Source organism: Triticum aestivum, chromosome 5B (assembly GCF_018294505.1).
Source record: "Triticum aestivum cultivar Chinese Spring chromosome 5B, IWGSC CS RefSeq v2.1, whole genome shotgun sequence".
NCBI lineage: Eukaryota > Viridiplantae > Streptophyta > Magnoliopsida > Poales > Poaceae > Triticum > Triticum aestivum.
In genome coordinates this window covers 533,708,965-533,781,053 of record NC_057807.1, presented here as the reverse complement: position 1 = coordinate 533,781,053, position 72,089 = coordinate 533,708,965, and the positions used below count along the sequence as shown (strand labels likewise).

Here is a 72,089-nt window from a genome sequence, read left to right as displayed (position 1 = left end):
CGTGCCTCTCACGGAAGAAAAAAAAATAGAAAACGCGTCTTTTTCGTTTCCGAGAGGAAAGATAGTGCCTCTCGTGAAAGAAAAAACGGGCTGTTTGTGCAAAAAAAAAAGTTCCCGAATTTTTTGGTCCAAAAGCTAAGGAAGACCCGCGAAAAACAAAAAAGACGGAAAAAAACAAAAAAACGGTTTGAAAACGCGTGCAGAAAAATAAAAAAATCCGGAGGGGCGCCCATAGCGTGACACGTGGTGGAAGCTAAGAGCACGCCAAGTGACGCGCTCTCAGCCTACCATAGCGTTGCGAAGCTCCAGAAGGAGCGCTCGTCAACTAGTTGCTCTCGAGGTTCGCTCCTGTCTCGCTGAACGCGAGGAATAGGGGTGCCCGTCGGAGACGGTGGGAACTTCAAAAAGTGAATGCATTTTCCAAAACTTTATTAAACGTTCTTTTTTCAAAATTTGTTCACAAATTCAAAAAATGTTCATGAGTTTTCAAAAACAGTTCAAGTATATTCAACATTTTTGTAATTCACAAACATTTTTGAATGTATGAATAAATTTCAAATTCGTGGAAAAAATAAATACTACAGACATTTTTTTCCAATTCGTGATTATTTAAAATTCCATAATTTTTTGAATTCCTAGAATTTTTCAAATTCAAAAACAATTTTCAAGTTTGTGAAAAAACAGAAGTAAAAGACCGATGTTTTTTAGGAAACATTAAATAAAACACGAATGAGTAGGTGATCCATGACAACTAGCGAGCAAGCGAGGAGCCCTAATGGGCTAGCCCACCATACTAGCAATCGAGACGAAAATTTACAGATCCCTTCCGAATATATATAAGTTCTGACAGGATTTTTTTTAAATCTTTTATAATTGGAGGTATCACTTTATTTTAGAATAACGGGCTCCATGTAGCGCCTTACACAACTCCGCACTATGTGTTCTACGGTGTCTTGTCTCAAAAAAAATGTGTTCTATGGTGTCTCTTACAAAAATAAAATTTTGTGCCGCCACCGTCATCATCTGAAAAATTTGGGTCCCCTCGCCACCGGCTGCCATCTTGGTGCTGAGAAGTGGGGGCACCTCAAATCTTTAAGACCTCTATGCTCTTCGTCGACGTATCGTGATCATCATAGTTTTGTGAGAATAAATTTTCTCTTGTCCTTTTGGTGATGTCATATGGCTAAAGAGTAATCTGTCCTCGCAGATCCAATTATTCGGATATGATGAGTTTATGTTGTTGTGTCATGCTTTTTTTTTGTTAGACTGATTCTTTGTGGAGGTGAAATCTTTCATCGACACCATGGTGAAGATATAGTGATTCGATGGTGTGCACTTCTAGAGGATCATCCCCGACCCAAGTAGGTTCATCGATCAAGGCTTCCCATCTTTTTGGATGGGCAACTCAAGGCGCTTTCGTAAACCATTATTGGTAGTGTTCGTACGGGTGAAAGAGTGACAACATTGTTGCTCCAGTTCAATTGCAGCCTCTTTACTGAAGTCTTTTGGAGTATTTCTTCAAGCAGAGACTGATACCGCGAAGAAGGTGTTTTCAAGAGATTTCATTGTAATTCTTAGTCATAGGAGTTACTTTGTATTTTCTTGGATCTTAGATCCAAATCAGTGCATTTGTAATTGTTATGAGTATGAATAAAATTACAGGTGTTTCTCAAGAAAAACATCTTAATCCCTTATCCCTTATCAGAAACACCCACGTGATTGGAAAACACATCCGCCGCAGCTATGGTCGTACCACGCCGCCATCTCAATCACCCTTCTCTTTTTCGTCTGGGGGCGGTAGGGACCCTTCGTCTTTGTTGTTTTTTCTTACTAGGTCATGTTTTTCTTTTATTTTGTTTCCATGGCGGCATTGGTGTGTTAGAATAAGGTATTTTCGGCATCTTCCTACCTTTTGGCTTTAAATTCGATGTCAATGAAGGGTTCGTGAGGGTAGAGGTCGTCGGGTCTATTGGTTCCCTTTGAATCTTGGCAGTTGGTGCGTTTATCAAGAGAAGGAGTTAGCCCATTCCTGGTGCGACAACATTGACCTCTTCATTTGTTTTGTTCTGCGCTAACATCCGGTTTCTACAACCCGAAGCGGTTGCCGCACATTCATGCCGGTTGAGGGCGCCAGAGCCAGATTCTGAAGGAAATATGCCCTAGAGGCAATAATAAAGTTGTTACTTTATATTTTCTTATATCATGATAAATGTTTATTATTCATGCTAGAATTGTATTAACCGAAAAATTGATACATGTGTGGATACATAAAGTCCCTAGTAAGCCTCTACTAGACTAGCTCGTTAATCAAAGATGGTTAAGTTTCCTAACCATAGACATGTGCAGGGCCGGTACTGGGATTTTGGAGGCCCGGGGCGAAGATAACATTCGGGCCCCTTAATATAATCATCATAACAATAATAACTAATTTAATTATACATGAAATGTTACCAATAAATACTTAACTGCATTGGAAATCCATATTTATATAATAACTTATACACATTATTATCTTAAAATTTTCTTGTAACATTCTTTGATGCAAAGATGCTTATGATTGTGTCGATGTCAATCTCATCCTTCTTCCCCATGCATAATGTTGCCTAACCATTTAAGCTCTGTTGGGTAATTGTTTATGCCAATTGTTCTTTCAATAATTTCAAGTTTGAAAAGCTTCTTTTAGCTGTTGCAAAAATCACATGCACAGTAAATCCGAATAAATCTTTACACACCATGAGTTTTTTAAACCCTTTCTTCAATGAAGTGATTCATATCAACCAAAACAAACAAATATTTAACATGAAATTTTTTTTCTCACCTTCTAGAATTTCTTCTTGGTCAACTATTTTTATCAAACTGTTTGTTCCCACATGGCACGAAACTTTGCTGAAATTGTCGGGAATAGTAATATGATATACCTCAGATTGATTGGATCGGGGCAATGATGTGATGTGCATGTCTGGTGGCAGGTGCTCGGCGATGTACGCGTGCGCTAACTCCATCAATGTCAATTTTTAGGAGCCAGGCGATGTTTCGTGCCGTGTCTTGTCTGCGTACAGCGCCTTGAGACCAACCAGCCCTCTGCGACTTGGGATCTGAAGTTTGGAACAAGGGAACAGAGAATAGTAAATTTGGGATGAACACATGGCGCACGGTCGTCTTTTTTTAAGAGAATGTTTCACGATCGTAAGGAATAAGGGAAGAGATCGGTACTGTGCCAAAAAAGAAGGAAAGAGGACGGGGACGACGTGATTTACGTGCGTACGCTGATCTTTTTTCCCTCGCGATCTGATTGACGTGATTTATGTGCGTACACTATTATTACCTGCCATCCCTTACTAGGCTACTTTCTTTTCAACAAGAGCAATGGGCTGATGGGCTACTATACCTTTATACGTACATGACACCTGAAAGGGGGCCCCTGGATCTTGGGGGCCCGGGGCGGCCGCCCCCCCCCCCCCCCCCCCCCCCCCCCCCCCCAGGGCCGGCCCTGGACATGTGCTGTCATTTGATGAACGGAGACCCATCCGTTAGCTTAGCATAATGATCGTTAAGTTTTATTGCTATTGCTTTCTTCATGTCATATACATATTCCTTTGACTATGAGATTATGCAACTCCCGTGTATCGGAGGAATACCTTGTGTGCTATCAAATGTCACAACATAACTGCGTGATTGTAAAGATGCTCTATAGGTATCTCCAAAGGTGTTTGTTGGGTTGGCATAGATCGAGATTAGGATTTGTCACTCCGAGTATCGGAGAGGTATCTCTGGGCCCTCTCGGTAATGCACATCACAATAAGCCTTGCAAGCAATGTGACTAATGAGTTAGTTGCGGGATGATGCATTACGAAACGAGTAAAGAGACTTGCCGGTAATGAGATTGAACCAGGTATGAAGATACCAACGATTGAATCTCAGGCAAGTAACATACCGATGACAAAGGAATAACGTATGTTGTCATTACGGTACGACCGATAAAGATCTTTGTAGAATATGTGGGAACCAATATGAGCATCCATGTTCCGCTGTTGGTTATTGACCGGAGAGGTGTCTCGGTCATGTCTACATAGTTCTCGAACCCGTAGGGTCCGCATGCTTTAGCATTCGAGGATGAAGTTATTTTGTTAACCATGAGCAACATAACCAGTATCAAATACCCATGCGTTACTACGAGCATTAGTATGGTACACATCAATAACATGTATATCGAATATACCTTTGTTCACTTTGCCATCATTCTTATCCGCCAAATACTTGGGGCAGTTTCGCTTCCAGTGTACAGTCCCTTTGCAGTAGAAGCACTCAGTTTCAGGCTTAGGTCCAGACTTGGGCTTCTTCCCGGGAGTGGCAACTTGCTTGCCATTCTTCTTGAAGTTCCCCTTCTTTCCTTTGCCGTTTTCTTGAAACTAGTGGTCCCTCCGCAACTTCGAGCATTGCGAAGAGCTCGGCGATAGTCTTGTCCATCCCTTGCATATTATAGTTCATCACGAAGCTCTTGTAGCTTGGTGGTAATGATTGGAGAACTCTGTCAATGAGACAATCAACTGGAAGATTAACTCCCAGCTGAGTCAAGTGATTGTAATACCCAGACATTTTGAGTATGTGTTCACTGACATAACTGTTTCCCTCCATGTTGCAGCTATACAACTTGTTGGAGATTTCATATCTCTCAACTTGGGCATTTGCTTGAAATATTAACTTCAATTCCTGGAACATCTCAGATGGTCCATGACGTTCAAAGCGTCTTTGAAGTCCTGATTCTAAGCCGTAAAGCATGGCACACATAACTATCGAGTAGTCATCATATCGAGCTTGCCAGACGTTTATAACATCAGCATCTGCTCCTACAGCAGGCCTTTCACCTAGCGGTGCATCAAGGACATAATTCTTCTGCGCAGCAGTGAGGATAATCCTCAAGTTATGGGCCCTGTCCGTGTAGTTGCTACCATCATCTTTCAACTTATCTTTCTCTGGGAACGCACTAGGCCTATTACTTCTCCCGGGGGGTTCCGGTAACCCTCCGGCACTCCGGTTTTCTCCGAAAACACCCGGAACACTTCCGGTGTCCGAATATAGCCGTCCAATGTATCAATCTTTATGTCTCGACCATTCTGAGACTCCTCGTCATGTCCGTGATCACATCCGGGACTCCGAACAAACTTCGGTACATCAAAACTTATAAACTCATAATAAAACTGTCATCGTAACGTTAAGCGTGCGGACCCTACGGGTTCGAGAACTATGTAGACATGACCTAGAACTATTCTCGGTCAATAACCAATAGCGGAACCTGGATGCCCATATTGGTTCCTACATATTCTACAAAGATCTTTATCGGTCAAACCGCATAACAACATACGTTGTTCCCTTTGTCATCGGTATGTTACTTGCCCGAGATTCGATCGTCGGTATCCAATACCTAGTTCAATCTCGTTACTGGTAAGTCTCTTTACTCGTTATGTAACGCATCATTCTGTAACTAACTCATTAGTTACATTGCTTGCAAGGCTTATAGTGATGTGCATTACCGAGAGGACCCAGAGATACCTCTCCGACAATCGGAGTGACAAAACCTAATCTCGAAATACGCCAACCCAACATCTACCTTTGGAGACACCTGTAGTACTCCTTTATAATCACCCAATTACGTTGTGACGTTTTGTAGCACCCAAAGTGTTCCTCCGGTGAACGGGAGTTGCATATTCTCATAGTTTCAGGAACATGTATAAGTCATGAAGAAAGCAATAGCAATATACTAAATGATCAAGTGCTACGCTAACGGAATGGGTCATGTCAATCACATCATTCTCCTAATGATGTGATCCCATTAATCAAATGACAACACATGTCTATGGTTAGGAAACACAACCATCTTTGATTAATGAACTAGTTAAGTAGAGGCATACTAGTGACTATATGTTTGTCTATGTATTCACACATGTATCATGTTTCCGATTAATACAATTCTAGCATGAATAATATAAATTTATCATGATATGAGGAAATAAATAATAACTTTATTATTGACTCTAGGGCATATTTCCTTCGGTTCCTACATATTCTACGAAGATCTTTATCGGTCAAACCGCATAACAACATACGTTGTTCCCTTTGTCATCGGTATGTTACTTGCCCGAGATTCAATCGTCGGTATCCAATACCTAGTTCAATCTCGTTACCGGCAAGTCTCTTTACTCGTTATGTAATGCATTATTCCGTAAATAACTCATTAGCTACATTGCTTGCAAGGCTTATAGTGATGTGCATTACCGAGAGGGCCCAGAGATACCTCTCCGACAATCGGAGTGACAAAACCTAATCTCGAAATACGCCAACCCAACATGTACCTTTGGAGACACCTATAGTACTCCTTTATAATCACCCAGTTACGTTGTGACGTTTGGTAGCACCCAAAGTGTTCCTCCGATAAACGGGAGTTGCATAATCTCATAGTTACAGGAACATGTATAAGTCATGAAGAAAGCAATAGCAATATACTAAACGATCAAGTGCTATGCTAACGGAATGGGTCATGTCAATCACATCATTCTCCTAATGATGTGATCTCGTTAATCAAATGACAACTCTTTTGTCCATGGCTAGGAAACATAACCATCTTTGGTAAACGAGCTAGTCAAGTAGAGGCATACTAGTGACACTATGTTTGTCTATGTATTCACACATGTATTATGTTTCCGGTTAATACAATTCTAGCATGAATAATAAACATTTATCATGATATAAGGAAATAAATAATAACTTTATTATTGCCTCTAGGGCATATTTCCTTCAGCTTGACCATGGAGCAGGCGCATGCACACTTCGACATGGACATGGTGGAGGAGCAGGCGACGCCTCAGTCGCCTGCGGATAGAGCGTTATAGGGCGGTAGCACGCTTGTTGCGGAAGGGGAAGTCCTCCCGTAGAAGCAGGCGGATGATACCAACGATAATGGATAGGAAAACCGCTCCTAGAGCCCCAAAGAAGATCTTGTCAAACTTCTTGGCACCACGGAACACGTACGTGTAGGAGATTACGGCGGAGATGGCAAAGAGGCCAAGGTGGACCAACTAGTTGAGGAGCGCTTCTTCGGGCACAGTGACTATTTATTACATTAAGCGATCGCGGGGAGAAGCGGATTCGACCCTTGCTCTTCTTTCGGAGAGCTAGCTCTGCTAGCCACTGCACCCAAGTCTAGCTCGTGGTTAGAATGAGATGCGTTCTCTAGTTGAGGCGAGTGAAGCCGGGTTTTTATTTGTTTTCATGGTTTTTTTCTTTTTGTTTTTTCTTCAGGTTTTTTCATTTTCTTTTTTCTTCTCCATTTTTTGCTTAGTTTTTTTTTTGCTTTCTTTCATTTTTTTCTTCTCCGGGTTTTTGTTTCTTTTTCGGTTTTCCTTCATATGCTTGTTCAACATTTTATCAAATACTTATCAACATTTTCTAAAATACTTGTTCAACATTTTCTTAAGTACTTGTTAAACCTTTTTCAAATACTTGTTCAACATTTTTATATACATGATCAACTTTTTTCAAATATTTGTACAACATTTAAAATATGTGTTCAACAGTTTTCAAATGCTTTTTCAACTTTTTTAAACAATTGTTCAACACTTTCCAAATACTTGTTCAACATTTTTATATACATGATCAACATTTTTTCAAATACTTGTCAACATTTTTTTTCAAATACCTATTCAACATTTTTAAATACTTGTTCAACATTTTTATATACATGATCAACATTTTTTCAAATACTTGTACCGTTGTTTTTGAAATATATGTTCAACATTTTTTAAATAGTCATTCAATATTTTTTAGTGCTCGTTCAACATTTCTATATACATGATCAACATTTTTTTCAAATACTTGTACAATAGTTTTTCAAGTACGTGTTTAACATTTTTCAAATACTTGTTCAATATTTTTTAAATACTATTTAACATTTTTCAAATAATTTTCTACATTTATTAAAAACTCTTTTATATATTTTAAAGTATAAGCAAAACTACAAAGATAAAATCCAAAAAGAAAACAAAAAATTAAAAAAATGAGAATGTGCCCTCCAGCGAACCTGGGCCGGCCCATGTGCACTGCCTCTCCATGCGAGCGCTCCCCCTAGGTGTCGCTGAACGTTAGGAATTGAAGCGCCCTTCTTCAGGAGCCTCCCCAACGATCACATGAGATGGGCCGAGAGCGCCCCTCAGCCGCCACCACGAGTCATGCTCTTGGCACTTCTTCGGATTTTTTTTTCGCATGCATTTTCGGCTTTTTACATGGTTATTTTCTTGGTTTTTGACTTTTTGGTTTTCTACCGGTCTTTCTTAGCTTTTCGACAAAAAAATATAAAAATTTGTTTTTTGCAGGCATGGTTTTCTTTCACGAGAGGCACGATTTTACTTCTGCGAGAGGCACGGCCATGCCTCCCGGAAATGGAAAAAACGTGTTTTCTATTCTTCTTTTTTCTTTCGTGAGAGGCACGGTTTTGCTTTCTCGGAAGGCACGGGCGTGCCTTCCGGAAATGAAAAAAACGAGTTTTCTTTTTTTCTGTTAGAGGCATGATTTTGCTTCCGCGAGAGGCACGCAGAAATAGAAAAAAATGTGTTATCTTTTTTTCATGAGAGGCACGATTTTGCTTCCGCAAGAGGCACGACCGTGCCTATCGGAAAAAAAACGTGTTTCTCTCTGTTTTTTCGTGAGAGGCACGGTTTTGCTTCCGTGAGAGGCACGACCGTGCCTCTCAGAAACGGCTTCCGAAAAAGGGGGGAAAACGTGCTTCCAGTTTGGTTTTTTCGTCTGTTTTTTTGTGAAGAAAAGTGCGTCAAACCTATCAACATGGGATCTAGTTTTGAAAATCTCAACACGAGAAATCCAACAGTGAAAACGGTTCGAGATTTGGACGCACGGTTTAAGAGATAAAATGTTTTAAATAAACGAATCTACAAAAAAATGGAAAACTCAGGTTATGACAAGTGGCGCACACGCGCCACTTGTGACAACCTGGAAGGAAGGGTGATATTTGAAAGAAGTATTCCCCAACTAGTTTTTTTGTAGGCAAACCAACAAAGATTTATTCACCCGTCACACAGTTTACATGGACGAACAAATGACCTCGAGGGTGACCTAACCAGACATGGCGGCCAACCCCGAGCGTTAACGCTTGCTTTGTTAGTCTGTGAGCCTTGACATTCGAGGTTCTAAATTCATGGCTAAATAAACAAGAAACTAAAGAAGTAGATTGTGCCTTAATTTCCAGCACAATTGCCGCATAGGATGAAGCTATTCCTCCTTTAATGGCTTCGACGGCCTGCTTGCAATCAGGCGCCACATGAACTTGCTGAATGTGCAGGTCATTAGCCAGTGCTAACGCCTCTCCGATCGCTAGAGTTTCCAGAACTTCGGGATCATCAATATTGCTGAAAATTACTACAGAAGCTCCCTGATAGATTCCGTCAGAATTACGTGCAACAGCGCTCACCACACCAAAACCTCCCGCTCTAGGAGTAGCTGCATCAACATTGATCTTCACATGTCCAGTCGTCGGTGGGATCCAGGAGGTAGGCCTTGCATGCTCACGCGTCGGTCACAGTATCGGCTTCTTCAACATTTGGAGTTCGGATAGATAAACTATAATGAAACTGTGAGTCGCGAAAGGTGTTTGGAAAATCCCCTCGTGGATTACCTTGCGACGTGCATGCCAAATTGCCCACATAGTAACAATAAGTTTTGTGAAATCTTCAGCTGGTAATGAATCACTCATAGTAAAAAGCCAACCAGTTGCACTATACTCTCTATTCGCGCACATGTGTTCAACTAGCTCCTCTTTGCTCAAGGCCCAAACACTTCTCGCCATGGTGCAATCAAGCAATGAGTGTCTCCAGCTATCTTCAACTCCGCACAGTGCACATACATGAGTTGTCGACATGTTCCGATGGTATAGTACGTCCCCCATCAGCAACGAGTGTTGAGCCAGCCTCCATGTGAACACCTTGAGTTTTGAAGGAACTTGCATAGACCAGATGGAGGACCATCCCTTCTTCTCGATGGCACTGTTGGAAACATCATGCCCTTCCTCCAGCCATGCCTCTCTGCTCGCCTTGATGCGTGAGATCATCCTGTATGCGGATGAAACAGAGAAACGGCCTCGAGGATCCTCTGACCATGCCCAAAAATCACCAATCTGTCTCATGCATAGAGGGATCTTGAGGATTGTTTCAGCATCCAGGGGTACGGACACATCACGCACTATATCCTCTCGCCATGATGCCGTAGTGGCGTTGATAAGTTCTAAAACATATTGCGGAGGGTTTGCAACCCTTGAAGAAATAGGCCTCATCAGCCTATCCCTGGGCAGCCAGTTATGCTCCAAATATGTGTTGTAGTTCCATCGCCTATCCTCCGAATAATTCCGTTCAGCATGGTGTCTCACCCATCCACAATGGAGCGCCAAATATGCGATGGTGATGATCCAAGTTCAGCCTCAATAATGCTAGTGTTCGGGAAGTAGATAGCTTTCAGCAAGCGCGCACTCAAGGACCACGGATCTTGAAGTAGTCGCCAAGCTTGACGTGACAGCAGAGCTAGGTTGAATAGTTCCATGTCCTGGAAACCCAGACCACCCAAATTTTTAGGATTAGTCATAACATCCCAAGATACCCAACATGGCTTTCTTTTTCCACGTTTGTTGCCCCACCAGAATTGATGAATGAGTGAAGTTATGCTCTCACAGAGACCCCTTGGTAATCGAAAGCAAGAATTGAAAACACCGGGATAGCTTGTGTTACTAATTTAATCAGAACCTCCTTCCCAGCGGCAGACAAGAGCTTCTCCATCCAACCCTTGATCCTTTCCCATACCCTATCACGAAGGTATTTGAATGTACCATTCTTTGGCTGACCGACCTCCGTTGGCATCCCTAGATACCTTTCACTCAAGGACTCATTTTGCACATTAAGAACATCCTTTACCTCTTGTCTTTGAGAGACAGGGCACCCCTTGCTGAAAAAGATAGAAGATTTTTCATTATTTACCTTCTGTCCCGAGGCTCCACAATAAATATCCAACAGGTTTGATACCCAAGTTGCACCCTCCACACTAGACTTAAAAAGTAGCAGGCTGTCATCTGCAAACAACAGGTGGTTAACAGCAGGAGCTGTCGGTGCCACCTTGACACCACTAAGCACTGATGACTGAGAATTAGATTTTAAAAGGCACGAAAGGCCCTCCGCTGCTAGCAAGAATAGATAGGGGGAGATGGGATCTCCCAGTCGTATACCTCTTGTAGGTTTGAATTGTTCCAACTTCTCTCCATTGAATAAGACTGAAAAAGATACAGACCTAACCATGGACATCACTACATCAACCCAGGCTGGAGCAAAACCGAGTTTCAACATGATAGACGGTAAATAATCCCACTCAAGCCTGTCGTAGGCCTTCATCATATCCAGCTTCAAAGCACAAAAACCGGAAGTTCTTGATCTATTCCTCTTCATGAAGTGCAGACATTCATAGGCACATATAATGTTGTCAGTGATAAGCCTCCCAGGTACAAAGGCCGATTGTTCTTCTGAGATGACATCAGGAAGTATTTGTTTCAATCTGTTAGCTACCACCTTGGAAGCAATCTTGTACAACACATTGCAAAGACTGATAGGCCGAAACTGAGACAGTAATGTGGGGTTTGTTACCTTAGGGATCAATACTAGCACTGTGTCATTGATATGTTCAGCACTCTCTTCTCCCCTGATTATCCGCAGTACCACCTTAGTAAGTTCCTCGCCACATAGATCCCAGTGCCTCTGATAGAAATGAGTTGGGAACCCGTCAGGACCCAGGGCCTTAGTTCGAAACATCTGGAATAACGCATGCTTAACTTCATCGTTGGCATAAGGGGCACATAACATATCATTCATTGCCGGGGTTACTTTCTGGGGGACGTGCTGCAACACTTCCTCGACACCGTTAACACCCTCAGATGTGTACAGTGCCTCATAAACTCACGAACCATAATGCATAGCACGGCTGGGGCTTCAGTGTGGACACCCAGTGAGTTATACAATGCCTTGATCATGTTCTTCTTCCTCCTCATACTAGCCCGCATATGAAAAACTTAGTGTTTCTGTCTCCCGCTGAAAGCCATTCCAGTCTTGATCTCTGTCGCCACATTATCTCCTCCCTATGGTACAGCTCCACCAGCTTTTCATTCATCTTGATCTCTATGTGCGTCGCTCCAGTTCGGCTGGATCGCTTCACAACCTCTCAAGCGAGGCCTCCTTTATCTCCTTCTGGACACGAACTACCGCAGGTTTGCCCGCGCCACGGCAGTTCCAACAAAAGACACTCATTGGGCCGGACGGCGCCCCACTTGGGAGCCCGCCAAACTGTTCTTCGAAGCAACTTCTTTTTCTTCTGCAGCATGTTTATTCCTCTTTGGGTCCCTCTTCGGTGGAGGACTGAGCGGCGATGGGAGGTGAGGGCAATCGCCAATTGGTTGGATCCTGCCTGCGTGCTGTTCTGGTCATTTAGTCCCCCTTTAACTATCCGCTGAGTCTGCAAAGAGTTTGAAGTGGATGGGTTGGATCTCTTCCTATTTTGATCAGTCATGTCCACATCAACCAAAGGCACTGATCCATCCCAATTGTCCTGATGAAAATCCTCTTGGGTTGCTCCAGGATCGCCCCCCATTCGGCCACCAGCGCGGCCACTAGTGCGGCCACCCCGTCGGCCACCCCGACGTCCACTGCCCTCACCAGGTCCTCTCCCAGCGCGCATGAACCAAGTAGCACGTAGGTCCTTGAAAACCGACGCCGAGGGGGGGTGTATTCCATTGCCATGCTCTTTGTAAAGATGACCCAACATGCCACACACGGCACACCAGTCAGGAAGCCGCTCGTACTTAACCCTGTAGATTTTCCTCTGCCCATCTCTGACCATTGATACTGCATTCTTCAAAGGTTTGAGGACATTGATGCGAACCCACACACGATAAAAGTTTCCAGGAAAATCATTGGAGCCCGTTTCAGCATACAGAACCTCTCCTACCTTCTTCGCCATAGGACCAACTAAGTGAGCATACAAGTCAGGCACATCATGAATTTGAATCCATATGTCAATAGTTTCCAACTTGATCGTTGATGGTTTAGTGACTCCATCATACGGCATTATGAGCACCGCATCTCCCCTGAAATTCCACGGACCGTCCTGCATGACTCTCTTCTAGTCCCCAAGGCACGAAAACTTGACTGTATAGAGATTATCTTCCAGAGGTTTGAACTTCACCTCCTGTGCCGCATCCCATGCCGAGCGCATGTTTCTGAAAAACCATGTCTGACTATAGGTCTTACTCGTGTTAACCCTAGCCAAAGCCATCCACCGCACCGCCTCCTGCGGCGCCTCCTTATCGTCGAAGACGACGTCATCGAGGTCCTCCTCACGCAGGCCAAGATCCTCCATCATCTTCTCCACCTCGCTAAGACTAGAGGAGCTCGGGACTCCCTTAGATGCCATCTGTATCTCTAACACGAAGAGACGATCTCAAAACGGGTTTTGTGTGGAACCCCAGATCCGCCGCACCCCGCAGCCCCTTCCAGACAAACAGGCATGCGACCCACAGCCGCCCCTATCTCTCTCGGGTAACAACAGGGCGGAGATCGGCGGCAGGGAAACAGGGGAACTCAACGGCGGTGTTGTCGCCCCGAGAGGAGGAAGAAAACCCTAACTTGAGGGAAAAGTTTTGATAGTATTCCCCAACTAGTGATTTCGGTAAATATTTTTATTTTGTTTCTAGCAAGCCCAACCTACCCCGATGGGTAGCCCAGATAGATAACTAACTCGAGGCTGGCCGTCGAGCATGGCCGACAATTTAGTTAACAAGGAGCAATCTTTTAGCAAATACTTTTTTTAACCGTGCAACAGAACGCAAAACCCTATATGACGCTCAATACATCAAGAGGAAGCCGGTTCTCAGAACCTTCTAAAAATTTCCCTGAACTCGTATTTTGTTTCTTTTACCGGTTATTCAGATTAATTTTGGAAAATAATTCATTTCCCTCTTTTCTTTTTCTTTTTCTTTTTCTTTTCTATTTTTTCGTTTTCTGTTTCTGTTTCTATTTTTGTTTTTGTATCTTTTTCTTTTTATTAAAAATTCTTATTTTTAAAGAATGTTTGGGATTTCCAAATTTTGTTTGTGTTCTCAGAAAATTGATGAAATTTCAAAATTTGATAGTGCTTGTTAAAAATATATGGAAATTAAAAACACATTTATAAATTGTGTTTTTGATTTTTCAAAAAAATCATAAATTTTCAAAAAGATGTTTGGAATTCTAAATTTTGTTCCTGTTTTTCAATAGCTATTTTGGAATTTCAAAATAAGTTGGTGCAAAAGCACACACCATTGGATGAAATTTCAGGTCAAAACACATGATTCATGAGCTGTGATAATTATATCTCATGATTGAATACTGCCTTAAATAAAGTATAATGTGAAGATTATACCCCATGATTAAAATTCTATATTTACATATAATTGCATCAATCACTAATATTAGTGTCAAAATCCGACAGGCGCAACAACGCTCACCTTTGACAGTCTAGTACCTACAAGTTTCGCACCAGCTAAGAAGAAAAGATGTTACAACTAGCAAGCAGAATGAGAAATACACTAATCTCTATCTCTATCTTCTCTACTACCTAAAAAAAGCTTAAGGGTCCGTCTCCCCTCTTACGTCCCACCTCTTCGTCCGCACCCTCCATTGATTTTTTTTGGCCGTTACCAACTTTCCCATGGTTTTCTAACCCACGATCCAATCACATTTACTCCCTTTGTTTCATTTTAGTCTGCATATAAGATTTGATCAAAGTCAAACTTTATAAAGTTTGACCAACTTTGTAGGAAAAAAATAACAACATCTAAAATATTAAAGCTATATGGTATGAAAATTAATTTCATGATGCATGTAACAATGTTGATTTCATACTGTGAATCTCGATATCTTTTTCTATAAATTTAGTCAAAATTAACAAAGTTTGACTTTGACCAAATTTTATATGCAGACTAAAATAAACAGAGGAAGTAAGTTCTTCCAAAAAATCGGGGTATAGATTCTCCTTCCCAGGACTTAGCAACCGATCTCTACCTTCAAAAAAAAGAGCAACAGATCTCCTCTTCAACGTGTGTTCTCCTTTCCATGATGGCGCCACCGATCTGCTCCGCCCTCCCGTTCTCTCTCTCTCTCTCTCTCTCTCTCTCTCTCTCTCTCTCTCCCTCCCTCCCTCCCTCCCTCCCTCCCTCCCTCTCTCTCTCTCTCTCTCTCTCTCGGCAGACGATGGATAACGCCTTGGCAACGTGATGACCCAGTACGATGTTGGCACTGATGGAGGCGGTTGATGTTGGCGCTGGAGGCTGGAGAAGATCACCGGAAGTCTGGTCCTACTCTGTTTGGTGATACTCGGGTACGATGATGACACGTCGAAAGGACATGGAGAGCGATGTGCACATATCTGCCAATCAATCTTGTGCATCTTGCCGATGGCTTGGGTATGTTAATTTTTTCTGATACATCACTTATTTTTATACTACCAAGTGCTTGATGAATTGCACTAATAATAACCTGATAAAATCATCGACAACCGACTCGAGGAAATAAAAGGAGCTGGCCTGGTTATTTGGATGGTTCATGGTTGGTGTTCCTAGATCTTGGAAGCAAGACATTTTGTGACAACTCAGCAAACACGAACAAGTAGTACCTAGATTTGTCTATATCATGTTGCTGTGAGATGATGGTAGATCTGAGCATTTTTTAAATTTTGCCAATTGATTTGATTTATGTGCACATGCTTGCAAGATGATAGTTGCATACAAATTGTCATAAGTATGTATTTTTGTGGAAGATCGTAATTTCCTTGCATATCCAACATTGAATGGGAATGTTGTATTTCAACTCTTAGTAAAAAAAATGCTTTGAGTAATTTTAAAATTTCTTGATGTCAGAGTGCAAAAGATGACACAATCAATCTATTTTTTATCGAAATAGAATGTCAGAGAAGTATGTTTATCTCCTATTGTAATAGTTTGCATGTGTGTGAATAATAAAGCATGAATGCGAGATGATCTCCTTTTAAATCTTATACTATCACATGAGTGATTGATGATGTTTATTACTTTGCATTTCGACATATATTGATAAAGTTAGGTCATTTAAAATATATATGCATATTCTAAATCTAGCAGGTAGCTGCCTTCTGTTAGGAAATATGCTACTTGTATTCCCATGAGGCCATAGGCCGATGTATATACATGTACAGGTGTGAAACATATGCAGAAAATCCCTTATACAATGGGATAAATACAAAGGGGTACATGACTTATATTATAACTCTAACACCTTCAACTTCAATGGGTTGTTGGCTTCCCATTCCCTCAGGCCGTGGATATTTGTCCCGAATAGCAGGGTAATTGCTTTATGTTTTTTTATGGAGAAACCAAATCCGCGGTTCGTATAAGGAGATGAAAAATACTTTTAGTGTGCAATTTTTCCAAGTGTGTGCGCCTTGAGAAAGTTTTGAATGTATATATTAGTTGATACGGGCCTAAACTATCACACTTCTTATTGGCTTACCAAGTAAAATCATAGTGCTAATTTTTTTTAGAAGCCAAGTTTGTATTTGATCGATAGCTAGAGTCTAAATTTTTACACCATCACATTAATAATAATAAAATGGCATGCAATCATGGTCGTTGTGTAGAAATAATCATTAAAATTTATCATCACCAATGTATCAGGTATATCCCGGGCAAATTACTAGTAGTAGTCAAAGAAAACAAAGTAATACTCGGAACATTAATTCGTGCCCTATAAACAACCAAAGACGGCTACACAAGCCATACTATTTTCTTAGCATTAGAGGTAGATTCGTCCTCGTGGATGTTCCTGCATGCCGAGAATTTGTTCTTATAGGGTTTGAGCTTCCGCGCCTGCTCCTCAGGGGCCTCGTCAATCTCATCTGAGGAGACGGTATTGGAGATTTCCTCACCAGGTAAACCCCCGAGATTTTGGTCAATATTCCCGGCTAGTCATCGTGTCTTTGAACCATGGAGGGGTGCCCAGCTCTTCCAAATGGCACTGGCCGAAGCGCATAACGGCCATCCCTCAATAGAAGCTTTTGTAGAAGAGCAGTTTCTAGAGGAGCCGCGCGACCATCTCCAATTGTCAGCTTGATTCGGGAGAGTTGTACTGGGCAAACTAACTTCCACAAGTTGAGCAGCTGGATGAACTTATTTACAGTGACAGAGGTTTGAGGTCCTTTAACCAGTGACCATTGCAAGGATTCCAACATCAGATCTATGATTCCAACATCGCGTAAGCGACGAGTAATAGCAATTGAGATTTAGTAAAATCATTTTCTAACATAAAATATAAAGATAGATGCAAGGATACCGCCGGTAACCGCGTATCTTGAAAAACAGTATGCCAAGCAAAAAAGATCAGTCAAATATTACTGATGGCTAGCACACATAAATCAATTCGTGCACTAGAAGCAACCAACCAAAAGATAACTAGCACACATCGGCGAGCGGCAGGTCGGCGACTCGGGCGGTGGCACGATTGTTGCTGAAGGGGAAGTCCCCCCGTAGAAGCACGCAGATGATGCCAACGGCGATGGACAGGCAAACCGCTCCCGTGACTCCAAAGAAGATCTTGTCAAACTTCTTGGCGCGGGGGAACACGTGCGTGTAGGAGATCATGGCGGTGATGGCGAAGAGGCCAAGGTGGAGCACTGCTACATAGAGGAAGATCCAGCGCGAGCACACGACGTCCGCCTCCTCTTCCTCCGGCGTCTTCACGCCGTACTTGCTTCTCGACGACGATGCCATCTTGGATCGAACGGTACCTCTCTTGTAGCCGTGGATTAATATAGGCTCCGTGCCAGGTGACTGAATCGGACTTTTTTCTCCTTTGCGTCGATGATTGAATCGGACTCGGAGAGCTGCATACATACAGATACAGGACGTACGTACGTGATACGTTTACCGCCTTGTGATTGGCTCTCGCGATTTTCGTATTTGTATCCGAGGAAGCAACGGATCATCGTCGAATCGTAGCGCCCACGGACGGGACCGTATGTATGAATCAGGCTGTACGTGGATGTGGGCTGAGCCCACAAAAATCGTGATCGTGGGCACCCACGCGGGATTAGCTCAAACTTACTTACGTGGGAAAGTTACCAAGAGAAAGCTGGCTCGAAGGCAGAAGTGGTTCTTCAAGCACTGAAAGAGAGGAGAAGGACTGGACTAGCCTATGGTCATTGACGGTGCCGTCAAAAGTCAAGGTTTTTCTATGGCGCTTAGCTCTCCCAACTACAGACGTGTTGAACAGAAAAAATATGGCAACCAGGGATGCTTGCCCGTTATGTGGCTCACCCGACTCATGGCGCCACGCATTGGTCTCATGCACGTCGGCAAGGTGCACATGGGCTCTATCCGACCCCGTGCTAGTGGCGAAAATGGCAGAGAATTCAGAACCCCATGCAAAGAACTGGCTGTTTCAGTTAAACGAGTCTCTTGATCACAGTTCATTCACGTCAATGGTAGTCACCTTATGGGCAATATGGTATGCTCGGAGACAGGCAATCCATGAGGGTGTCTTTCGATCACCAATGCATACTTCATCCTTTGTTTTTTTTGAACGAAAGGGGGTCACCCCCCCCCCCCCCCCCCCCCCTGCCCCATTTTATTGAAGCAGAGCACGAAACCATGTTCAGAGAATACACTACCAGGCACAACGAACATCCAGAGCAACAAAGCTCAGAAGAAAACAAAAACTGCCACAAGGACTAATACCCAAGTACGGGAATCAACTACATAAGATAAACTGATGAACCGCACAGAGGAATCAACCACCAGGATAGGACACCAAAAGACGAACATGACGCTCTATCCTCCCGACGCCCTTGAACTTAGTTGGTCTCAGTTGGCCTCCCGCAGATTGCAAAACCCGCACAACCTCATGCGGTGACAGGGGCTCGGAGAGAAGGCCCGAGGAGCTGGCTACCTTCACCTGTAGGGGCGGCTAAGATCAACGTCGACGGAGCTATGGCGCGCCACAGACGTGGCGGAGCGGTTTCGGCTGTGTGCCGAGATCATACAGGTCTATATTTGGGCTCCTCGGCGGTGGTCTTCAAAGGAATCACTGATCCCACAACCTTGGAAACATTGGCCTGCAGGAAGGCGTTAGCACTTGCAGTTGATCTACATGAAACAAATCTGATAGTAGCTTCGGACTGCCAAGGTGTGGTGATGGATTTAAACCAAGGGACAGGAGGTCCACACTCGGCCATTATTCATGAAATAATGGACCGAAGGAACACTTTTGCTTCGGTTTCTTTCATTCACGAGCGGAGAAACCATAACTTCGAAGCTCATAATCTCGCCAAATTTTCTTGTAATTTAGGAGTAGATCGGCACGTCTGGTTGGGAATTCCCCATGACGAACACCGTGTACCTATGAACATTGTTGCTTCTTAATAAAGTGGCGAGATTTCCTCAAAAAAAAAAATACGTGGGACCATGCGACCTCCCGCTCTGCCGCGACCGAGCAGACGCTGACTCCCTGAGATTCATGCCCCCGCGCCGATGGAGAAGAGATTCGCCGGCGCCGCAGCCTCCCTTAACATCCCTAGCCGCCGCGCTGACCGAGGGTTGCTTCGTCGGCGCAACCGGAACCAGCGGTCGGGGGTGACCGGGTGAGGACATGACATCTGCAAAGAACCTCAAGATCCAAGAGAACAAGGTGAAAATAATAATTTTCTTGGCCTCTACATGGCACTAGCAGTAAAAAAAATGTAGTTAAGAGCTGACAAAGTGACAATAGTTAACAGTGAGAAAACAGGTTTGCATCAACACTTGAACAGATTGGTGCATCGGCAACAGCTGATTTCCAGACATACTGAGTCGCGGACTTTGTGATCCTGTGCACTGGGAGATTCAGCGGCGTCCCCAACATTCCCACAATTTCCGCCGAACAAAGGGATGGAGAACTTTGACGGCACGGTGATCCACTCCATAGACTACTCCGGAGTTATTTACCCAAAACCACCGCATTATGGGCTAGGGTAACAGATCGGTACCACATTTCAGGCAGTTCACACAAAACCACCAACAATGGGGCTAATCTGTAACGCGGAGCACTGACGCTGCGTTTTAGCCCCGAAAACAGCGAATCCGACAGGTGGGTCCCGCCTGTCGGGCTGACGTGGCGCGTGTTGACGGACGCCGTTAGACGGCGAGAGACGGCCGTTTCGGCGCGCCCGTCTACTAGGTTAAGCCGTTCCCTTCCCTCGCTCGATTCAGTCCAGTCGATTCAGTCCTTCCCCGCTCCGCTCCGATGGCGACCAGCTCCGGCGGCGACGGCGCACACGGAGTCGACGGAAGCGGCGACGCCGCACTCAGCGGCGAGGGCGGTGGTACTACTTCAGGGCAGAAGCTGTTGCGCTCGCAATGCGGGGTCATCGGCCCCCACACCGATGGCGGCTGCGACCTAGATCCAGAGTCTGCCGCGGCGGCGGGCCTGTCACCGGAGCATGGTACCGAGGAAGCAGCTTCGCAGATTGTTCCCGCGGATGTGCTCCCGTTCGCCCCATCTTCAGCTAGGTAATCTGAATCTTTCAAAATCTGTTATTTCAATCTTTCCTCCTTACTGCAGGATCTGTTATAAACATTGATTTGTTAGTCATTTAGAAGGGATTGTAGTCCTGAATATTTGTCGAATATCACATCTTTAGTTAGGGTTCAGTTATCTTAGTAGTACTGTATGGTTCTGAATTTTTGGAGAAAATCACACTGTAGTTTTCATTTATGGTATTGCTACACTGCATTGTAATGCTTTGAGTACACTGCATTGTCATGTTATTGTAATTCAAAATTTTGCTAGTACACTGCTAGTAATGTTAGTACTGATTTGCCATGTTACTATAATTTAAAATAGTTCATTATAATTGTCAGATATAATGGTCAGTTATGTTAATACAATTGACTTGTTAATATTCATTTGTATGTCTATTTTAGGCCTGAAGATTTATGGTCAATCTATTTCCAGTTTCCTGGAGAGAAGTATGCTCTTGTTAAGATGTCTGAAAGAGAAATCACTTATGGTAGTTTGGTCAATGTAATGGTCAGCAATGGATACTGTAAGGATGACAGTCTTTGCTACTTGAAAGATGAAAATATAGGGTTGCAAGGTGTTTGTGTTATTAAAGGCAACATTGAAGTAGTTCACATGCTGAGACAATTTGAGAGCACCCAGACATTGTCACTGACAGTTAGAAAGGGAAAGGTAGTTATTGAACCACCAGTTGGAGAAGATCAACATGCACAGCAAATAGAAGAAGAGGCACCTGTTGTTTTTGCTGTTGCTGAATCAGGTGTTGTGCACAAATCAGTTCCTCCTAACTGTCAGTTACATCTTGGGACACAGGAAAGTGTAAATTTTTTGCCACTCAAATCAGTTCCTCCTAACTATCAGTTCCATCTTGGGACACAGCTTAACACTGAAGTAAGTGTCAATTATGCTGATTTTCAGTTTGATTCAGATGAGGAGGACAATGCAGTTAGTGAGGAAGCAATTCCTGTAGGCATGGACACTGATGAGGAGGACAATGCAGTTAGTGAGGAAGGTTCAAGCAGTGATGAAGATTTTGTAGTTGATGTTGACCACTTAGATGCAGGAGAAGAAGAAGAAGATGACTCAGATTCAGTGCAGTATGTAGAAGAACAATTTGCAAATAGGAGGACAGAGGAACCTGAGCTAGATGAAACTCTTTCTGAAATAAAGAGGAAGAGAGCTGAATATATGTCAAGTACACACTGTGAGGGGGACACAGATCCTGAAGATATATATGACATGGAGCAGGAAGAAGATGATGAGGAGGCCCAAGAGATTCCAGTTCCTGAGCCTGTTAAGAAGAAGGCAAAGAGGCCAGGTCCTACTAGTAGGTCCCACTCTAGTGCTGGTCCAAGCATTAATCCTGATTGGTTTCCATCTTCAGAAGAGGAAGATACAGGCTTTGAAGCAGATGATGATGGAAATGAACCAATGTCCTTTGTTATCAGCTCTGGCAGAAGGAGTAGGGCTAAGAAAAGACCACCTAGGGTCTGGTATGATGAGGACAGGATGCATCCAGAACAACAATTCTAGCTAAAGCTCTGTTTCAAAGATGTTTACCAATTCAGAGAGGCCCTTGTCAATTTGCATGTGAAACAACTTAGAAGATATAAATACCACAGAAACTGCAGTGATAGGGTAATTGTTTGCTGTGAGGGAGATGGTTGTCAGTTCTACATGGTAGCAGCACAGATAACAAATGAGCCCACTTTCTGCATTAAGAAGATGAGGTTGGAGCACACATGTCCCACCCAGTCTGAGAAAACTAGGATTAGTTCAAGGTGGCTTGGCAACAAAATGCTTGAGACCATCAGATCAGATCCCAACACTACTGTACCTGCTATTGTTGACAAGGCAAAGAGGCAATTTGGGCTTGAGATTCCTAGGATGATGGCATGGAGGGCTAAGAAGAAAGCAAAAGAGATTGTGCTTGGTGATCACAAGAAGCAATATAAGAGGCTGAGAGACTATTTGGAGACTGTGAAGCTTACAAATCCTGGATCTAGGTGCATTGTCACTACTGTTAGTGGAACCAGAGAAAATCCTACTGCTGGACCAAGGTTCCATGGTCTATTTTTCAGTTTGAATGCATGTTGTGAGGGCTTCTTGAATGGATGTAGGCCATTCATAGGTCTAGATGGCTGCTTCATCAAATTGACTAGTGGTGCACAGATACTAGCAGCTATTGGAAGGGATGCTAACAACAATATGTACCCCATTGCCTTTGGAGTGGTTGGAGTTGAAGATACAGTTAACTGGTCCTGGTTCTTGACACAGCTAAAGTATGCTCTAGGGGGAAGTGAAGAGGGCAAGTTTGGAAAGTACACATTCATGTCTGATAGACAGAAGGTTAGTTCATTTGCTTGTTTATGTAGTTGTTCATTTAGTTCATTATAATGTTCATTTAGTTGTTCATTTAGTTCATTTACTTGATCATTTACATGTTCATTTAGTTCATTTACTTGCTCATGACTAGTTGGTGGGTGTCGAGTCATAACCCTTCTTGTCGACACTTAGGCATATATAGCCTAGGGTGACCCATGTGGTATCAAAGAACATATCCATCATCAAAGTGATGCCATCATGACTAGTTGGTAGGTGTCGAGTCGTAACCCTTCTTGTCGACACTTAGGCATATATAGCCTAGGGTGACCCATGTGGTATCAAAGAACATATCCATCATCAAAGTGATGCCATCATGACTAGTTGGTAGGTGTCGAGTCGTAATCATTTTAAATCATATAAAATCATATTAACTCATATTAACTCGTATAAAATCATATAAATTCATTTTAAATCATATGAAATCATATAAAATCATTTTAAATCATATAAAATCATTTTAAATCATTTTAAATCATATAAAATCATTTTAAATCATATGAAATCATTTTAAATCATATAAAATCATTTTAAATCATATAAAATCATTTTAAATCATATGAAATCATTTTAAATCATATAAAATCATTTTTAAATCATATAAAATCATATAAAATCATTTTAAATCATATAAAATCATTTAAAATCATTTAAATTTATTTCAATTCACTTTCATGCAGGGTCTACTCAATGCAGTGACAGCAGTATTCCCAAACTGCCATCATAGGTACTGTTTGAGGCACATCTATGCAAATTTCCAGAGAGCGGGATTTGGAGGAGAGGATTTGAAGAGATGCATGGATGCAGCTGCCTATGCTTACACTGAACATGACTTCAATTTGGCCATGGAAAGCATGAAGGCTGAGTGCACTGCTGCTTGGGAGTGGATGTCAAGAATTCCTGCTAAAGCTTGGTCTAGGCATGCAATGGACACTAATTGCAAAACTGATTTGGTGGTGAATAACTTAAGTGAAGTTTTTAATAAGTACATTCTAGATGTAAGGAACAAGCCAATTGTCACAATGATCAATGGGATCAAGGACAAGTTCCTAGTGAGGTTCCACCAGAAGAGAGAGGGTGGAAAATGTGCTAGATGGGAGATTGCACCAACCTATGCAGAGAAGTTGGAGATGAACAAGAAGTATGCAAGGGATTGCAAAGCACTGATAGCTGGCCAAGGACTTTTCCAAGTCACTAGTGGAGACAAGACCTATGGTGTTGACACAAACATACAGATATGTGGGTGCAAGAAATGGGACATCACTGGAGTTCCTTGCAACCATGCTTGTTCTGCCATCTATAGGTCTAAACAGCTGCCAGAGGATCATATCAATGTGTTCTTCAAGAAATCTATGTACTTGGAGGCATATAAGCCAGTAATTTACCCTGTTCCTGGTCCAGATAGCTGGGTGAAAACTCCAACACCTGACATTGAACCACCACAGTTCAAAGATGACAAGAAGGGGCCAGCAGAAGAGAAAAGGAAAAAAGGGAAGTTTGAGCCACCTCAAGCAAAACAGACTTCTAGGATGGCTACTATAACATGTGGGAACTGCAAGCTGCAAGGACACAAGTACACAAGTTGTCCTAAGCCATTAAGGCCTGATTTGCAAATCAGGAGGAACAAGCACATGGTATTTTCATTTTGAAATTACTTGAGTGTTTATTTCTGTTGACTGATTATTATAAAGTTGTTTAATTTTTTAATTACAGGAAAACAGGACTGTACCTGAATGGCACCATGCTGCAGCTTCATCAGCTACTGGAAGTGCTAGGGGTGCACCATCATCATCTACTACAAACTCCTCTCCTGCTGCTGCAAGAGGTGCAAAGACTACTGCTGCTAGAAGGGGTGCTGCTGGAAGGGGAGCAGCCTCAGCTCCTGCTGCTGGAAGAGGAGGAGCCTCATCTGCTGCTGCTGGAAGAGGAGCAAGGTCTGCTTCTACTCTTGGAAGGGGTGCTAGAAGGGGTGCTACTTCATCTGCTGCTGCTGGAAGAGGAGCAAGGTTGAAGCCTCCAAGAAATTCTGCAGAAGCTTCTACTAGCCAGCCTGCAGGCAGTAGGCCAAAGAGGACAAAGTACATGAGCAAGAGGATGGAAGGGTACTTCTATGCCAGTGGGAACTACTAAATGCTCAAATTTGAAGTCTGTATGCAAGTGCATCTGTGCTAAATCAGGCATTACATCACTTTAATTATGACATTATGAACCTATGTATGGCATTATGGCACTATGGCACTATGGCACTCAGAACCTATGTTTGTTAAACCTTTGTATGGCATTATGAACCTTTGTATGGCACTGTGAAGTTATCCTTGTTTATCTCCTGCTGTTAAAATTCTCTGCAAATATATGTTCTGTGGAGTTGTTCTATGCAAAATATTTGCTGTGATGTGTGCAATATATGATGTGTGCAAAATTTTCTGTGATTTGTGCAATATATGATGTGTGCAAAATATTCTCTGTGCAAAACAGATCATGCCAAAACAACCACAAATATTTTCTGTGCAAAACAGATCATGCCAATATTATGCAAAACAACCACAAAGTAAATGGTAACAGATCACTCTGGAATATATGTTCTCTGCAAATATTATGGCAAAACAACCACAAACATTTAGTACACAACACAAGTCTTCAGAGTACACAACACAAGTCTTCAGAGTACACAACACAAGTCTTGGACATAAAGATACATAAAGCACTACAGCTTATTAAGTGCATAAGAGCACATTCAACTGCAGTGCTACCCTAAACCACAGCACAATACATAGTTAAAAATCATCACATATCTCCTTCAACTTCTTGATCTTGTCCTTGTACCCATGTTTTTGTTTGAGCAGATCTGCAATGATGTACTCCAGTTTTTTCTTCTCTTGTTTAAGTTGGTCCCTCTCTCTCACAACTTGGTCTCTCTCTACAACTAGCTGGTCCCTCTCTTTCTCTACCTTTGCCCTAAGTACCTGATGAAGATTGGTACAACCATGGTCTGCCAGCTTCTTCTTCTCCATCTCCTCTTTGAGATCACTTAGAGCCAACCTAACATTGCCCAACTCTGTGATAGCATCCTCCTTGTCAGCAACCATTTTAGCAAAGTCCAGTTTGAAAAACCTAAGATCTTCCTCCATCTTCCTCTTTTCTCCAACTAGTTTGTAATTTCTTTCAGCAAGCTCAACATTTTCTGTGTGCCTCTCCTTCATATCTTTGTCATACATGCTCCACAATTCAGTGAGGGAGAACTGCATAGCCACTGGCCACTCTTGGTCTATCCGCTCCAGATAGTTGCACTTTAGTTCTACCTACAATTAAATAAATATATTCTCAATAAGATTGTATGCACAAATTATATGAAATTATAATTTACTTCTATCCACTGAATTCTGGGAAAAAACAATTATAACATCATATATAATTTTTTAATGTGTGCAAAATTGTATATGCATATATTATATGCATAGATTATGGGCAACAACTATTACAGCAACTGAAGCAACACAAGATTGGAGTACTGAAGCAACAACTATCCAGAAACAATTCTTTGATACACAAAATTGGATTACTGACAAGTGAATGGACCAAAAACTAACTAAGTTAATCTACTTACAGTGAGCACTCACTTACAGTACTAACCAACATACCTTCTCCTCAGCACACGCAAGAAAACGTCTGCCTGTGTCCACAGATTCAAATGCAACAAGCCTGATGCAAGGTTGTTGATGCAGACAACGAGACGACAGATCGTGAGCAATGCCACTCCATTCATAGCAAGAGATTGTCCTAGGAAGCTAACCAGCACACAAATTGCACAAATGAGCGACCTTGTAAAAAAAATCCCCAAATGATGAACCCTAACCCTAGCGGGATGAACCCTAATCCGTGGGGGAGGCGAGAGGCGAACATGCATACCTGGCTAGTGACTTCCTCGCCGTCCGAAGAAGAGCTCGAGGACGGCTCGCTCCAAGAAACCATGGCGGAGCGGCGAAAGGCGGCGACTCGACAGTGCCGGCGCCGGCGGTGGTCGGGGTCGAGAGAGTGGAGAGCGAGAGTGATGAACAGGCTGGTCTGGTTCGAACACCGACCGTGCGGCCACTTAAACGGGCGCGCCGGCCGTCTCTCGCCGTCTAACGGCGTCCGTCAACACGCGCCACGTCAGCCCGACAGGCGGGACCCACCTGTCGGATTCGCTGTTTTCGGGGCTAAAACGCAGCGTCAGTGCTCCGCGTTACAGATTAGCCCCATTGTTGATGGTTTTGTGTGAACTGCCTGAAATGTGATACCGATCTGTTATCCTAGCCCATAATGTGGTGGTTTTGGGTAAATAACTCACTACTCCGACATGGGCGCTGCGGTGCAAAGTCCACCGAGCTTACCAGGGGCGAGCTCGTTACTGTTGTCGGTTACCAGAAGTCCGCTATTGACATTGCTGCAGAGTGCACAAACACGAATGGTGACATCTCTAGCTCTCCTGCTACTCTCCACTGCAGGGTGATCAAAAGAAAGAAGAGTTCAGAGAAAAAGTCCTAATTTAATTGTTCACTGTTGTTGCACTCAGGAGCCAAGTATCCATGCACAATAATTTGTCGGACGAAGAGATGGATCATACCTGACTGCTACGCCTGGGGCATTCCCATTGCGTTCTTCTACCTCAACCGATTCTCGGAGCTCCTAGTTCACAGGCCAGGAGATGGGCTGCTCCTTAGCATTCTTGCTACCTTCTTATCACCCTTGGTAAGGGCCACCAGCCAGAGTTTCTACTTATACCACACCACTCTTTTAAGTAACTACAGATCATCTATTTGTGCTCATGCATTTATTCAACCTGAATATATACACTGATCAGAGATGGCTCCTTTCGAAGTTCGTCGAGAGCTACTACAGATGGGCGGTGCCTATGGATAGGCACGGCATGGTGCCAGACCACAGTTTCTTCCAGGTCATCAGCTCATGCTTGGTTGCCATATTGCCAGACAAATTCTGACATGGTTGATCAAGGAAGCATTGTTGTCAAGAAAGCAAAGAGCTTCAGTTTCTGCAAACAAGGTGTCATTGTCGAAGGTGAGTCCACGCCGATAAAGAGCAATGTGGTCATATTCGTCACCGGATACAAGGGGATGTTCACATCATCCTTGTTCAGAGACATTGTGACTGGCCCGCCATCCAGTAGTACTCCTCTCTACAGGTTTAATCTGTCTTTCTCTTAAACATGTTTGTTTGGCTGTCTGTACATATGTAGAAGCTCACAGTGAATTTTGTCAACTGGGCAGGCAATGCGTGCATCCTAGGACCCCGCAATTGGCGATCACCGGCTACTCTGAGAGCATAGCAACATGCACTCCAAATGGTTGGCACATTTCCTTGATGGAGCATTTCAGTTGCCTAGCATAAAGTCTATGGAGCTGGATATAAAGGAATGGGATGAATACATGAAGAGGTACTCTCGTGAATACTTCCGTCGATCTTGCGTTGGAGCTCTCCACATCTGGTGCAATGACCAGTTGTGCCAGGACATGGGGTGTGAACCCAGGAGGAAGAAAGGGTTCTTTGCAGATTGGCTGATGACATATCTTCCATCAGATTACAAGGATGTCGATCTGAAGAAGTGATATCAACCTGAAGAAGTGACATGCTGTCACGACATCGCTGTCCTTAAATGAAACAGAAATATTATCATTCTAGAGATGCTATGATCACTATTCTACAAACTGAAATGTTGTAGAATAAGCTCTCCAGTTGACTACATTTGTTGCCCTGTTCCTAAATATAGGTGCAGAAAGTCAGCAGTGAACTTGGACTACTACCGCCCTTCGAGGAACCATTCTCCCTATCAGTTTCAGGAACATGACAATATGATTTGTGTTAATTTTCTCATGAGCAATGAGCATATCAACCAGACTTGTCAATTAATTTCCAAGACTATTCAAAATAAAAACTATAAGAACATGTGTCCCCAGTATGAACCCAGATCTTTAGCTATTCTAACTGCGACCAAAAAATTGTCCCTTTGGGCCAACGGGTGACCACCAGTCCACCACCACCTCATATGATAATCATCTGTAGAAAATAGTATTGGGTCCAAAGCAAAACTACAAATATTAGCGGTCCAGCTAGATGATGCCCATTTCTAAAAGAGATAGAACTCACTTGTCATAGGAGTGTTATCAAAATGCCTTGTTTTGCAATGGATACATATTGAACCATTTCAAGTGGACAACAAAAGTAATTTTGGCAACTAACTAGTTTCATTACTCAATATATTTTTGCAAAGGATACATATTTGAAAGTAATTTTGTTATGTGGCAGCATGCCATTGCGTCCAAATATTAGCTGCGCGTACTTATGCCTGTAAGTGACTTGCTTTAGGTTCACAGGCACAATCCTGATGCCACCTATTTGGTAGGCTGTAAGGTATGCATCATCACCTCAGCGTGCAACACGGTATAGTTCTCCAAAGCTAACTCTGCATGGCACGTTGGTGTCGATTTAAATTTGAAAGAGACCTATAGCTTAGCAAGCATTTTACAACTCATCCCAGTGAGTCACTGAAGACAAGAATAATTATTGGCAGAAAACAAAACAGGACATGTGGTCAGATGGTGACAGGAATAAACGAAGAAAACAACGAAAGCTACCCAGAAGAAAGAAAGAGTTCTTTGCAGTGGATGATGCCATATCTTCCATCAGATTACAACGATATCAATCTGAAGAAGTGGCCTCAGCAAAAAGGCGATGTGGGTGTTGTAATCTCAGACACAGAAGGTTGTGTAATATCAGAAATTCAATCAGTTCATGACTGAGATCTGTCACGCCAATTGTTGCTCTTGAATGGAAGAGAAAAATACCATTCAAGAAATGTACAACTTCCAAGAATAATAAGCTCTTCAACAGAAACAAGATCTGGTGCTCTGTTCCTAAATATAAGTGCTACAAGATAGCTGTGAACTCATACTTGTTACCGTCCTCTGAGGACTCCTTCCAATGGGTAAACCATTGTCAGCACCAGTTTCAGAAGATGACAATATGCTTCATGTCAATTTCCTCACGAACTCCCCATATACTTCAAAATACTAATTGAGCAGACTTATCAACTTTTTTTTTGAATTTTCACCGGGGGTGGGGGGAGGGGGGGGGCCACCACCTGAATATATATTGCGTAAAGGGCGCAAAGCCTCTGAATGTCAGATTACAGAGAGGGAGAGTTTACAGAAAGAGGAGAAGGCGGACTAGCCATCGGGCTTTTCATCTGGTCCTGAGAACAGCCAGCCAGATATCAATATGGGAACGGTCTCCCTCCTTCAGTCTGGCACGCCACAGCACCGCATCGTCACCACATGCTTTCAGTGTAGCAGCCAGGGACCATGGGAAACAACAACGGTTTGAACTTAGATCTCTAAGTACTCTACTATGACATATAAATTGTCTCTTTCAAGGGATTCCCTCGAATACCACCGGATATGATAATCATATATAAAAAATGGGTCCAAATGATTACTAAGAATATTAGTTGTCCAGCTAGATGATGCTCGCCTTTGAAACCAAACCCACCTGCCATGGAAGTGTCGTCAAAATCACAAACAATACGTCTTGAACCATCAAAAATGGGTGCGTTGGCAGTTTTATGTGGCAGCATGCCATTGAGTCAATAAATCAGGTGCTCATACTTATGGCTGTAACCTGTAAGTGACTCTTCAGGCTTACTGGAGCAATCCTGATGCCACCTGACTATAAGGTATGAAATATCATCTCAACGTGCAACATGAGGTTGTTTTCCAAAGTTAACTCTACATGCCAGTTGATGTCGACTTAAATTTGGAAGGGGTCTATAAATTAGCAAACATCTAAAAACTCATACATCAGCTACTTGCACACGTATCCCATACTCCCAGCGTGTCGCTGAAGACAAAAAGGATAACTGAAGAAAATAAAACAGGACATGTGGTCAGAGGGTGACAGGAATAAACCAAGAAGACAACGAAAGATACCAAGCAAGTGGTGGTTCGTTCGGCCTCATCCAGCCACCCAAAAGATCCTGAGATTTTAAAAATATCTAGCCCATCCAGAGAATCAAACCCAAGATTTATATAATAGACACCCTTTCCTCTCCATCCTCAAGAAAAGCAGTAAAAATGGACAGGAAGAGAGTGGGCATTGTTGGTGCTGGTGTGAGCGGCCTAGCAGCCTGCAAGCACGCGCTAGACAAGGGGTTCAGCCCGGTGGTATTCGAGGCCGATGACACCATTGGTGGAGTGTGGGCGCATACCTTGGAGTCGACGAGGCTTCAGGCGCCTACGACATCGTTCCGGTTCTCAGACCTGGCATGGCCTGCAAGCGTGACAGCGACGTACCCAGGCCACCGGGAAGTCATGGAGTACATCAGGTCGTACGTGTGCGAGTTTGACCTCCTCAAGTGTATCAAGTTCAATAGTCAGGTGTTGGGAGTAGAATACCATGGTGCAACTGAGGAAGAGATCATGGAGTGGGAGCATTGGTCTGGCAATGGGACGGCATTCGGAGCTGGGAAGGATGGAAGGTGGAGCATCACAGTGAAGGACCTGAAAATTGGTAATGTTGAGGTACGTGCAATCCCTTGGGACCCTCATATATCTGTCTTGCTCTGCCTCTGAATTCAGATATCGACATGCTTGCTAATGCGCACATAGAGCTCAGATTGCAGGTTGCGTCTAAATGGGGTATTATGATTCTATTTCGATTTCATTATGATGTATAGAAATATAGAATGGCAGTAGATAGCTAGGCAGTTGGCACAGATGAGTCATATGCATCGACTTCATGTAAGTGCATAATAAGAGAGAAGAATCACACAACCAAACGAGAAATACTCTCTTTAGAGTGGTATAAAAATGTTGTTCATTCATAAAATCCATAAATACATCTCCTGACCAGAAAAATCTCAAATAAGATAAATCTGCTTGAATAATGTAATGCATTTTTACCTTATGTACACAGAATCACTCTGTAGGCTATAGCACAACTATGTGTAAGCAATCTCGTGTCACAGGTTTTTCAAGTGGATTTTCTCATACTGTGCATTGGAAGGCATAGTGGGACACCAAATATCCCGGAATTTCCAGCTAATAAAGGGCCCGAGTTGTTCAAGGGGAAAATATTGCACTCTATAGACTACTCTTATATGGATAATGTGGCTGAATTTGTTAAAGGGAAGAGTGTGACAATAATTGGGTCCGGAAAATCAGCATTTGACATCGCTACGGAGGTTGCTAAGGTGAATGGTGAGTCCCAAGAGAACTAAGACCTCACCAACTAGCAATAATTGTTCAAAGGAATATGTGCCTGACACAACTATTCCAATGCAGGTGCTGATCAGCCATGCACCATGATATATAGAACGAGGCACTGGCTGGTTGATAAATCCAGCATATGGGGAATTAACCTTAGTTACTTCTATCTTAACCGCATTTCGCAACTACTTGTTCATAAACCTGGTGAAGGATTTCTGCACTATTTATTGGCTTGTGCACTCTCTCCCTTGGTAAATAATTACTTCCAACTTAAATAGAGTTTTGAACGCAGTCAATGGTCAATTTATTTCATATAAGCAATTCGTGCATAGAAAGCTCATGAATCCACAAAACTCCTGTTATTTCAGAGATGGGCAATTACAAAAGTAATTGAAACCTACTTCAAGCAAAGGATTCCTCTAGAAAAGCATGGGATGGTACCTGACTACAGCTACTCCTTCGCCATGTCTTCTTGCTTGATTGCATTGCTGCCAGAAGGGTTTTATGACAGGGTTGATGAGGGCAGCATTATTCTTAAGAAATCCAAGAAGTTCAGCTTCTGCAGTAATGGGATTATCATGGAGGATGGAAATGAATGCATAAAGAGTGATATTGTAATTCTAGCAACAGGATTCAGAGGAGACCAGAAGCTTAGGGACATCTTCACAGCAAACTGGTGTAGAAATATAGTGGTTGGATCATCAGATACATCAGTTCCTTTATATAGGTACAGGTTGGACAACTTTTTTTTGGTTGCATATTTGGAGGACAATATACTGTGCTACAGAATAAAAAAATCCTTAAGAACTGCACCACCACTTAACAAAAATAAGGGAAGGTGAACTAATAGTGCAGTGAGGACATAAGAAATCGCACACAGAGTTCCCCAAATGGAGCCTACACTAGTGGAAATTATATTCAATACAAGAAAATATCATTCTGCAGTACTGCAATATCTTAGCAAACTAATACTCCCTCCGTCCCAAAATAAGTGTCTTTGATTTAGGACGGAGGGAGCATAAACAACAGCATGCACTCACTTTAGAAGTTGTTAAGTACTTCTCTATCAATTGTGTAACACCATTATCAGCATAGTAGGCATCATATGTTTTGGTTTGAAAAGAATGATAAGCTTGATAAAATCAAAATATTAAGGTAGGTCGAAGTAAATTTAAAATGTTTACTTATGTTGAGTATAGTGACCTCATTTATTAAAATGTTTCAAATTAACAGAGAATGCATCCATCCTCGGATTCCTCAGTTGGCAATAGTCGGATACTCCGAGAGCCTTACAAACATATATGCCTCGGAGAGGATGGCCAATTGGGTAATCCATTTCCTAGCTGGCGGCTTCCGATTGCCAAGCGTAAGATGCATGGAAGAGAATGTAGCAGAGTGGGCAAAGTACAAGGATCTTTACAATGGAAAGTATTTCCGCAGATCTTGCATAAGCACCGTGAATATTTGGTTTAATGATTTGTTGTGCCAAGACATCGGATGCAACCCTAGAAGAAAGAAAGGATTCCTGGCTGAATGGTTCCAGCCATATGGACCTGCTGATTATGCAGGTATTTGCTGAAGGTAATAGCACCTCACTTTCAGCCATATGGACCTGCTGATTATGCAAGTATTTGCTGAAGACAATAGCACCTTTCTCACTAGTGTATTCAATAGGAAAAGAAGATGAGACAAGAGTTGCTACCTTCAGGGCTCTGTAGATGATTTTAGGAAGTGTTTGTCTTGGAAATTTTAGTGTTACCATAACTACAGAAAATTACTTCTACAATTTTCTGGATGCATTATTGCTCCTAAAATATTTCGTTTGTTTTGGATTTTGAATCCTTTGGACTTTTATGAAGTGTAATTTTGTTCCTATTATTGTATAATATATACTGTATTCACTAGTAGGATTTTTTTTCATACTGTCCCCATAAAAAAACTAATAAACCCATGCAAAAAGCAAAGCATGAGAAGTCCGAGACACCGAAATAGAGTCCGAAGCAAGGGCATTGATTGGCGGCCTGGCACTGACAAACTTCAAGAATACATAAACAGGTAAAGATATTACTGTTGATCATGCTATAACAAATATAACAGAAGATGTCCTAAAGCTACAAGAACAAATACACATGTCTTGGAAACAAAGTTCATGCGAAGTTGGCTTGAAACGTGCAGATATTACTTTCTACCTATGTAGAGTAGCCTCAAGATAATTAGTAAAATTTACTACCTTTAGTACATTGTGTGCGTCGTAGTCAGGTTTAGCATCGGAAACTTGCAATCAGCGCTCTGAATCAAGTAAATCCATTCAATAAACTGAAGGGACTAGCATGACTTAAGTCTTGCATTGATTGGTTCAAATCTACAAACAGCACAAGATCATGTTATAGTTCTCATCCAGAAAGATTAAACATAGTGAAGTCCGAAGCAACCGTGATTGTTTTGCATCTGACAGTGTTCACAAATTATATTTGAAAAACGTAACTGAATAAGTTGCAGCACCTGGGCACTTGGGGCAGAAACTGCCAATGCATCCGGAAGTAAAACAATGCAACCACCAGCAATACTTGCAGGCAGATTTCATGAACAGCCATAGCCAGTGACCTAGTGTGTCGTTCTGTGCGACCATTTCAGCTGCAAGGGTCATTGTTATCAGATGACTATTGTACAAACTGAATGTCACAGAATGAGCTCTTCAGTTGAAACTACATTTGCTGCCATGTTCCTGAATATAGGTGCAGCAAGTCAGCATTGAACTCAAACTACTACCATTCTTCCAGGAATCTTTTCAATCGGTAAACCATTCTCCTGTGTCAGTTTCAGGAAGATGACAATATGCTTTATGTTTAATTTCCTCATGAAAAATGAGCGCATCAACTAGACACACAGTCAAATTAAAAACTGAAGGGACTTGTCAATTGATTTCCAACACTATTCAGAATTAACGACTGAAAAACAATGTGTGCGCACTTTGAACCCAGAAACCCAGAACTTCAGCTACTCTACTGTGACATATAGATTGTCGCTTTCAAGGGATTCCCTCCTTCGACCAAGTGTAACCACCACCACCGAATATAATGATCTTTTTTTTTGGTCAGGACTCAGGAATATAATAATCGTCTATAAAAATGTCAATGGGTCCAAATGACTACCCAAAAACTATTAGCTGCCCAGCTTCATGATACTCACCTCTGAAACCAAACCCGCATGTCACGGAAGTGTTGTCAAATTCACAAACAGTGCATATCGAACCATCGCAGCTGGGCAACTAAAAGCTTCCACTCTGGGTGAGCAGTTCTTTCGTGACTCATACTTACGGCTGTAAGTGACTTCCTTCAGGTTTATTACTGAGGTCATCCTGATGCCACCTGGCCGTAAGGTATGCAGCATCACCTCAACATGCAACACGAGATAGTTTGTCGATATAAATTAGCAATCATTTTAAAACTCACCCATCAGCTAGCCGTCTGTACATGTATAGCTGAAAACAAAAAAATAGCTGACGGAAGATAAAATAGCACATGGGGACAGAGGATGACAGAAATAGACGAAGAAAACAATGGAAGATATCAGGCAAGTAGTGGTTCAGCAGTTCAGCCTCATCCAGCACCCCTGGTTTACATAATAGACACTCTCTCACCTTCATCCTCAGGTTCTCCTTCCTTCCAAGAACTCTGAATAGGAGCAGCATAAATGGACAGGAAGAGGGTGGGCATTGTTGGTGCTGGTGTGAGCGGCCTAGCAGCCTGCAAGCACGCACTCGACAAGGGGTTCAGCCCGGTGGTATTCGAGGCCGATGACACCATCGGTGGAGTGTGGGCGCATACCTTGCAGTCAACAAGGCTTCAGGCGCCGACGACATCGTTCCGGTTCTCGGACTTGGCATGGCCGGCCAGCGTGACGGCGACGTACCCAGGCCACCATGAAGTCATGGAATACCTCAGGTTGTACGCGTGCGAGTTTGACCTCCTCAAGTGTATCAAGTTCAGTAGCCAGGTGCTTGGAGTTGAATACTTTGGTGCAACCGAGGAAGAGATTATGGAGTGGAAGCATTGGTCTGGTGACGACGGGAAGGCGTTCAGAGCTGGGAAAGATGGAGGGTGGAGCCTTAAAGTGAAGGACCTGAAAATTGGTGCAGTTGAGGTATTTGCAATCCCTTGGGATATCTATCTTGGTTCGAGTTTCGGAATACATGTTTGTACATGCACAAACATAGAGCCCAGGTGCAGGTTGCATCTAAATGGGGTATTATGATTCAATTTTGTTTTCACTATGGTGTGCAGTGGTAGTAAATAACTATTTGGTATAGATGAGTCCTATTAATTGACTCCACACATGTGCATAGTAACTGCTAAGAAAGGACAATCACAGAACCATATGACAATTAAAATGCTTTTTGTCGAATGGTACAGATATTTTTCATTCATTGGAAATAAAGGAACAACATCCTGAGCTAGGAAAATATGAACTAGGACAGTCTGCTTGAACAATATGATGCATTCGCACATGCCTGGAATCACTCTGTAGGCCATGCAGACTGTAACTATGTATAAGTAACATCATGTTGCAGGTTTTTCAGGTGGATTTTCTCATACTGTGCATCGGAAGGCATAGTGGAACCCCAAATATCCCAGAATTTCCAGTGAGCAAAGGGCCTGAATTCTTCAAGGGCAAAATATTGCACTCTATGGACTACTCTTACATGGATAATGCGGCTGAATTTGTTAAAGGGAAGAGTGTGACAATAATTGGGTCCGGAAAATCAGCATTTGACATTGCTGCAGAGGTTGCCAAAGTGAATGGTGAGTCCAAGAGAACTAAGACCGCACTAACTAGCAATAATCATTCAGAATATGTGTCTGACACTTCTGCCCCAATGCAGGTGCAGCTCAGCCGTGCACCATGATATACAGAACAAAACACTGGCGGGTTGACAAATTTAGTATGTGGGGAGTTAACCTTAATTACTTCTATCTTAACCGCATCTCGCAATTATTCGTTCATAAACCCGGTGAAGGATTTCTCCACTATATGTTGGCTAGTGCACTCTCTCCCTTGGTAAACAGTTATTTTCTTCTTGACTAGAGTTTTGAAAGCAGTCAACAGTCAATTTATTTTCATATGTGTGCATAGAAAGCTCATGAATCCACAATACTCCTGTTGTTTTCAGAGATGGGCAATTACAAAAGTAATTGAAACCTACCTCAAGCAAAGGATTCCTTTACAAAAACATGGGATGGTACCTGACTACAGCTTCTCCTTTGCTATGTCTTCTTGCTTGATTGCAATGCTGCCAAAAGGGTTTTATGACAGGGTTGATGATGGCAGCATTATTCTTAAGAACTCAAAGAGGTTCAGCTTCTGCAGTGATGGGATCAACCTGGAGGATGGAGAAGAAAGCATAAAGAGTGATATTATAATTCTAGCAACAGGATTCAGAGGAGACCAGAAGCTTAGGGACATCTTCACAGCAAACTGGTGCAGAAATATAGTGGCAGGATCATCAGATACATCAGTTCCACTATACAGGTACAGGTTGGGCAATTTTTTGGGTTGGCATATTTGGGGACAATAAACAATACGCTAGGGAGAACATTTTTTTCCTAAAGAACTGCACTGCGCTAAACAATTGTAACACGGAAAGGTAAGGGAAAAGGTAAGCTGATAATGAGGTTAGGAAGTAAGATATCACATTGCGAGTTCCCAAAATGGAGTCTACAGTCAAAGCAAAAATCATTCAGTACAAAATTATATACATTATGCACAGTGCACTATTGCAAGATCTTAGCAAAGTAATGTATCAAAGGATGCGCCCACTTTTCAAGTTGTTATCTGCTTTTCTATCTCTTGCTTTGGCTCAATAAAAATAACAAGCTTAATAAAATCAAACCATTAATTTAGGTGGAAGTAACATTTGCATGTTTACTTTGTGTTATGCATACTAATCTCATTTATTAAATGGATTGAATTAATTAACAGAGAATGCATCCATCCTCGAATCCCTCAGTTGGCAATAGTCGGATATTCTGAGAGCCTTACCGACATATATGTCTCAGAGAGGGTGGCTAATTGGGTAATCCATTTCCTGGCTGGTGGCTTCCAAATGCCAAGCGTAAGACGCATGGAAGAGAGTGTAGCAGAGTGGACAAAGTACAAGAATCTTTACAATGGAAAGTATTTTCGACGATCTTGCATAAGCACAGTGAATATTTGGTTTAATGATTTGTTGTGCCAAGACATCGGATGCAACCCTAGAAGAAAGAAAGGATTCCTTGCTGAATGGTTCCAGCCATATGGACCTGCTGATTATGCAGGCCTTTGCTGAAGACAATAGCATATCTGTCACTAGTGTACTCATAGCAAAAGAATAAGAGACGAGAGCTGCTGCCTTAAGGGTTCCATAGATTATTTCAGCAAGTCTTTGTTTAGCAAGATTGTTGTTCGCTTTACTACAGGAAATAACTCTACAGTTTTCTGCAGTACATTTTAATTAGAGCATCTCCTAAGGTGCTTTACGCTTCATTTTTTTCGAGAAAACGCAAAGGATCTTTGCATTTCGTTCCATTATGAGCCAAAGATTACACAATTTACTTTCTTAAGAAATACTCTCTCCGTTCCAAAATAAGTGTCGTGGTTTTAGTTCAAATTTGGGAGTAACAGTTTTCAACCTCAAGTGGAGTAACTGCTTAGTTTATCACACAGAAAATGGGGGCAGAAGGAAGAACACACAAATGTAGACTAGGAGCACCAAGAGATTTTCAAGGTAAACAACTGAGATTTACTCCACTGAACAAATGTACACAGATGTAGACTAGGAGCTACCCAATCGGTTCCAGCGAACAAGCAGTAGCCAATTCCTCATACACCTAATATGAAGCACAGACCAGAGCAAACAGCAGCAAGAGACTGCCTGCCTGCCGAACCATGAATCCTAGCTACTAATCTGATCTGTCGGTGGGGGCGCGCTGGGGCCTGGCATTGGCCAGCCACTGTTTATTCCATTCAAGAAGTTGGATCAGGTAAGTAAAAGTCTAATTTCAGCCAAATGAATCAGCTGTCTACCACGAGTCCCATCACAAATTCACAATTCAAATTGTCAGGGTCAGCTACTCTGGCCACAGGAGTTGTTATCAACCCCCAGGAGTCACAGCCTCAAATGGGCAGCACATATCTGATTTGAAACTCGGTTCTATTGGAAGAGCACATCCTAATGCGGTTAAGCCACGGAAGCAGTAGGTCATGAGTAATTTCAGTCAGAAAAACTACAACAGAGTAAGCAAAGCAGATCGTCACCATACCGTGAGACAGCAGGAGCAGCGAAGCAGGTTGGAGGCAGAGGTAGAGGGGGGCACGCACGCGATCCCGACTCCAGGGCCGCCCATGGCCACGGACGCATTCCAAAGCTCCAGCCGCCAGCAGCACGATGACAAATATATCTCAGCCCTGTCCGCCTCGTACGCTGCGGTCAGCCACGAACTCGGCCCCAAATCTGTTCCAGAAATAGAAGGCATGCGAATTAACGAGAACTTGTGCCTTGGATGCACATCAGGTGCTCGACAAAATTGCTGAACGGGAACAAATGTTTGGGGAGTTCGTACCTGCAACGCAGATGCGCCAATGTCGACGCCTGAAGCTTATCACTCGACGGATTTGGAATTTGAATAAGATCGATGCGGTTCGTAACATAAACCAATACAACAGATTTTGGGGTTAAGGATAGAGGCGCAGAATGGGGAATCAGGTAACGCAATAGAACGATTTTATCACGAATCAGACACAGACTGCAGAATTTCAAGGATAAACTAGTTCGATTTCCATTCAATTCCATTCTACAGAAGATAGCAAACAACAGCGAGATACTGCGATTACATCAAAGACCACGAACCCTAGACACTCTAATCTGGCGGCGGTGGTGGCCTAGCCTCCGAATCCGTAGAGGGTGCGTCCCTGGCGCTTGAGGGCGTAGACGACGTCCATGGCGGTGACGGTCTTGCGGCGGGCGTGCTCGGTGTAGGTGACGGCGTCGCGGATGACGTTCTCGAGGAAGATCTTGAGCACGCCGCGGGTCTCTTCGTAGATGAGCCCCGAGATGCGCTTCACGCCGCCCCGACGCGCCAGACGACGGATCGCCGGCTTGGTGATACCCTGGATGTTGTCGCGGAGGACCTTCCGGTGGCGCTTGGCGCCGCCCTTGCCCAGACCCTTGCCTCCCTTGCCGCGCCCCGACATCCTTCTCGCTTCTCCTTTCTTCTCCTCGGTGAGGTTGACCTGTCTTTGTGAGGTGTAGAGCGATGAGGTGGATGGAGCAGGCTTCTGGGGCGAGGCGAATTTATAGCTGCTGGCTTTGTGCCCGGGGGCGGCCGCGATCCGCGTGATGCGGGGTGCGATCCGTCGGATGGGGGGTCGATGGAGGGGAGCGAGGACGAGGGGTGCCGCGGATCGGTGACGTGGCGGCGGAGGTGTGTTTCTTTTCTGAGGAGGAAGCGGGGTGCGGGAATGCGAGGAGCGTCTGCGCATCGGTGGGTCTATGGCGGGTGGGACCCCGCAGTTTTTGGATGGATTTTTTTGCGCGGGGCGCGTCGCTCGCTGCCGCGAAATTTTGGACGGATTTCTGGTTCGGAGACGTAAACTCAGGCTGTTGCTAGGACAGTTTGGAAAGCGTATTTCTGGGTTTTCCACGATCAATTGATATATGGGTGTTTCTTTCTCGCATTGTATACAGTCGTCTTCGACGCTATCCTCTAAAAAGACACGGTATTTGTCGTGTCCGCGGACAATGATAAAGGGAGTCCTGACTACAGCTTCTCCTTTGCTATGTCTTCGTGTTTGATTGCAATGCTGGCAATAGGTTTTCATGACAGGGTTGATGAGGGTAGCGTTATTCTTGAGAAATCCAAGAGGTTCAGCTTCTGCAGTAATGGGATCATCCTGGAGGAAGGAAATGAATGCATAAAGAGTGATATTATAATTCTAGCAACAGGATTCAGCGGAGACCAGAAGCTTAGGGACATCTTCGCAACAAACTGGTGTAGAGATATAGTGACAGGATCATCAGATACATCAGTTCCTCTGTACAGGTACAGGTTGGACAATTTTTTCAGCTTGGCATGCTTGGAGGACAATAAATACTAGCATAGGGAGAACATTTTTTTCCTAGAGAACTGCACCACCGCTTAACAGTTGTAACACGGAAAAATAAGGGGAAAAGTGAACTAATAATGAGGTTAGGAAGTAAGAAATCACACTGCTTAGTTCCCTAAATGGAGCCTACATTCGAAGTGAAAAATATTCAATAGAAAACTATATATACATATTCTGCACTATTGCAAGATCTTAGTGAAGTAATGTATATCAAAAGCATGAACCCACTTTTGAATGATTTCAGAGAGAAAGGATTCCTGGCTGAATGGTTCCAGCCATATGGACCTGCTGATTATGCAGACCTTTGCATAAGACAAGAGCACATTTTTCACTATTATATTCAAAGCAAAAGAAGAGACAAAAGCAGATACCTTCAGGGCTCTATAGATGATTTCAACAAGTCTTTGTTTTAGCCACTTTGTTGTTAGCTTAACTACAGGAAATAACTCTACAGATTACCATAATAAATTTTAATTAGTGCATCTCCTAAGATGTTTTTTGCTCTTTCAAGGTGTTGGGGGAGGTCTAGTTGCTTCCCTCAAGTTATTTTGGAGCATTCGTGCACTGTTCCCTTCCCACACACAAAACCTGAGGCAGCGAAAGAAGAGAGAACAGGGCAGTTATTTGCTATACTATATACTGAAAATCACAAGTAAATTTCATTTGATGTATCTTTACATGCATCTTGTATGAAATTTAGAAAACCCTGTATAACGGTCCAAAGCATAAAAAGAAGTCATAGGAGTGCTACGAACATTTTATTTTATTTTAGTTCCTCTACTGACAGGATAAAAAGATGTTGGGTTAAGTACAACATACCTATGTTGTCATTTGGATAGCCCAGCTCTTGACATCAAAATGCTATAGAGTATAGTCTACATAAAGAAGTTCACACCTCATATCTCAACAATCATCCCAATCTTATTATGGCAAAATAACCATGACGAAGCTAAAATGTGGGTATGAAATAGTAAGAATCAATGGTAAACAGTCCGCTGTCCAGCCCAATATGTTATGTAAATGACGAACATGTGCAGACCAAATGAATTACACAGCAAATCATCATACGATTTGCTGCTGCCATGGTAATATGAGCCAAAGTTTGCACTGCTTATTTTGTGAAGGAATAACAGTTCTCAACCACATCAATGGAGTGACTAATAAAGTGGTTCTATTTTTAAATGATCTTAGTACCTTGTTCGGCAAATCTTTAAAAACGCTTATAAATCACTGCAGAAAGGAAAGAAAACATTGGCCAACTGAGAAGCCTGCAACAGTATGAGAAGTCCAAGACACCAAAATGGGGTCCACAGAAGATAAAAGCAAAGGGAGCAAGGGCTAACTCACAAACTTGTGAAAAGAAAACATATAAAAGGGTAAAGATGATATTAGGAAAAAATGGGTGAAGGATATTACTATTGACTTATCTTAGTACTCCTTAGTACATAAAGAAAAACTTGAATACAGAATACCACTCCCTACAGTTGTACAGCAATGAGAAAAGTTACGCATCAGAGATTCAGAACAGACAAGCTAATTGATCATGACAACTTTTGAGAAGGCAGTAAAGCAACAAAGGTGCAAACCACAAGGCATTCTGAACTGAACTTTGCTTCTGCAACTAGTCGCCGTGAAAATTCGACTGCTAAGATGCCAAAATGCAAAGACAGTTCGAATCGTATCCTTGCGTGAACATGGTTGGTTTGGGGGCAGAAGGAAGAATACACAAATGTAGATCAAAAGAGCCTAACATTCACAACAATCCAATCCATTCAAGCGAACATGTAATAGCCAGTTCATCGTACATCCTAACACAGTGAACAACTGGAAATTACTACTACTACCCAATCCAGTCCATCGAACAAGCAGTAGCCAGTTCATCGCACATCCTAACATGAAGCACAGACCAGAGCAAACAGCAGAACACAGTAAACAACTGAAATTTACTACTACCCATCCATTCCATCAAACAAGCAGTAGCCGGTTCATCGTACATCCTAACATGAAGCACAGACCAGAGCAAACAGCAGCTGGTTATTGCAATTCAAGAACCCTAGCTACTAATGTGATCTGGAGCTGGGGCATGGGCTTTGCCTGCCGCTGGTTAATGTAATTCAACAAATTGGATCAGGTAGTCAAAATCCACTTTCGGCCAAGAATCAGCTCCATCCCATCACAATTCAAATGGTCAGGCCAGCTAATCGTGTCTCATGACTTATAACTTGTAATTACAGTTAAAAAGAATTTAGTTATATCAGAGGAGCAGATTTTCATGTGGTTACTTAAGCCATGAAGCAGAATTAATCATGAGAAAGTTTGGGAAGACAACAGAGGCAGCCAAGGCAGATGTGTACCGAGGGATCGCTCCAGCACTGCACGCAATCCCAGCAGGTTCCAAGGCTCCAGCACGATCACCTGCCTCCTACTCTGTTGTGAGCGGCAACGCAACCTGCTCCAGAAGCAGAGTAATGAACATCCATGCCGTCAAAAGACAAGGCGGCAAGGAAAACACAACGAACCTCAGGTGCTCGACGAAATTGCTGAACGGGAACCTCGGTACGGAGGAATCGGTACCGATTCCAAAGCATTGTGCGTTCTGCAACGGAGGTGGATCGGTGCCCGCAAGTTATTACTCGATGGATTTGGAATTGGGATAAGTTTGGAGTGTGGATTTCACAGGCCAGATACGTTCGAATTGCGTGCACCAAAAAAAACGACCGACTTGAGCAGGAGAGCCAGCTAATAGGGAATTGACGGACGCAACAGATTCCAATGATAAACTAGTTCAATTTCCATTCCATTCGATTCTACAGAAGATAGCAAACAACAGCGAGATGCTGCAATTACATCATGGACAACGAACCCTAGACACAGGCTAGCTAATCTGGCGGTGGCCTAGCCGCCGAAGCCGTAGAGGGTGCGGCCCTGGCGCTTGAGCGCGTAGACGACGTCCATGGCAGTGACGGTCTTGCGGCGGGCGTGCTCGGTGTAGGTGACGGCGTCGCGGATGACGTTCTCGAGGAAGATCTTGAGCACGCCGCGGGTCTCCTCGTAGATGAGCCCCGAGATGCGCTTCACGCCGCCCCGCCGCGCCAGACGACGGATCGCCGGCTTGGTGATGCCCTGGATGTTGTCCCGGAGCACCTTCCGGTGGCGCTTGGCCCCGCCCTTGCCGAGCCCCTTTCCTCCCTTACCGCGCCCCGACATCTTCTCCCTTCTCTCTGCTTCTCCTCGGTGAGGTTGACTTGTCTTTGGGAGGTGGCTGCTGCGGTGCTGATGGTTGGGCCGTGCGGGGCGAGGTAGATTTATAGCCGCGCGGTTTGGGGCCAGGGGCGCGGCCGCGATCCGCGTGATGCGGGGTGCCGGCCGTCGGATGGCAGATCGGTGGTGCGGAATGGGGAAGAGGGGTGGCGCGGATCGGTGACGTGGCGGGCGAAGTGTGTTTCTTTTCTGAGGAGGAGGCGGGGTGCCGGGATGCCAGGAGGGGTGCGCCTCGGTGGGTTTCTGGCAGGGGGACCCAGCAGTTTTTTTGATGGATTTTTCCTGCGCGGGGAGGTGCTCGCTGCCGCGAAATTTCGGATGGATTTCAGACCGGTGGGCCCGTGAGGCGTGGTTCGGAAGGCTTCAACTAATGTTAGGCCCTGTTTGGTTCCAATAAGTCCCCTGATTTATAAGTCAGGTGACTTAAAACCAGTGACTTATAAGTCACACCCGTTTGGTTGTCACCTGACTTATAATTTACCTTCCCACACCTTTCCACACCAATTAACATCATGTATGTGGTGGGACCCATGCAAAAGGAGGTGACTTATAAGTTTTAAGTTGGGGTGGAGCAACTTATGACTTATAAGTTGGGATGACTTATAAGTTGGGGCCGTTTGGCAAAATAAGTCACTTTTTGCACTTTTCGACTTATAAGTTGGTGACTTATTTGAAACCAAACAGGGCCTTATCGCCGGGACAATTTGGAAAGCGTTTTTCCCTGGTTTCCACGATCAATTTATATCGGGGTGTTTCTTTGTATTTGTACAACACACTAGCAAACATGCCCGTTTGTTGCAACGGGAGAAAAAAATTCTTTCATGTTTAGCTCGTGAGTCCATGCATTGTCATGGGAGAAAACTCACGTATATGATGCTATCAAGATCCGTCTTAACAGATAATTTAATTATCCATTTGTATTTTTTGCGATAATTAATTATTCATTTGTTAAAGTATACATGCACAATATATGCATTTGTGTACATGAAGAGATACATGGTTGAATGCACATGCATTGATATAGAGAGAAAAAATCAACTGATTGCAAGTTTCTCATTTCCCAATTAAAGCTATGCACCTTGACCACCCTAAACTCTCTTGTCACCCAAGTAATAACATAAATCTACTTTAGTCACGGGTTCACGGCCAACGTGAGACAAAAGTCTCTATGGAAAAAATTACAGATCAAAGGAACTTTGGGACGCTAGTTTGGAAAAGAGGGTATGCATTTCCGTCCTTTGTCACCCAAGTAACAACAGATTATGGAAAAATCTATAGATCAAAGGAACTCCCAGCACTAGATTGCTCGTGTTATGACTTGTGTCTTCGGCGAATATTATGTGAAGTTTAATGAGAAATTGTTGGAGTCCTTCGACCCCTCGCGTGGTCTACATCAAGCCCCTTTTTCAGTGATGAGGCCACACATGAGCTGTGTAGTCCATTGAGTACACAACTCTTTGCAAAACACATCCTACAACAAATAGACATCATGCAAAAATACCTACAAATGCATGCTTCTGACTACACAAGATTCAGTTGACTACCCATGATTGAATTCCTGGCACCGCCATTGCACCTTTTTATTCCTTTTTATTGTTGAAGCCTTGACTGCTCTATTGAACAAAGCGGTGGAGCGGAGGGTTTTGAAGGGGTTAAATTTTTTAGAAGAGCTCCAACTATTGCGCATATGTTGTTTGCGGATGACTCATTGTTGTTATTCAGATCTCTGAGCGGTAGGCTACAATGGTTAAAGGTTTGTTGAAACTTACGTCGTGATGACGGTTCAATTTATCAAAGGTTTCATCATTTTTTCCGAAAATTGCTCGGAAGTTGTGTTTAGGTTAAAAGGATCCGTGATATTCGTAATTAAATTTTATGGCCTAGATATTTAGGTTTATTTGTGCATGAAGGGTGTATGCATAAGGAAATCTTTGAGACTCTCCAAGCTAATCTATGTAAAGGTTAATGAAAGGACATGCGGCGACCCCATGTGTGGTATTGGTAATTGATGACATTCTCTATGGACTAATGGTTGCATTGAGTTATATTTGAAGGATTTGTCCATAGGCATTTATTGAAGTACATGTGTTGGTTTCAAGGAGTTTATGAGTTGACCAAGGTGTTATTAATTATTATCCAAAGATTGGTCATGTGAGTATTGAGCTTATTGCAAGCATGTCTTAAAGAAGAAGATTGTGTGATCATTCATGTTTACCTTCAAGACATCATCCAAATGAAGAGAGTTGGAAAGAGTCAAGGTTGATCAAGACTAAGTACAGAGAGCGATTCAAGTTGATCATAACACAAAGCGTAGAAGATACACCGAGTGGGATCAAGTGATCTCACGGTTTGGTAAGCATTGTCCATTGCGCTTTGTGTACTAACCCATGGTCTTTGTGAGAGTTCTATGTGGGGTTAGGTTTGCTTCCATGGGCTTGCATCAAGAGGAAGATCACATACAACCCATGGAGGATGACATCAAATCAAGGTTGTGTTGTGCAAGTTCAAGTGGAGCATCACGAAGAAATCATGCTTGTAGCTTGCCGTCCATGATGGTATCAATGGACTTGTGAAGATGTGCCAAAGAGTGGCTCACCAATAGTGGAGTACGGGGGAGCAATCAACTAGTCTTCATCGAGCGAACGCAATCAAGAAAGGTGGTCCAACTTGAGGGAGTCAAGGTTGTCATCATCTAGCTCAAGTGGGCTTCGTGCAAGGCAAAGGTTTGCCCTTGATAGGTTTTATATTTTACTAGTCTCATGGTGATAGTTTGCAGACCGGGTTATAAGATCGATAGTCGTACTATCAAGGGGGGCTCTCAAGTGAGTAGCTTGATCGTATCGTTCGTCGAGAGCTCAAACCATTGCATCCTTGCATCATCTTTCTTGATTCTTATTTGTTTTTTATTTTGAGATTTTAGAGCTTGTGGTTATCTCCGTGACAAGCTCTAGTACTTCGAAAACGGATTTCATATGCCTCTTCTATCGCATTTTCGTTGTTGGAGGTTTTACCGATCTTTTCGAGGAAGGGTTCTCACCATTTTATCTTGGGCCTTTTCTAATTTCCTTATTATTGTTAGTTCTATAAATATTGTGTTAGCCCTTGATGCTAGCTTTCAAACAAACTTGGTTTCGTTGAATTCGGAGTCCGTTTACAGAAGTTGTGGCATTTTTTGTGTTCTGGAAAGGCTGCAACGGTACTACCGCGGACAGGAGCGGATGTAATTTTTTACTACCGCTCCGGACCAAAAACTCATCACAAGTCCAGCGGTCGTAGGCACAGATGTATTTTTTTAGTACTGCTCGCAAGCAGTAATACTGCTACCCTTTGAGGTAGTACCGCTACCCCTTGCGGTAGTACCGTGAGGTCGAGCGGTAGTACCGTGAGGTCGAGCGGTAGTACCTCTCTGGGCGGGCGGTGAGCATAACGGTTGGATTTTCCCCACCTATAAAAGGGGGTCTTCTTCCCCAATGAACCTTCTCTCTTGAGCTCGTGTTCTTCCCCCATTGTTGACCTTATTTGAGCTTGCTAACTCTCAAACCCTCCAATGATTCGTACTAGTTCTTGAGGAAAAAGAGAGAGGAGATCTAGCTCCATGTTCCAACAAATCACTTTCTCCTCTAAGTGAGGGGAAACCATTGGATCTAGATCTTGGAGTTCTTCGTGTTCTTCTTTCGTTCTTCCTCTCATTTTCCTCCCTAGCATTAGTTGCTTTGGTGGGATTTGGGAGAGAAGGACTTGGGCACTCCGTTTGGTGCATCGGTTTGAGTTCTCCACGGTGATACGTGGAAGTGAAGTTTGAGAAGCTTATTACTCTTGGGTGTTTAGGCACCCTAGAGCTTGTTCCTCTTGGGTGCCTTGGCGCCCTAGACGGTTGGTGTTGTTTGGAGCTCAATCATTATGGTGTAAAGCTCCAGGCAAGCGTCGGGGTCTCCAATTAGGTTGTGGAGATCGCCCCGAGCAATTTGACGGGTACCGGTGACCACCCCCAAGGGTTGCCAAAGTGTACGGATTCGGTGATCGCCCCCAAGGGTTACCATTTGTACGGGTTCGGTGACCGCCCTCAAGGGTTACCATTTGTACGGGTTCGGTGACCGCCCTCAAGGGTCCCTTAGTGGGATCACGGCATCTTGCATTGTGCGACGGTGTGAGGAGATTACGGTGGCCCTAATGGATTCTTGGGGAGTATTGTGCCTCCACACCGCTCCAAACGGAGATTAGCATCCGCAAGGGTGTGAACTTCGGGATACATCGTCGTCTCTGCGTGCCTCGGTTATCTCTTACCCGAGCCCGTTACTTATGCACTTTACTTTGTGATAGCCATATTGTTTCTTGTCATATATCTTGCTATAACTTAGTTTTTTATCCTGCTTAGCATAAGTTGTTGGTGCACATAGGTGAGCCTAGTTGTTGTAGGTTTGGTGCTTGACAAATTAACCGCTAGGTTTATTGCGCATTTGTTCAAGCCTAAACTGTAATTATTTTAAAGCGCCTATTCACCCCCCCCCCTCTAGGCGACTTCCACGATCTTCCAATTGGTATCACAACCTCGTCTCTCGTTATAGAGCTTAACCGCCTAGAGAGTAAGGATGTCGACTAGGGGTTTAGGATTCTCTGACACTCTTAGTTTCGATGGCACAAATTTTGATGTTTGGGTAATTCACATGCTTAATCTCTTTAGAGTCATGGACCCAAATTTAGAGCGAAATGTAGATATGGGTTTTTCTCCTCCAAAGGATCCCCGAAGATTATCTTTAGAGGATGAGAAAAACTCTTATCTCAATGCTCAAGCTTCTAATGTGCTTTTTGATGCTTTGATCAATGTAGTTATATTTCAACTCATGCCGTTCCGGGATGCTCATGAGTTGTGGACAAAGCTTCAAGATAAATAGGTGTTTCCAAGATTTTTAGGGATGATTGTTCTTCCTCCACCTCCGGCCGTGTTGCCATCCCAACTTTCTCTACTTCACCTACATGTGGATTTCCAGAAGGTAATGCTAGGGTGAGTAGTATTGGTCATTGCAATGATGATATTGTGCTTGTTCTTGGTGATCCTTGATGTCTACTACACAAACTTCTTCTTGTAGACGTTGTTGGGCCTCCAAGTGTAGAGGTTTGTAGGACAGTAGAAAATTTCCCTCAAGTGGATGACCTAAGGTTTATCAATCCGTGGGAGGCATAGGATGAAGATGGTCTCTCTCAAACAACCCTGCAACCAAATGACAAACAGTCTCTTGTGTCCCCAACACACCCAATACAATGGTAAATTGTATAGGTGCACTAGTTCAGCGAAGAGATGGTGATACAAGTGCAATATGGATGGTAGATATAGGTTTTTGTAATCTGAAAATATAAAAACAGCAAGGTAACTACTGATAAAAGTGAGCGTAAACGGTATTGCAATGCTAGGAAACAAGGCCTAAGGTTCATACTTTCACTAGTGCAAGTTCTCTCAACAATAATAACATACTTGGATCATATAACTATCCCTCAACATGCAATAAAGAGTCACTCCAAAGTGACTAATAGCGGAGAACAAACGAAGAGATTATGGTAGGGTACGAAACCACCTCAAAGTTATCCTTTCTGCTCGATCTATTCAAGAGTCCGTAGTAAAATAACACGAAGCGATTCTTTTCGTTCGATCTATCATAGAGTTCGTACTAGGATAACACCTTAAGACACAAATCAACCAAAACCCTAATGTCACCTAGATACTCCATTGTCACCTCAAGTATCCGTGGGCATGATTATACTATATGAATCACACAATCTCAGATTCATCTATTCAACCAACACAAAGTACTTCAAAGAGTGCCCCAAAGTTTCTACCGGAGAGTCAAGACGAAAACGTGTGCCAACCCCTGTGCATAAGTTCATTGAACCCGCAAGTTGATCACCAAAACATACATCAAGTAGATCACGTGAATATCCCATTGTCACCACAGATAAGCGCAAGACATACATCAAGTGTTCTCAAATCCTTAAAGACTCAATCCGATAAGATAACTTCAAGAGGAAAGCTCAATTCATCACAAGAGAGAAGAGGGGGAGAAACATCATAAGATCCAACTATAATAGCAAAGCTCGCGATACATCAAGATCGTATCACCTCAAGAACACGAGAGAGAGAGATCAAACACATAGCTACTGGTACATACCCTCAGCCCCGAGGGTGAACTACTCCCTCCTTGTCATGGAGAGCGCCGGGATGATGAAGATGGCCACCGGTGATGGATTCCCCCTCCGGCAGGGTGCCGGAACGGGCTCCCGAGAGGTTTTTGGTGGTTACAGAGGCTTGCAGTGGCGGAACTCCCGATCTATTGTTGTCCCCGATGTTTTTAGGGTATATGGAGATATATAGGCAAAATAAGTCGGTCACGGGAGCCACGAGGGGCCCACAAGGGTGGAGGCGCGCCCAGGGGAGGTGGGTGCGCCTCCCTGCCTCGTGGCCACCTTGAAGCTTCCCTTACGTGCACTCCAAGTCCCCTGGATTGCTTTCGTTCCAAAAATAACTTTTCCGAAGGTTTCATTCCATTTGGACTCCGTTTGATATTCCTTTTCTTCGAAACACTGAAATAGGCAAGAAAACAACAATATGGGTTGGGCCTCCGGTTAATAGGTTAGTCCCAAAATAATATAAAAGTGCTTAGTAAAGCCCATAAACATCCAAAACAGATAATATAATAGCATGAATGCTTGATAAATTATAGATACGTTGGTGACGTATCAGCATCCCCAATCTTAATTCCTGGTCGTCCTCGAGTAGGTAAATGATAAAAGAAAGAATTTATGAAGTGTGAATGCTAGCAAGTGCACAAGTTTGATCAATGGTAATTTCAATCACCTTTTCTAGCATGATTATATGTCATAACAGTAGTTCATCTCATAAAACTTCTCAAGATCAAGTAACAAGATATTCACATGTTAAAGCATAGACCATAAACTTTCTTGAAAACTAGCAAACTTCATTCTCAGTCATCAAACAATTACAATTCATCTTATTTTCAGGAAGGGTCTATGTCAGAGCTTTGATTTAGCAAAACTCCACATACTCAACTATCATATAGTCTTCCATGATTGCTACCACTCAAAGCATATTCTTAGAACAAATAGCATCCATCGAACACAGAGAAAGATAGGGGCTTAGTGTTTCGCCTCCCAACTCACTTATCATATAGATAATTGTCAACAATAATAATTCATGATCAAATATATTTGCATGGCCATAGATGCTTAGATCTTTCCCCAACACACGATGCTTGCCAACTAAAGAGTAGGTAGGAATGAGAAGGAATACTACTGACTCTTGCATAAAAGTAAAAGATAGGCCCTTCGCAGAGGGAAGCAGGGATTTGCAGAGGTGACAAAGCTCGGTTTTTAAATAGAGATGAAAATAATTTTGAGAGATATGCTTTTATTGTCAACATAACAACCAAGAGTTCCCAATATCTTCCATACTACATACATTATAGGCGGTTCCCAAACAGAATGGTAAAGTTTTTACTCCCCCTCCACCAACAATCATCAATCCATGGCTTGCCTGAAACAACAGGTGCCTCCAACTAACATCAATCCTAGGGGAGTTTTGTTTGCAATTATTTTTGATTTGATTTTGATCTTTTGATCATGGGACTGGGCATCCCGGATACCAGCCATTTTTCTCGTGAATGATGAGTGGAGTCCACTCATCGTGAGAATAACCCACCTAGCATGGAAGATACTGACAACCCCTAATCGCTACATGAGCGATTCGGGCATACAAAACAGATTATTATTTGATGGTTTAGAGTTTGGCACATGCAAATTTACTTGGAACGGCAGGTAAATACCGCATATAGGTAGGTATGGTGGACACTCATGAAAGAAACTTGGTTCAAGGGATTTGGATGCACAAGCAGTATTCCCGCTTAGTACAGATATTTGGATAGCAAAGGATTCTAAACAACAAGCACCACATGTTGGAGGATCTATAACAATATAACTTCTATACAAATACACCCAAACATAACTCATTACGTTGTCTTCCTTGTTCAATTTCAACTAATTTTCTCAGGTTTGAAAATAATTAATGGGGCTCACAATCATAGAAGATGTCTAAGATAGTATATTTATATGTGAAATCTCTCTTCCTTCAATATTCTTTCATGAATTGTTCAAGTGACCAATATAATGATTGCTAACCTTCAATAAATTTACTACCTCTATTTCTTAGCTATGAAGTCATTACTCCCAACGGGGTAAGCATATGAAACATATATAATTTCAGATTTATGACATTCAACTCATTCAACCATTTACTCATAGGATATAAGTGAAGCACACGAGTAAATGACAAACTACTCCAAAAAGATATAAGTGAAGATCAATGAGTAGTTAAATAATTATGTAACTATGTGAAGACTCTCTCTCCTTTAAGAATTTCAGATCTAATGTATTTTATTCAAACAACAAGCAAAACAAAATAAAACAAAATGACGCTCCAAGCAAAACACATATCATGTGGTGAATAAAAATATAGCTCCAAGTAAAGTTATCGATGAACGAAGACGAAAGAGGGGATGCCATCCGGGGCATCCCCAAGCTTAGGCTCTTGGTTGTCCTTGAATATTACCTTGGGGTGCCTTGGGCATCCCCAAGCTTAGCCTCTTTCCACTCCTTATTCCATAGTCCATCGAATCTTTACCCAAAACTTGAAAACTTCACAACACAAAACTCAACAGAAAACTCGTAAGCTCCGTTAGTATAAGAAAATAAAACCACCACTTAGGTGCTGTTATGAACTCATTCTAAATTCATATTGGTGTAATATCTACTGTATTCCAACTTCTCTATGGTTCATACCCTCCGATACTACTCATAGATTCATCAAAATAAGCAAACAACACATAGAAAACAGAATCTGTCAAAAACAGATCAGTCTGTAGTAATCTATATCAAACGTATACTTATGGAACTCAAAAAATCATACCAAATTAGTAAGTACTAAGAAATTTGTGTACCAATCCATAGCAAAAAGAATCAGATCAAAATAACGTTTATGTGAATTATCAAAACTAATTTACTAGGTGCAAAAGTTTCTGATTTTCAGCAGGATCAACACAACTATTACCGTAAGCTATCCTAAAGGTCTTACTTGGCACTTTATTGAAACAAAAGTTATAAAACATGATTACTACAGTAGCATAATCATGTGAACACACACAAACAGTAAGGGTAAAATATTGGGTTGTCTCCCAACAAACGCTTTTCTTTAATGCCTTTCTAGCTAGGCATGATGATGACAATGATGCTCACATAAAAGATAAGAGTTGAAACATAACGGGAGCATCATGAAGCATATTACTAGTACATTTAAGCTTAACCCACTTCCTATGCATAGGAATTTTGTGAGCAAACAACTTATGGGAACAATAATCAACTAGCATAGGAAGGCAAAACAAGCATAACTTCAAGATTTTAAGCACATAGAGAGGAAACTTGATATTATTGCAATTCCTACAAGCATATGTTCCTCCCTCATGATAATTTTCAGTAGCATCATGAATGAATTCAACAATATAACCAGCACATAAAGCATTCTTTTCATGATCTACTTGCATAGAAATTTTATTACTCTCCACATAAGCAAAATTATTCTCATTCAGAATAGTGGGAGTATCATTAGAGACTCGAATACTATAAATTGTTTCCACATTAAAAGAGTAATGTTCAGAAAAATGGTAATCATAATCATGACAAGTTTTATAAATATAATCATCACTACTTTTTATAGCATAAGTTTCATCACAATAATCATCATAAGTAGCAAATTTGTTCTCATCATAATCAATTGATACCTCTTCCAAAATAGTGGAATCATCACTAAATAAAGTCATGACCTCTCCAAATCCACTTTCATATTCATCACAATAAGATTCAACATCCTCCAAAATAGTGGGATCATTACTTCCTAAAGTTGACACTCTTCCAAACCCACTTTCATCAATATAATCATCATAGGTAAGAGGCATGCTATCACCACAACAACTTTTCATATCAAAACTTGGGAGGCTAAAAATATCATCTTCATTAAACGTAGCATCCCCAAGCTTGGGACAAACATTAATTTCAGAAAATATATTCTCAAATATCTCATCCTCATTAAACACAGCTTCCCCAAGCTTGGGCCTTTTCATATCATAAGCATAATCACTCTCATCATTAATAGTATGGATAGCACCAATAGCATAGCAATTATCATCATCACAATGAGTAGTAGGAGCAACATCATTTGGGAGGGATACCTTTTTACCTTTGCTTCTCCGTTTTTCTTTTTCTTCTTCACATTATGTGTGGGTTCAACCTTCTTCTCTGAGCTCCTTATTGATGAGATTGGTTGAATAGAAAGCTCCTCCTCGTTACCCGATTCATCATAAGAAATAATAGGAGGATATTGGGAAGTCTCTTCCCTTTCATTAGTGTTCTCTTCATCTTCTATTTGCTTTCTTTTTTAGGTAATTGACAATATAAGTATTTTCAGTGCAATTCACCGCACAATACATATAAATCTTCTCTAGATCAAAATCAAGAAATCTATTAAGGGCAAATTGTAGTGACCAGACCTCAAACAGTCTGATCTCTGTGCATCAGTGTCATCCCTGGATCGGTAATGCTGACATGCACGGTACTTGAAGGATTTATAACAGAGTAGCAGTCACACACTTATTACATCGAATGTCTCAAAAGAGAACCTATTACAATAAATATGGCTTAAGGCCATCTAAATACGATAACATCGGAAGGCTTGGAAGATAAAGTGAGTCCATCAACTCCAACGACATCACTGAGTGAAAGATCACAACCTAAGGCACCTTACTCGTCGTCTAAAAAGTCTGCAACATGAATGTTGCAGCCCGAAACGGGTTAACACATGGAATATGCTGGCAATGTAACACAAGAGAGTAATGAACAGAATAATGCTATCACTACATGCATACATGGTTGGTGGAAATTAAGTTCTATGGTTACAGTTTTGCATAAAGCCAATTTTCCTCTACAACAAAGGAATAAAGTTTATTTAACTATCATGGTGGTTGTTAAACATTGAGAAGGTTCACCCAACTCAATCCCAATTAAGCATCATCATTAAACCCAATCAAGTTATATTAAGAGTGATGAGATCCACATGATAATCCAAGAACTAGATAGTCAAGACGTCCATAACCGGGGACACGGCTAACCATGATTAGTTTGTACACTCTGCAGAGGTTTGCGCACTTTTCCCCACAAGACTCGAATACATCCATGGTTGGAGAAACGAGACACAGTCTTTCTGAAACAATAACTCTTTACTCTGGGTGGACAGTTACACCTACTTTCCCCTACATCTGCTAGCCCACCACTGAAAGAGGTCTTGCAACATACTCAACTATGCTAGAGCCCATAATAGCTTGTGGCTGCACACGGAAGTTTCTAGCATGAATATCTTATGATCCCTTTGAGCCTGGGTGGCGGTCCATAGGAGAATCACACGGTACCCTGGGATTTCCAAAAATGCATGCAACACTAGGTTCCCCAGGTGCCTCAATCCACCCAGATGTGTATTAAAGTAGCCACGTCAAGTTAACCATTAAATAACAACACTCACATATGTGATGGATACACTCACTCAATCCACGTCTACAAGCATAGCATAGCAATATAAGCAAAGTAGAAGTAACTCCCAAAGATTTGATAATAAACAGGACAATAGGTACTACCTCATCTACTTCCCAAAACCCACAAGTTAAACAGATCCTAACCATGCAGTTGTTTGAGGATTGATCTAATGCAATAAAACTGGGTAGTAAAGAGGTATGATCAAAGTGTTACTTGCCTTTTTTATGATCCGTGAAACCTACAGACTCGTAGTAGCACGCTTCGCACTCCGGGTACTCTATCACAAACAAACAAGCATACAATAAGCACTCAACTAGAAGCACGGGTAAAACTCAAATAAAAGATCACCAGAAAGTTCAACTTAAGAACTCCGGTTTGCAAAAAGAATTAGATCAAACGAAGCAACGAAACTCAAACTGCGAAAAAACAAGCTTCGTTTACTAATCTAGACTTAAGTCAAATTTTACAGTAGCAAAAACTTGTTTAAGTTGGTTAAACAGAATGAGGCCTTCAAGATGAAACTCTATGCGCTTGAATCGCCTGATTCCGATAAACGAGCGAAAAGATAAACTAAAACGAAAATCATGGCAGAAAGGTAGCAGGTGCATTACATAAACCAAAAGGCATACGTCTATAAGCAAAAGTACCAAAAGGGCAAGTAAAAGTAGTTTTAGATTGATTCCCCGCTGATACAGGTATCTGAGAGAAGCCCCAATAACCATCTAGAAAGCAAAAATGTGTGTGTTTGGATAGCCTTTCTAGCATTTGATCAATAAAAGTTAAAGGGTAATGATCTTTCTTAGTAGCTTTATTTAACTTATGGAAATCAATTACCATCCTATAGCCTGTAATAATTCTTTGCGGGATCAATTCATCTTTATCATTAGGAACAACGATAATACCTCCCTTTTTAGGGACACAATGGACAGGGCTTACCCACTCACTATCAGCAACGGGATAAATAATACCTGCCTCAAGGAGTTTTAGTATCTCCTTTCTTACCACTTCCTTCATTTTGAGATTTAATCGTCTTTGAGGGTCTCTAACTGGTTTGGCATCTTTCTCCACTGAAATTTTGTGTTGACATAATGTGGGACTAATGCCCTTAAGATCATCCAGAGTATATCCAATAGCAGCTCTATGCTTCTTCAGAGTTTTCAATAATCTTTCTTCTTCTTTCTCTGAAAGGTTAGCACTAATAATAACATGATATATTTATTTTTCATCAAGATAAGCATACTTAAGATTATCAGGTAATGGTTTGAGTTCAAACATGGTATCACCCTTGGGTGGAGGAGGATCCCCAAGGATTTCAACGGGAAGGTTATGTTTCAGCATAGGTTCTTGTTTAAGGAACACTTCATCTATTTCTTCCCTTTCCTTCATAAACATATCATTTTCATGGTCTAGCAAATATTGTTCTAACGGATCAGTTGGAGGAACAACAATGGACGCAAGACCAATAATTTCATCCTTACTAGATGGTTCCTTTTCACGTTGTTGTCTACTAAACTTGGCAAAATTAAACTCATGAGACGTACCGTCTATGCCAACAGTGAAAACCTTCCTATTACAATCAATCATAGCACTAGCAGTATTCAAGAAGGGTCTACCAAAAATAATGGGACAAAATCATTGTAGGATCGAAAGTATGTCTAGAGGGGGGGTGATTAGACTACTTGACAATATAAAAATTCTGCCTTTTGACAAAGACCAGTTTTTGGCAGATTCACAATTATGATCAAGTCAAGCATCACCCTACACATGCAATTCTAGAGTATAGGCAGCGGAAAGTAAATTGCACATGTAGTAAAGAGAGGTGGAGAAGAGCAAACGCAATTTTGGAGACGCGGTGATTTTTCTCATGGTTCCGATAGGTGGTGCTATCGTACTTCCACGTTGATGGAGACTTCAACCCACGGAGGGTAACGGCTGCAAGAGTCCACGGAGGGCTCCACCCACAAAGGGTCCACGAAGAAGCAACCTTGTCTATTCCATCATGGCCTACACCCACGGAGGGCTAGCCTTACTCGGGGTAGATCTTCACGAAGTAGGCGATCTCCTTGCCCTTACAAACTTCTTGGTTCAACTCCACATCTCGATGACGGAGGCTCCCAAGCGACACCTAACCAATCTAGGAGGCACCACCCTCCAAAAGGTAATAGATGTTGTAGATGATGATGAACTCCTTGCTCTTGTGCTTCAAATGATAATCTCCCCAACACTCAACTCTCCTCACTGATTTGGCTGTGGTGGAAGAAAGGATTGAGTGGAAAGCAACTTGGGAAGGCTAGAGATCAAGCTTCATATGGTGGGAGTGGAGCAACTTGATCTCAACACAAGGGTAGGTAGTTCTCTTCTCAGAAATGTAAGGTAGGAGTGGTAGTTCTTTCTGATGGCTCTCTCCACGAATGAAGAGGGGGTGGAGGGGTATAAATAGCCTCCACACAAAATCCAACCGTTACACACATTTGAGCAATTTCGGTGGGACCGAAGTGGACAACTCAGTGAGACCGATAGTTCAAATAATGTGAACGTTGGGATTTTCGGTGGGACCGAAAATACAATCTCGGTTAGTCCGATTCGTGCAATGACAAGAGCATGCCAATTTCGGTGGGACCGACTTCATCATCTCGGTGACACCGATTTGATGACAGAAGGTTACAGAAGCTTGGCAACTCATGTTTCGGTGAGACCGAGTTCAGAATCGGAAAATCCGAGTTTGCTAGGGTTTGGCTTATGGCTGAGGTGGTTCATCTCGGTGTGACTGAGTTTGGAATATCGGTGGGACCGAGATTACTTATGAGTGTATATGGCAGTGAAAGTTGCTGATAGTTTAGGAGATGTATCACTAAGCACTTGAGCAACCAGATCATCATCATAACCTCATCCCCTTTTAATAGTATTGGCTTTTCCTATGGACTCAATGTGATCTTGGATCACTAAACCAAAAATGGAGTCTTGAGCTTTTGCCAATGCTTGCCTTAGCATTTTGAGGGGGTCCACTTCTTCAGTCCTTGCCATGCCCATATCACTGAACTCTCTGAAATGATTCTCAAGTAACCATTAGTTCAATGATATATATGTTGTTATTAATTACCAAAACCACCCGGGGATTAGTTGCATTTTCAATCTCCCCCTTTTTGGTAATTGATGACAACATATAGATCAAAGCTTCGACAAAGGATATAATCAATGAATAATATCGTCGCTTTGAGAAGTATGTGATAAGCAAGAGCTCCCCCTAAATTTGTGCATTATTTAAGATTTGTGTTTGAATGCAAATGCACAATCGATTAGGATCATGGGTCACTCTTCCATGTCACATACATCTTGGTGGAGCGCACAAAATGATAAGAATGAACAGCATGCACCCAATCACCAAGACATGAGTAAATGGTCATACGAGATAGGAATGGCATATGATAAGCATTAAGCACACATTAAAGCATAGTACGACCAAGCACTCATTAAGGTAGAATCAAACGGAGTATCAAACACACTGAATGTCTCGAAAACCAAAAGTATCTCAAAGAAACCGCAAAAGAACGAAAGAGCAAAAGCGCAAAGACAACAACACTCTCTCTCTCGAAGTCCTATGATCTATACAATTTCTCCCCCTTTGGCAACAAGTTACCAAAAAGTTCGAAAAAGCATAGAGCTAAGCATCACCGGGGACTCTGCTGGCGGCTCCCGTCTGGGTTGATGTCGGAGTGGATATGACAGCATCGGCGAAGGCTTCAGCTGATGTCTGTGCTGGAGGAGTGGACACTGGAGCTGGAGTTGGAGTAACTGCTGGAACTGTGGGAGGTGCTGAAGCTGTAGTCCTGGTGTCTGTCACTGGAATAGCAGCTGATCGGGGTCCTGTGGGAACTGGAGCAGTCTGTTGATGAGAATCCTGGACTAAGTCATCCTGCATCTCACGCATAAGCTCTTCCTTCTCCTGCTTTGCTTCCTCAATGTCTGCCTCGAGCTTGTTGACGGTTACTTGTACTTCAGTCAGCTTCACGTCCAGAGCGTGGATCTTGTCTTCAACAATCCTCTCTAAGCTCTCCTGAGACTGTACAATGCTGGCCAGGCGTTGTTCAATTCTTTGAGTAGCTTCAAGAATTTGCTCTCCGGAACTCTTTGGTTTAGCTGCTGCTGCTGCTTCCTTGTCAGCTTTGGCTTTCTTAGCAGCTTCGATCTTGGCTTGACCTTCAACTGATGTCGGATCCTCCTCATCAATCACAACAACATTGTCTTCATGCTCTGGCTGCAACGGTAAGTGTTCTCTATCCAACAAGAATGTGCCCGTGCCAAACTTGGCATTGATAAGCATCTGAATCTGCGGGGCAAATCCACATGACCTCTTCTGGTCAGCTGCAGTCCTCTTAATGGTCTCTACCATCAAGTCCATCACCTTGAAAGGTGCTTTCTCATCAAGTATGTGCAGCATGTTGATAGAGTATCCTCTGATCATGCGATGATCTCCAGATTTGGGCATCAAGGTATGCCTAAAAATGGTATTAGTGGTAGGTAAGCCTGCCTGGAGATAGTAGACTGAGCCGAGCTTCCAGATTCCCAAATCCTCTGCTGGAATCTCTTTGTACATGTTCTTCATGGATTCATGATTCTTCTTTGGAATCCCATATACATCAATATCATCTTCTCGTTGCACTGGAGCATTCAGAATTTCTGCCCATTCTTCAACAGAAGAAGAAAATCTTTGACCTTCAGTCATCCACGTGATCTTTCCATCAGGGTAGAAGTGAGCTGTGGCATAGAATTGCATTATCATCTCATCGTTCCAACTGGTCAATTTCTGACCTACAAAGTCTGCAACTCCACATGCAGTGAAACTTTCATGCACATGTGAAAAGAAATCTCTGTGCTCTTCGCTGTCAATGTACTTCCAGTCAACATATCTTGTGTCTGCGACTATGGGCTTCTTGTCCATCAGCACGGTCTCATAGAAGTCCTGCTGCTCTCTGGTGTGAAATCTGGGATCTACAGCAGTTCTTCTCCTCACGGCATATGGGTCAGTTTGTCTCCATAGCCTGAGACCTCTATCTTTCCTTGCCTTCATATCCTCAGCTTGAGGATGAGCATCATCATGGAGTGGCAGTTTTGGACGAAGTTTCAGCAAAACTGGTCCTTCATCGTCTGACTCAGCTGGTGGCACATCATCCTTGTTCTTTTCAGACGCTGGAATGTTTCTGACGGTCTTCTTGGGCTTGGCAGCAGGCTTTGCTGGAGCTGCCTTAGCTGGAGCAGATTTCTTGGGCTTGGATGTGGCTCCAGCCTTAATGGCATCACCCATGAGCTTCGGCTTCTGAGGAGTAGGCTGGGGTGCTTCCTCATCCTCATCCTCTACTGCTGCATCATGCACTATCCTCTTTCTCTTGGTGGTTTTCTTCACTTTGCTTGCAGCTGCCTCTCCCAAATTCAGCTTCTTAGCAACAGTTGACTGCTTGACTTTGCTGGTGCCCTTCTTAGTTTGTTGACCTTGTTGCTCTTTGGCAACAACCTTCCTTTTGGGCTTTGAGGTTACCTCTTCCTCAACAACAAAATCTGAATCCTCATCATCTGAATTTCTCTTCTTTCTAGCTCTGGTGGCTGCAGGAGGCATGCCACTTGGTGTACTCCTCTCACCATCATCAGATGAGCTGCTAGGATCAGGACTAGTGCCTGCCTCTGGAATGTCTGCAATAGGTGTCTCTGACCTGTTCTGACTGTCACTGGCATCTGACATGGCTGACAACCTGTGAATAGATAAGGTGTAGGCAGAGAAGAAGAGTCATCACAAACTGCAGAAGTTTTTGCAAACAAAATGAGTTCAAATTCTAGTATTAAGTTTTCACAGAAGACATTTCGGTTAGACCGAGTTTAAGATTCGGTGAATCTGAAGTGTTAAACAAGAGCTTGACACACCACTTTCGGTTTGACCGAAGTGGGTTTCGGTCCTACCGAAAACACTAGGGTTTCACAGAATGTACATTTCGGTCACACTGATTTTGCACAACTCGGTTGGACCGAAGGGTGCAGTGCAATGGCCATAGGCCAAATCGGTCATACCGAAAATATAAAATCGGTCTCACCGAGATGTGTTCCGCGGAAACCTAACTCTAAAACTTTTACTCGAATTTAGTTCAAACGAACCAATCTAGTGTACAGGAGGATTTCAATCGTGGCAAGATACTAGGCAATCCAAACGTGCATTGAATTGGAGATGGGAGCACGAGTGGGATCAAAACTCACCCTAACTTGGTGGAGTTTTTCTACGGCGGCAACGGCTCGGAGGAGATGTCCGTTGACGGCGACGGAGACCTGCGGCGAGGGCGCACAGGCGACGACGGCGACGATCCGGAGACCAGGGCGACGACAGCAAGGGGTGTGGGGGCGAAACGTTTGAAGGAGGAATCAACGCGCGCGGCCCTCGGATATATATACCCCTTCGCTGTCGGTGGGACCGAGTTGTAAAACTCGGTGGCACCGAGATGGATAACTGCTAGGCAGTTATGCACTTCGGTCACGCCGAAAATCACAACTCGGTTTCACCGAGATGAAAACCTAGATCAGTCCAAATGCTTTCGGTTCGACCGAGTTTGAGTGAGTTGGTCTGACCGAAATCAATTAGAAGGTTTTGGAAATTTAGCCCTTGACGGATCGGTGGCTCTGAGTGCTCCTCACCCGGAGGGTCCGAAAATGACTTGTTCAAAATTTGTGATGTAAGCATGAATAGAATTTGAGACAAGAAAGCATAGATAGCTAGGGGAGGTACTTAGGCATTCTTGTCCATCCATTTGGTCAGAAAAATCAAAACGACCAAAACAACAAATGGATGTCCTCGAATGGATAAAATCATGCATCCAACATGCTCACACAATAAGATAGCAAATGAAATATGTGTCAAACATGCACAACCAAAACTCTAGCAATTAACACACAATTTGTCGATGACTAGGTCATCTTTATATGAGTATATTGACTTAGGAGCCAAATGAGAACATTTGATCATAGGTCATACTCATCGTTTAAGGACAAGTGGGGTTACCACTTTTACATCATTTGAAGATGCTTTAGCTCAATTTTTTAGAGCAAAGCTCCCCCTAGATGTGAGAACCCCTTTTAAAGGGTCAAACTAACCTTGGGTTGTCGTAGAAGACTTCATGTAGATGTTGAAGATGTGGATGCTCAATGTTGATGGAGATCATCAAGAGTTGGGAGCTATCCTTTGGATTCGGGCACTTTCAATACCTACATGGGTTAGTCCCACAAGGAACAAACAAGGATATCCATGGACATAGATTGAAGTTCACAATAGATGATGTCCATGAAAGCAATGATTACCTTGTCCCTTGACTTACCAACAAGAGGGTTTGTGACTCCATGAACTAGTGCACAATGTGGAAGTTGATTGCACAAGTTTTTGCCAAAATGAATGTGAGTGAAGTATGTTGGCGGAGTCACCCTCAAGAACTTTCTAGTTCTTCTTCTTCGGGATCCACATCATCTTGATGGGAATCCTTGGGGTTGTAGTTGAGCTTGACGAAGTAGAACTTGACGTTTCCTTGGGAACCCACTTGACCCTGGCTTGAGGTGCTTCAACAAATGCATCAATCTCCTCTTGAATCTTGTCCTTGCCTTTTAGCTTGTGGTCTTGTGGTGGAAGGTCATCTTGAGCTTGTTCCACATTGGAAGAAGTAGGATCATACTTCTCCTTTTGAGGAACAAACTGTGGAGTAGGATATTGACCTTCTTCCCATTCAACACCTTCGACGTTGAACTTTCGCTCAAAACCAATTCCTTGATTCTTCCGGTGCCTTCCTTGCTTGCGAACAATTTCCTCAAAGTTCTTGCTTCCGGCAAGGCTCTTGTAGACACCTTTCTCTATGATCCCTTTCAATAAACTATTTTCTTGCTCAAGTGTAACTTGGCTTGAAACATTGTTAGTGGAATCAAGAGAACTACTAGAAGCAACAACATTGGATTTAGCATGGTTATTGTTACTACTAGAGGAAGAATTTTTCTTATGCTTGTCATGCTTAGTCTTAATGGGTGGCAAAAAATTAGACAAGAGAAGTCGTTTGGCAAGATATGAAGAACTCTTCTTTCGAAGATCGTCATTGATTGCTTTTAGAAACTCATGTTCTTGCTCTAGAGTGAGCTTCTCGAAGCGTAGCTTCTCATGAGATCTTAGGAGCTCTCTATGATCTTCTTGAGTTGTTTCATGAGCTAACTTAAGAGTGTTTAGTTCTTTAGTTAGACGCTCAATCTCCTTCATAGCATTGTCATTCGACTCTTCTCGACTATAAAGACTACTAGCATGTTCATCGTTACTAAGCTCACTAGATTTATCATGCAAGAGCTCATCTTCACCAAGCAAGTCATCCTCATCACTATTGAAGTCAATGAATTCAGGGTGTGATACCTTGGGGCCTTTAGCCATGAAGCATCTTCCAATTCCCTCATTTGGTGAATCAAATAAGTCATAGGAGTTGGAGTTGGAGGATACGAGAGCAAGACCGGCAACACCTTCATCTTGACTGTAGTCGGAGTCGGAGTGATAGCTTCCTTCAGATTGATTGTCGGAGTCGGAGCCGGAGACCCATTCACCTACATGAGCTTGATGTTTTCTTCTTGTGTAGCTCCTTGATGACTTGTCTTTCCTCTCCGAATCCTTGCTTCTCCAAGAGGGTCTTCGTTCATAACGATCATCTCTACTCCTTCTCTCTTTCCGAGGTGACTCATCTCTTGAGCTTCTTCTTCTTGGAGATTCTTCTCTTCTCTTGTGGGGAGCCGTACACTCATTTGAGTAGTGTCCGGGTCTTCCACAATTGTAGCAGTTTCGATCACGACTAGAAGATCTCTTTTCATCATATGATCTAGACTTTGAGCTTCTTTCTTTGCCTCTATTCTTGTAGAATTTGTTGAAGTTCTTGACCATTAGGCTTATCTCTTCATTGGAAACTAACTTGTCACTTGAGGTTGTGGGAGCATCACTTGTAGCTTTGTAAGCACCACTTGACTTGTTGTGAAGCTCTTCCTTATCCTTAAGTGTCATCTCATGAGCAACAATTCTTCCAATGACTTCGGTTGGCTTGAGATTCTTGTAGTTTGGCATCATTTGGATCAAAGTGCACACGGTGTCATACTTTCCATCCAAAGCTCTGAGAATCTTCTTGATGATGAATCGGTCGGTCATTTCTTCGCTTCCTAAGCCGGCAATCTCATTTGTGATGAGAGCAAGCCTAGAGTACATTTCAGCGACTCCTTCACCATCCTTCATCTTGAACTTGTCAAGTTGACCTTGAAGAATATCTAGCTTCGATTCCTTCACGGACTCGGTACCTTCGTGCATTTCAACCAAAGTATCCCAAATCTCTTTTGCATTCTCAAGACGGCTGATTTTGTTGAACTCCTCGGGACATAAGGCATTGAAGAGAATGTCACAAGCTTGAGCATTGTTTTGCAACATCCGCAATTCTTCCGTTGTAGCTTCGCGATCCGGAACTTTTCCTTCCTCGAAGAATTCACCTTGCATACCAACACAAATAATGCCCCATGCGGCTGGGTTATGACCAAGAATATGCATTTTCATTTTATGCTTCCAACTAGCAAAATTTGTACCATCAAAGTAAGGACCTCTACGAAAATTACCCTCACTAGACGCCATACTCTCCTAGGTTGTGAAACCAAGCTTATGGAGTCCAATGCAATGGAAACCAATACAATGGAGACCAAAGCTCTGATACCACTTGTAGGATCGAAAGTATGTCTAGAGGGGGGGTGATTAGACTACTTGACAATATAAAAATTCTGCCTTTTGACAAAGAACAGTTTTTGGCAGATTCACAATTATGATCAAGTCAAGCATCACCCTACACATGCAATTCTAGAGTATAGGCAGCGGAAAGTAAATTGCACATGTAGTAAAGAGAGGTGGAGAAGAGCAAACGCAATTTTGGAGACGCGGTGATTTTTCTCGTGGTTCCGATAGGTGGTGCTATCGTACTTCCACGTTGATGGAGACTTCAACCCACGGAGGGTAACGGCTGCGAGAGTCCACGGAGAGCTCCACCCACGAAGGGTCCACGAAGAAGCAACCTTGTCTATTCCATCATGGCCTACGCCCACGGAGGGCTAGCCTTACTCGGGGTAGATCTTCACGAAGTAGGCGATCTCCTTGCCCTTACAAACTTCTTGGTTCAACTCCACATCTCGATGATGGAGGCTCCCAAGCGACACCTAACCAATCTAGGAGGCACCACCCTCCAAAAGGTAATAGATGTTGTAGATGATGATGAACTCCTTGCTCTTGTGCTTCAAATGATAATCTCCCCAACACTCAACTCTCCTCACTGATTTGGCTGTGGTGGAAGAAAGGATTGAGTGGAAAGCAACTTGGGAAGGCTAGAGATCAAGCTTCATATGGTGGGAGTGGAGCAACTTGATCTCAACACAAGGGTAGGTAGTTCTCTTCTCAGAAATGTAAGGTAGGAGTGGTAGTTCTTTCTGATGGCTCTCTCCACGAATGAAGAGGGGGTGGAGGGGTATAAATAGCCTCCACACAAAATCCAACCGTTACACACATTTGAGCAATCTCGGTGGGACCGAAGTTGACAACTCGGTGAGACCGATAGTTCAAATAATGTGAACGTTGGGATTTTCGGTGGGACCGAAAATACAATCTCAGTTAGTCCGATTCGTGCAATGACAAGAGCATGCCAATTTCGGTGGGACCGACTTCATCATCTCGGTGACACCGATTTGATGACAGAAGGTTACAGAAGCTTGGCAACTCATGTTTCGGTGAGACCGAGTTCAGAATCGGAAAATCCGAGTTTGCTAGGGTTTGGCTTATGGCTGAGGTGGTTCATCTTGGTGTGACTGAGTTTGGAAAATCGGTGGGACCGAGATTACTTATGAGTGTATATGGCAGTGAAAGTTGCTGATAGTTCAGGAGATGTATCACTAAGCACTTGAGCAACCAGATCATCGTCATAACCTCATCCCCTTTTAATAGTATTGACTTTTCCTATGGACTCAATGTGATCTTGGATCACTAAACCAAAAATGGAGTCTTGAGCTTTTGCCAATGCTTGCCTTAGCATTTTGAGGGGGTCCACTTCTTCAGTCCTTGCCATACCCATATCACTGAACTCTCTGAAATGATTCTCAAGTAACCATTAGTTCAATGATATATATGTTGTTATTAATTACCAAAACCACCCGGGGATTAGTTGCACTTTCAATCATCTTGTGGGGAACCAAGAACAAGAAAATCAGCAGGGTATTTAATCTTCCCATACAAGACTTCAACATCTCTAACAATCCCAATAGGTTCAATGGTGTCCCTATTGTCAAGCTTAATAGTAACATCAATGTCTTCTAATTCAACAGGTGCAATATCGTGCATAATTTCTTTATAAAGATCATAAGGTATCGCATTAGCACTAGCACCCATATAACATAACCATGATAACAATGATCTCCTATTTTAACAGAAATAACAGGCGTGCCTACAACAGGTCTACGTGTCTTAGTATCGGGTCTAGCAATATTAGCAGTTTCACCCAAGAAAGAGATAACATGCCCATCTAAATCCTCATCCAAAAGATCTTTAATCATAGCAATGCCAGGTTCCACATTAATTTGCTCAGGAGGTGTATAAGTCCTAGTATTACTCTTACGAACAACAGTCGAAGCTTCAACATGATCTTTTATCCTAACAGGAAAAGGGGTTTTTCAACATAAGCAGTAGGAATAATAGGATCACTATATGTAATAGTCTTCTCTTCGACTGTAATAGGTGCAACTACTTTCACTTCAACAGGAGGATTATATTTAAACCACTTCTCTTTAGGGAGATCAACGTGAGTAGCAAAAGTTTCACAAAAAGTAGCTACTATCTCAGAGTCAAGTCCATACTTAGAGCTAAATCCACGAAGAGCATCGGTATCCATAAAAGATTTAACACAATCAAACTTAGGTGTCATACCTGACTGCTTACCATTGTCGAAACCCCAATCTTCAGAGTTGCGTTTAATTCTTTCCAATAAGTCCCATTTGATATCAATAGTCTTCAGCATATAGGAACCAGCACAGGAAGTATCGAGCAAGTTGCGATTATCAAGAGAAAGCCGAGCATAAAAATTCTGAATAATCATTTCCTGAGAGAGCTCAAGATTGGGGCATGAATACAACATTGACTTAAGCCTCCCCCAAGCTTGAGCGATGCTTTCTCCTTCGCGAGGCCAACTTATATATGTAATTACGATCACGATGAACAAGATGCATAGGATAGAACTTCTGGTGAAATTCCAACTTTAATCGCTTATAATTCCAATATCTCGTATCATCACATAGCCTATACCATGTTATTGCATCTCCCTTCAAAGATAAAGGGAAGACCTTCCTTTTGACAACATCATCGGGAATACCTGCAAGCTTAAATAATCCACAAACTTCATCCACAAAGATAAGGTGTAAGTCAGGATGCAATGTTCCGTCTCCTGCAAAAGGATTAGCTAGCAGTTTTTCTATCATACCCGAAGGAATCTCAAAGTGAATATTTTCATAAGGTTCAGTAGGTTGAGGAGCATCTCTTTGCTCTTCTGGTTGGGGTGAAGATACCCCAAACAATCCCCTCAAAGGATTAGTTTCCATAGTGACAAGTAACAGAAAATTTCATCACACTATATAAATGTTCCCTTACCAAGTTCCACTCACCAAGAGCGCTACGCTCCCCGGCAACGGCGCCAGAAAAGAGTCTTGATGACCCACAAGTATAGGGGATCTATCGTAGTCCTTTCGATAAGTAAGAGTGTCGAACCCAACGAGGAGCAGAAGGAAATGATAAGCGGTTTTCAGTAAGGTTTTCTCTGCAAGCACTAAAATAGTAGGTGATAGATAGTTTTGTGATAAGATAAATAGTAACAAGCAAAAAGTAATAAAGTAAACAAATTGCAGCAAGGTGGCCCAATACTTGATGTAGCAAAGGATAAGCCTGGACAAATTCTAATAATGAAGAAGGAGCTCCCGAGGACACATTGGGAATTATCGTCAAGCTAGTTTTCATCATGTTCATAATATTCGCGTTCGGTACTTTGATAATTTGATATGTGGGTGGACCGACACTTGGGTACTGCCCTAACATGGACAAGCATCCCACTTTGATTAACCCCTATTGCAAGCATCCACAACTACAAAAAGGAGTATTAAGGTAAACCTAACCACAACATTAAACATATGGGTCCATATCAACCCCTAACGAAGCAACGCATAAACTAGGGTTTAAGCTTCTGTCACTCTAACAACCCATCATCTACTTATTACTTCCCTATGCCTTCCTCTAGGCCCAAATAATGGTGAAGTGTCATGTAGTCGATGTTCACATAACACCACTAGAGGAAAGACAACATACATCTCATCAAAATATCGAACGAATACAAATTCACATGACTACTAATAGCAAGACTTCACCCATGTCCTCAGGAATAAACGTAACTACTCACAAAGCATATTCATGTTCATAATCAAAGGGGTAATAATATGCATAAAGGATCTGAACATATGATCTTCCACCAAGTAAACCAAATAGCATCAACTACAAGGAGTAATCAACACTACTAGCAACCCACATGTACCAATTTGTGGTTTTGATACAAGATTGGATACAAGAGATGAACTAGGGTTTTGAGATGAGATGGTGCTGGTGAAGATGGTGATGGAGATTGACCCCCTCCCGACGAGAGGATCGTTGATGATGACATTGGTGATGATTTCCCCCTCCCAGAGGGAAGTGTCTCCGACAGAACAGCTCCGCCAGAGCCCTAGATTGATTCCGCCAAGGTTCCAGCTCGTGGCGGCGGAGTTTCGTCCCGTAAGCTTGCCCACGATTTTTTCTAGGGGAAAACCCCTCATATAGCAGAAGATGGACGCCAGAAGCCCACCAGGGGCCCAGGAGATAGGGGGCCGCACCCTAGGGGGGGGCGTCTCCTGGACAGGGTGTGGGCCCCCTGGCCTATTTCTTTTGCCCAAAAATTCTTATTAAATCTAAAAAGTTGTTTCATGGAGTCTCAAGTCTTTTGGAGTTGTGCAGAATAGGTTTCCAACGTTTGCTCCTTTTTCAGCCAGAATTCCAGCTGCCGGCATCCACCCTCTTCATGGTAAACCTTGTAAAATAAGGGAGAATAGCCATAAGTATTGAGATATAATGTGTAATAACAACCCATAATGCAATAAATATTGATATAAAAGCATGATGCAAAATGGACGTATCAAAAGGCCGAAAACTCAAAGGGGCTCCTCGGATACCCGACGTATAAACTCTTCGGATGCACGTTGGTGATCCTCAAGATCGAAGATGGGAAGATTTGTTGAACCAGTTTTCAAGACCGACGACCGAAGATGAAGAACAGTTCAGAAGAATCGAGGAGCATCCCCAACTTGAAGATCGGTTCAGGGGGCTACTGACGGTGTCTTGGACTAGGGGGTACTCACCACATCGTCCCCCGATCAGTTAGATTGGGCAGAGGACCCCCATGGCCGTACACTCATGGGCCAGTTCGGACAGCTGCCGCATACAAGGAAGATTCCACAAGACTTGGTGATCAAGACAAGGACTCCTCCCCATCGGCGTATTCGGCTAGGACTCTTGTTATCTTAGGCCTCTGGTACATTATAGAAATCGAGGCTAGGCTAGTCGATAGATAAGCTAGATCATTATGGCATTACTCATCATACCTCTAGGGCTTAGACCACAACATATGATCTCGAGGTAGATCAACTCTTGAAACCCTATATTGCTCAATATCAATCAAGCAGGAAGTAGGGTATTACCTCGATAGAGAGGGCCCGAACTTGGGTAAACATCATGTCCCCTGTCTCCTGTTACCCATCGATCCATGATACACAGCTTGGGACCCCCTACCCGAGATCTGCCGGTTTTGACACCGACAGGTGGCCCTCCTCTGGTACTTCTTTGCTCCAATATTCCCTAAATATTCCATAAAAAAACCTCGGGGAGTTTCAGCTCATTTGGAGATGTGCAGAATAGGTAGCTTGACGTAGCTTTCCCAACTCCAGATTTCCAGCTGCCAGAATTCTCCCCTTTGGTGCATACCTTGCATATTATGAGAGAAAAGGCATTATAATTACTCCATAAAGCATTATTATACAATAAAACAACATAAATAACAGTAGGAAAACATGATGCTAAATGGACGTATCACACAGGGCTCTCGGTTAATAGTTTAGTCCCAAAAATAATATAAAATAGCATATTAATGCATATAAAACATCCAAAATAGATAATATAATAGCATGGAACAATCAAAAATTATAGATACGTTGGAGACATATCAAGCATCCCCAAGCTTAATTCCTGCTCGTCCTCGAGTAGGTAAATGATAAAAACGGAATTTTTGATGTGGAATGCTACCTAACATATTTATCCATGTAATTTTCTTTATTGTGGCATGAATGTTCAGATCCAAAAGATTCAAAACAAAAGTTTAATATTGACATAAGAACAATAATACTTTAAGCATACTAACAAAGCAATTATGTCTTCTCAAAATAACATGGCCAAAGAAAGCTAACCCTACAAAATCATATAGTCTGGCTATGCTCTATCTTCATCACACAAAATATTTAAATCATGCACAACCCGGTTGACAAGCCAAGCAATTGTTTCATACTTTTGATGTTCTCAAACTTTTTCAATCTTCACGCAATACATGAGCATGAGCCATGGATATAGCCC

General features: G+C 42.6%; 3 protein-coding genes across 4 annotated transcripts; 2 read left to right on the top strand and 1 right to left on the bottom strand.

The window, feature by feature from the left end:
* The first annotated feature begins 31,127 nt into the window (after positions 1-31,127).
* Positions 31,128-34,216, top strand: LOC123112996 (probable flavin-containing monooxygenase 1). The gene is made up of 5 exons (XM_044534095.1): positions 31,128-31,609; positions 32,056-32,287; positions 32,372-32,547; positions 32,665-33,023; positions 33,530-34,216. The coding sequence occupies exons 1-5, from the start codon at positions 31,163-31,165 to the stop codon at positions 33,873-33,875; spliced, it is 1,560 nt and encodes a 519-aa protein (XP_044390030.1). The 5' UTR covers positions 31,128-31,162; the 3' UTR covers positions 33,876-34,216.
* A 1,179-nt stretch (positions 34,217-35,395) lies between these two features.
* Positions 35,396-38,833, top strand: LOC123112995 (probable flavin-containing monooxygenase 1). 2 transcript variants are annotated; one of them, XM_044534094.1, is made up of 5 exons: positions 35,396-36,439; positions 36,876-37,098; positions 37,179-37,354; positions 37,467-37,825; positions 38,276-38,833. In XM_044534094.1, exons 1-5 carry the CDS (start codon positions 35,990-35,992, stop codon positions 38,619-38,621), a joined length of 1,554 nt encoding a protein of 517 aa, XP_044390029.1. In that variant the 5' UTR covers positions 35,396-35,989; the 3' UTR covers positions 38,622-38,833. The 2 variants fall into 2 exon arrangements, with proteins under 2 accessions (XP_044390029.1, XP_044390028.1); XM_044534093.1 differs by having other exon boundaries at positions 36,867-37,098.
* Positions 38,834-40,085: 1,252 nt separating this feature from the next.
* LOC123114970 (uncharacterized) lies at positions 40,086-44,719 on the bottom strand. Its single transcript, XM_044536309.1, has 2 exons — positions 44,338-44,719; positions 40,086-40,962 (listed from the first exon to the last, which is right to left on the bottom strand). The coding sequence occupies exons 1-2, from the start codon at positions 44,642-44,644 to the stop codon at positions 40,214-40,216; spliced, it is 1,056 nt and encodes a 351-aa protein (XP_044392244.1). The 5' UTR covers positions 44,645-44,719; the 3' UTR covers positions 40,086-40,213.
* Positions 44,720-72,089: the final 27,370 nt, after the last annotated feature.

Excerpts from the sequence above, each read along its gene's own strand:
- LOC123112995 (XM_044534093.1), top strand. The coding sequence starts at position 35,990 with ATGGACAGGAAGAGGGTGGGCATTGTTGGTGCTGGTGTGAGCGGCCTA. Across the intron at positions 36,440-36,866 it reads TGAAAATTGGTGCAGTTGAG|GTTTTTCAGGTGGATTTTCT; the intron begins GTATTTGCAATC and ends ATCATGTTGCAG. Across the intron at positions 37,355-37,466 it reads CTAGTGCACTCTCTCCCTTG|AGATGGGCAATTACAAAAGT; the intron begins GTAAACAGTTAT and ends TGTTGTTTTCAG.
- LOC123112996 (XM_044534095.1), top strand. The coding sequence starts at position 31,163 with ATGGACAGGAAGAGAGTGGGCATTGTTGGTGCTGGTGTGAGCGGCCTA. Across the intron at positions 32,288-32,371 it reads GGAGGTTGCTAAGGTGAATG|GTGCTGATCAGCCATGCACC; the intron begins GTGAGTCCCAAG and ends ATTCCAATGCAG. Across the intron at positions 33,024-33,529 it reads ACATCAGTTCCTTTATATAG|AGAATGCATCCATCCTCGGA; the intron begins GTACAGGTTGGA and ends TCAAATTAACAG.
- LOC123114970 (XM_044536309.1), bottom strand. The coding sequence starts at position 44,644 with ATGTCGGGGCGCGGTAAGGGAGGAAAGGGGCTCGGCAAGGGCGGGGCC. Across the intron at positions 40,963-44,337 it reads CACCCTCTACGGCTTCGGCG|AAATACGCTTTCCAAACTGT; the intron begins GCTAGGCCACCG and ends TGGAAAACCCAG.